A 72,089-nucleotide genomic window follows, 5' to 3' on the forward strand; every position below is an offset into this window, starting at 1 on the left:
GTTATTTCTTCAAAAAAACTCAATCAAGTTCGTAGGACATGGTTTCTCACACACAAAGCCATGCTGACTATCCGTAATCTTTTCCAGATGAAGGGCTTATGCCTGAAACATTGATTCTCCTGCTTCTTGGATACTGCCTGACCTGCTGTGCTTTTCCAGCACCACACTCTCGACTCTGATCTCCAGCATCTGCACTCCTCACTTTCTTCTATCCCTAATCCTTGCCTTTCCAAACACATGTAAATCCTGTCCCTCAGGATTTCCTCCAACAACTTGCCCAGCACTGATGTAGGCTCACTGGTCTGTAGTTCCCTGGCCTTTTAAAATAGTGGCACTACGTTAACCAACCTCCAGTCTTCTGGCACATTACATGTGACTATTGAAGATACAAATACCTCAGCAAGGGGTCCTGCAAACACTTCCAAAGCGTCTCACAGTGTTCTTGAGTACACCTGATCAGGTCCTGGAGATTTATACATCTTCATGCATCTTAAGACATTGAGCACCTTCTCCTCTGTAATATGGACATATCAGGATTTAGGAGAATCCAAAGGGATTTTATAAATACAGAACAAAAAGGTAATTATGAAGAAAATAGAGCCTCTTAAAGATCAGCAAGGCAGCCTATGTGTGGAACCGCAGGAGTTGGGGAGATACTAAATGAATATTTTGCATTGGTGTTCACAGTGGAGAAGGAAGATATAGAACACAGGAAAATAAATAATGCAATCTCCACAGCCTTACTTCCTCAAAGAGGTTGCATGGTGATAGAAAATAAATGCATTAAGAACAAACCTTCTCTTACAAGGTGTATTCTCCAGGCACCAGGGATCCCAAAATCCTACTTCAGGGAAGGCAGCCATTCATTAGCTGGTCAGTTGTCTCCAGGAACTGAGCATGTGTGAACCATGGCCCAAGCCCAAACAACGTCCCCTGTGAAAACAAGAAATGTTGGGGTCGGGGATGGGACTTGTGAATCCTTATACCCTGTCATGATGAAGACACTCTTGGTTACATTGAAAATTGGTGTCTGGATGTCCATTACTGGGATTGGTGTCTTCCATATGAGATGTTAAACCAATGGCCCATTTGTCTATCCAGGTGGGTAAGAAAAAAGTTACATGGAACTCCTTGAAGAAGCACATAGAACTGTCCCGGGCACCATTCTCCACAGAACAATTATGCAATGGAATAATCATTTGATGCATTTTCTCTGCCTGAGGTGTGATGAAAGCAGATTCCATACAGACATTTGAAAGATAATTATGGGGCAGGAAATTTGCAGATCTATACAGGCAAAGCATGGGAGGGGGACTAGTTGCTTCTGCAAGAACTGGCATAGACACAATAGGCCAAGTTGCTTCCTTCTTCACTGGAACCATTCTATAATCTTTCTTTCTTTACTTTTGGTTGAGTTTTGACTCTGTTTGCCTAGAAAACAATGACAGATAAATTCCAATGATGATTTATTAGCTCTGAAATGTTTAGGGATATCTTAAGAATGTGAGATGTTCAGTATAAATTTCTTCCATCTTTCTTACTAATTTCCATGTCTTTTTCTGCCTTGGTGTTCTTCCCTTTCTGGGCTTTCTGCTCACAATCCTCTGGGGAGGTTTCAACTTCCTGAATAGAAAGGCTTGGGTCAAATTGGATTCTAAAGTATTAACAGCTAATTGCTGACCTCATCCTGTCCTGATCTCCCCAGTTCCATTTATAACGGAAGTGTAAAAGGAATGGTAAACTACCTGCTAGGTGCCCATGCTTATTGGAAAACATGGCAGGTACAGTCGAGCAAGTACCACCGGACCCAGGAGATAAATACCTTTCCACTGTGCTGGATCTTATGAATGCTCCTTGCCAAGTCCTTGTGGTTGGATAGTTTCCTGAACTTTCCTGTCTTCTTCTGGGTATCTATTTCCCACATGCCATGTCTCCCAAACCTTATAATTTCTTCCCCCCCTCAAGGCTTCTGATTTGCATTTGGCTTCCAATGTTCCCACTCCAAGGCTTCTGATCATAGCCTCTAATCCTTCTCTCCTTCTGGGGCCACTGAACATTCAAAAGTATCATATCTATGTTCCGTCCTGCAGAAGCCTTCAATTGTCCCAAACTTGAAAGCCTCCAAATCCTCATTTCTGACCTCCCACATCTGGGCCTCAGCATTGGATCTCAATTCTGGAATCAGATCCTACAGGCACCACCCTATACCCCAGGATCTAACATCTAAAACATCTGGATTGTGATATGATAATGGCTGATCCTGGAATTCTTCTCCAGGGTACATTGACTTGACTTGAAGTCAAACTGAGCAATCATTCCATGGGTTACCATTGATCAGAGACTCAACTGGACTCAGCACCTAAGCACAATGGCTACAAAAGCAGTTAAGAAGCTTGGAACACTGTGGTGAGTAACTCACCTCCTGTCTCTCCTGAAAGCCTGTCCACCATCTACCAGGTACAAATTAGGAGTGTGGTGAAATACTCCCACTTGCCCGGATGAATGGAGCTTCAACAACACTCAAGAAGCTTCCAGGATAAAGCAGCTCGTTTGATTGATACCAAATCCACTCCCTCCACCACCGATGTTCAGTAGCAGCAGTGTGTACTATTCACAAGATCCACTGCAGAAATTAACCAAAGATCCTCAGACAGCGCCTTCCAAACTCATGACCATTTCCATCTGGAAGAACAAGGGCAACAGCAACATGGCAATATCACACCTGCAAGTTCTCCTCCAAGCCACTCACTATCCTGACATGGATATATATCACCATACCTTCACTGTTGCTGGGTCAGAATCCTGGAACTTTCAAAGGGCATTGTGAGTCAACCCACTGCAGCTGGACTGTAGCAGTTCAAGAATGCAGCCCACCACCCCCTTCTCAAGAGCAACTAGAGACAGGCAATAAATGCTGGCCAGCCAGTGACACACACATCTCACAACTGAATAGAAAAGGATCAGTGAAAGAAATCTGTGAGTGATGTCAGCTGTGGGATTAAATCTCCAAATTGTGTTCAAAAGCCCCAGCTTCCCCATGTGCCAGTCTACTCACAGTGGATAAAAAAAATGATGTCCCCTCCATTTATCAGTTTGTGTGAATGAGTGAGTATCTGTGTGAGTCTGAGCTAGTGTTTGTGAGAGTCCGCTTATCTGTTAGTGTTTGAGTGGATGTGAGTTGGTGAGTCTGCATGAAGGCATACGTCTGTGTGAATCTGTCCTCGTGGGGATTCCGATGGTGTGAGTCTGTGTTAGTATGCTTGTGTGAATATACGTGTGTGTGTGTGTGTGTGTGTGTGTGTGCGTGTGTGTTTGTGTGTGTCTGTCTGTCTGTCTGCCTGTGTAGTGGTAGTGTCTGTGCATATGTTGCTGTGTGGTATAGTGTCTGTGTGTGTATCTGTATGTAAGTATGTATATTCTTGTGTGTTTTTCTGTATGGTATAGTCAGTGCATGTCTGTGTAATGTACTGTGTGTGTGAGTGTGTGTCTGTCTGTGTAGTGGTAGTATCTGTGTATGTGTTGCTATGTGGTATAGTGTCTGTGTGAGTGAGTGTGTGTGTGTATGTATTTTCTTGTGTGTTTTTCTGTATGATATAGTCAGTGTGTGTCTGTGTAATGTACTGTGGGTGTGTGTCTGCTATGTCTGCGTCAGTCAGTGTCTCTGGGTCAGTCTGCTTGTGTGAGCGTGTGAGAGTCTGTGTCTGTTTCCTGAGAGTATGTGGGAATGAATGCGTGTGCGCGGACAGAATCATATTTAGGTGTGATGCTGCATCACAGCTGACTAACCAGGTGACATTAGCTTTGATATGATGAATGACCATTTGATTGAGATAGTGCAGAGGTGTTGCCATTGGTAATGCCATACTCTAGCATGTATTAGGAAATTAAGGGAGTAATTGAAAGAAAGGATTTCACGAGGAGGCATTTCTGCATTGTTCAAACTGAGTGAAAATTCCACATTTATGTGGTCCTACTATAAAATTAAAATCAACACTTTGAAACAAATGCAGTCAACATGAGAGAAATATAAGAAGTTTGTTTTTTTAAATTTAAGTTGGCAATGTTTTCATGTAAATCTTTGATATCTCTACCAAAGTTTCCAGAAACTGTACGTCTGTCAAAATGAGGAATGTGGGGGCAGGGTTCTGAAATGCCAGACAAAGATTAATCATGAGTCTTAAAAGCATATATCCTTGCACAGTCTTAGGAACCCCTGTTGGTGTCTCTATCTGCCTACATTTAATCTCCTGGCGTTCTAAAAATAACACTTGCATACTTACACTGAAGAAACTGAGCCTTAGCGTCGATAAAGGTCAGTGGCTTTCTGGGATGACGGAGACTTCCAGAAGGATATCCCATGTAATGGAATCAATTATTTTCATTAAAATTCACCAGCTGTGTTGTGGTTTGGTTGTGTTCTTTTAAGCATAGATTACTTCATCTTTCAATGCAGAATAACTGAAACTTCTGGTATTTACATGCACTGGCCTCTAAGTAATTGAAGCTAGAATGGGAGTTCTCCTGCAGGATCAGTGAGTGGATCGGGTGAATGCGAGAGCTGGTGACTGTTCCTGGTTGTGCTAATGGTGGGGCCTATAAAACTGGCCTTACTCTACTTTGAGATAGGGAGATGGGAGAAAATGTTCTAGGATTTCCGATTGCCAATATTCCTTGCTGGAAGTTTATCTGTGTGAACTCTGTGTGAGGGCAAGACACATCTTGTTTGTAATGCCCCTTGTGGTCAGTTGGTGTTTACTGTCAAGACATAAAAATGAACAACAGCTACTTGTGCACTGTTCATCAGGAGGTGGATTAATTCTCTTTTCTTAGGAACCTCTTTTTAGAGAGGCAGACAGCATCTCCAGTGCCAGCACAGCCTATGGATGTGCGAAGAGAGTGTTTAATGACTGATTTCAACAGTGGTTCGCACTGCTGCCTCACAGCACTAGGGACCCAGGTTCAATTCCAGCCTCGGGCGACTGTCTGTTTGAAGTTTGCGCATCCTCCCTGTGTCTGTGTGGATTTCCTCTGGTTTCCTCCTACAATCCAAAGCATGTGCAGGTCAGGTGAATTGGCCAAACTAAATTGCCCATAGTGTCAGATGCAGTAGTCAGGGTAAATATCGGGTAGGGAAATGGGTCTGGGTGAGTTACTCTTCAGAGGGTTGGTGTGGACTTGTTGGGCCGAAGGGCCTGTTTCTATACTGTAGGGAATCTAATCAAATCTGACGCAAAGCTTGTGGTCCTCAGGGCAGTAATGCTATTTGCTTTGTGGATGTGTCAGAGACATGTATGCTGTATGACAAGCACCTCAGCTGTCTGGACATATATCACCAGAAATGTTTCTAAAAATACAATGGCAGGATAGATGTGACGATATTGAGCCCTTTCTCAGGAGAAAATTCCCAGTATTGAGGTACTCAGAATGGTCAATCAGTTGCGGTGAGCAGGCCACATTGTTCAGATCGCTAAGCCACACTTCCAAAATGAGCTTTTCACTCCAAGCTCCATTGTGGCCAACAGCAACCAAGAGGGCAATAAAAACGATGACCTCAAATCCTTCCTGAAACATGTAGCATCCCCAGGAATCTTGCCCCTCACTACCCAAACTGGCGAAAGAACATCCAACCATCTCTGAGTATCTCTGACAGGCCAGTACAAACTGGAGAAGAGCTTCTGTGACCCAGGGAATCACACTCATCCACCTCTTAAAACACCACATTCCCATCTTGTGACATTGAACATAGAACATTACGGTGCAGTCCAGACCCACCAGTCCTCGATGTCACACCAACCTGTGAAACCAATCTGAAGCCCATCTAACCATATGTCTATCCAATGATCATTTAAATGCATTTGAAGTTGGCGGGTCTGATACTGTTGTAGGCAGGCCATTCTATGTCCCTACCACTCTCCGAGTAAAGAAACGACCTCTGACATCTGTCCTATATCTATCGCCCCTCAATTTAAAGCTATGTCCCCTCGTGCTAGTCATCACCATCCAAGGAAAAAGGCTGCCACCTACCTAACCATCTGATTATCTAACCCTCTGATTATCTTGTATGTCTCTATTAAGTCACTACTCAACCTTCTTCTCTCTAATGAAAACAGCCTCAAGTCTCTCAGCCTTTCCTCGTAAGATCTTCCCTCCATACCAGGCAACATCCTAATAAATTTCCTCTGAAACCTTTCCAAAGCTTCCACATTTTTCTTATAATGCATTGACCAGAACTGTAAGCAATACTCCAAGTGCAGCTGCACCAGAGTGGCTCCGAAACTCAATCCCTCTATCAATAAAAGCTAAAACACCATGTGCATTCTTAACAATCCTATCAACCTGGATGGCAACATTCAAGGATCTGTGTACATGGACACTAAGGTCTCTCTGTTCATCTGCACTACCAAGAATCTTACTATTAGCCCAGTGCTCTTTATTCCTGTTGCTCCTTCCAAAGTGAATCACTCACAGTTTTCCGCATTAAATTCAATTTGCCACCTCTCAGCCCAGCTCTGCAGCTTATCTATGTCTTTCTATATCCCACAACATCCTTCGGCACTATCCACAACTCTACCAACCTTAGTGTCATCCACAAATTTACTAACACATCTTTCTACTCCCTCAACCATTTATAAAAATGACAAACAGCAGTGGCTCCAAAATAGATCCTTGCAGTACACCACAAGTAACTGAACTCCAGGATAAACATTTCCCATCAACCACCACACTCTGATTACTTTCAGCTAGCCAATTTCTGATCCAAACCACTAAATCACTCTCAATCACATGCCTCTGTATTTTGAGCAAAGCCTACCATGGGGAACCTTATCAAATGCCTTACTGAAATCTAAATACACCACATAAACTGCTTTACCCTCATCTACCTGTTTGGTCACCTTCTGAAAGAACTCAATAATATTTGTGAGGCATGAACCACCCTTCACAAAACTATCCCTAATCAACTTATTCCTCTCAAGATGATTATAAATCTTATCTCTTATGACCTTTTCCAACATTTTACCCACAACTGAAGTAAGAGTCACTGATCTATAATTACCAGGGTTGTCTCTACTCCCCTTCTTGAACAGGAGAACACAGTTTGCTATCCTCCAGTCTTCTGGCATCATTCCTGTAGACAATGATGACATAAAGATCAAAGCCAAAGGCTCTGCAATCTCCGCCCTGGCTTCCCAGAGAATCCTAGGATAAATTTCACCTGGCCCAGGGGACTTAACTATTTTCACACTTTCCAGAATTGCTAACACCTCCTGCTTGTGCACCTCAATCCCATCTATTCTAGTAGTCTGTATCTCAGTATTCTCCTCACCAGTATCGTCGTTTTCCAGTGTGAATACTGATGAAAAATATTCAGTTAGCATTTCCCTTACCTCCTCTGACTTCACGCACAACTTCCCACTGCTATCCTTGATTGGCCCCAATCTTACTCTAGTCATTTTTTTATTCCTGATTTTTGTATAGAAAGTATAGAAAGTTTTCCTTGATCCTCTCTGTGATTGACTTCTCATGTCCCCTCCTGGCTCTTCTTACCTCTCTCTTTAGGTTTTGCCTGGCTAACTCATAATTCTCAAGTGCACTAACTAACCCTTCACGTCTCATCCTAACATAAGCCTTCTTTTTCCTCTTGACAAGTGCTTTAGCTTCTTTAGTAAACCATGGCTCCCTTGCATGACAACTTCCTCCCTGCTTGACAGGTACATACTTATCAAAGACACGCAGTAGCTGTTTCTTGATTAAGTACCACATTTCAATTGTGCCCATCTTATCCACCCTAAATCTTGCCTGATCACATCGTAGCTGCCTTTCCCCCAGCTATAACTCTTTTCCTGTAGTATATACCTATCTCTTTCCATCACCAAAGTAAACATAAACAAATTGTGGTCATTATCACTAAAGTGTTCACCTAATTCCAAATCTAGCATCTAGTCAGGGTCGTTACCTAGCACCAAATCCAATGTGGCCTCACCCCCAATTGGCCAGTCTACATACTGTGTCAGAAAACCCTCCTGCACACATTGGACAAAAACTGACCCATCTAAAGTATTCACAGTCAATATTTGAAAAGTTAAAGCACCCATAACAACTACCCTGTCACTCTCGCTTGTATCCGGAATCATCTTTGCTATCCTTTCCTTTACATCTCTGGAACTATTCGGAGGCTATAGAAAATTCCCAGCAGGGTGACGTCTCCTTTCTTGTTTCTAATCTCAACCTATGCTAACTCAGTAAATAAGTGCTCAAATATCCTTTCTGCCACTGTAATACTGCCCTCCATTAACAATGCCACACTTCCCTCTTTTTTACTATCTTCTCTGTTCTTACTGAAACATCTAAATCCTGGAACCTGCAACAACCATTCCTGTCCCTGCTCTATGCAAGTCTCTGAAATGGCCACAACATTGAAATCCCAGCCGCAACTTTACCCACCTTATTCCGGTTGCTTCTGGCATTGAAGTAGACACACTTCAAACCAACTCCTTGCTTGCCGGTGCCCATGACAGGGTATGAGGATCCAGCAAAGGACTGTTCTGTCAGCTCAGGACCCAGAACTCTGGAGTGGAAGGTGTTATTCTTGCTCTAGTGAAATTGTCTGAGAAGGAAAAACAAGAAGTCACAACAAGAGCTCAAAATGTCAAGGAGGAGAGCGGAAAAATCAGACAAAAATGAGTGAAAATATGTTTAGCATTTCTGAAGAGGCCTTTACTCTACATTTGCTTACTCCTTGTGTAAAAGAAAGTGGTAGGGATTTTAATTATTTAGCTCATTTCATTTATCTATGTGAAGGAGGAGCATTGTCAGAAAACATATTTCACTTCTCATCATAGACATTGCTTAACCTTCCTGAGGCAGGACTAGCCTATGTTGAGGTACACAGGCATGGTATGTCTTTAATTCAAGTTACACAATCAGAGAGCAGAGAAGGGGTCATTTGAGCCAGTGAGCGTGTGCTTGCTGCTTAAATGAGCTATCCATTATCCTACGGCCCTGCATCTTTACTATCATCCTGTAACTATATATTTTCTAAAATATAATCCATATTTCCTTTGACCACAATTGATTGAATCTGCTTTCATCACTTTTTTTCAATTTGTGCATTCAAAGTAACAATAAATTGTTGAGTGGGGGAAAAAAAAATCTTTCAGTTGTTCCCATGGGTTTTTTTCTTCTGGAACACTGGTTGTCTTGGGTCTGAACTCATATCTAGGTGAGGTGTGCAGAACTGCACTGACAGAATCATCAATAACTCATATCACTGAAGTGATAGCTCTCCATTGCCTGTAGGTGTCTGATAAAATTTTGAAAAGTGAATAGGCTGAAGTATACTTCTAAGGAAAAGCAGGACGAAGCACTATGGGGAGCAGGCAGCAAAGTGGAGTTGAAACCAGGATAAGATCCGCAATGATCATGTTAAATGGTGGAGCAGATTTGAAGGGCTGATTTGCCTCCTCCCATTCTTCATTCCTCTGTTCCTCTGAGAACTGAGGGTTACTATCTTCAAGGGATAGGTGTCACATCCAATTTGTAATTTCACCTACCTGGGATATTAGCTTGAAGTTCTAGTTGGCATTGTCAATAATATATCAGCAACTAGGTTTGATTCACATGTAATCCAGGCTCCTAAGTTTGTAGCTATAGCACATAGATTGCCATGGTTCAAGAAGCCAGTTCACCACCACCTTCTCAGGGGCAGCTAGGGATGGGCAGCAAATGTGGGCCTAGCCAGCATTGCCCATATCCCACAAGTGAATAAAAAAAAGGTTTTAATTCATATCAAGTCTCTTTGTCCCACTACCTTTATGCTATTTGACAAATTGGCTCCAGCATGGTAAAGGAGAAAGTGAGGACTGCAGATGCTGGAGATCAGAGCTGAAAATGTGTTGCTGAAAAAGTGCAGCAGGTCAGGCAGCATCCAAGGAGCAGGAGAATTAACGTTACGGGCATGAGCCCTTCTTCAGGAATGAGGAAGTTGTGCCAAGCAGGCTAAGATAAAAGGTAGGGAGGAGGGATTTGGGGGAGGGGCTTTGGAAATGCGATAGGTGGAAGGATGTTAAGGTGAGGGTGATAAGCCGGAGTGGGGGTGGGGGTGGAGAGCTCAGGAAGAAGATTGCAGTTTAGGAAGGTGGTGCTGAGTTCGAGGGTTGGGACTGAGACAAGGTGGGGGGAGGGGAAATGAGGAAACTGGAGAAATCTGAGTTCATCCCTTGTGGTTGGAGGGTTCCTAGGCAGAAGATGAGGCGCTCTTCCTCCAGCCGTCGTGTTGCTATGGTCTGGAGATGGAGGAGTACAAGGACCTGCATGTCCTTGGTGGAGTGGGAGGGGGAGTTGAAGTGTTGAGCCACGGGGTGGTTGGGTTGGATGGTCTGGGTGTCCCAGAGGTGTTCTCTGAAACGTTCCGCAAGTAGGCGGTCTGTCTCCCCAATATAGAGGATGCCACATCGGGTGCAGCGAATGCAGTAAATGATGTGTGTGGAGGTGCAGGTGAATTTGTGGCAGATATAGAAGGATCCCTTGGGGCCTTGGAGGGAAGTAAGGGGGGAGTGTGGGCGCAAGTTTTGCATTTCTTGCGGTTGCAGGGGAAGGTGCCAGGAGTGTTGGGTTGGTGGGGGTGTGGGGTAAAGCCTCAAATTTAGGATTTTCCACCTTCTGTTCGAATCCCTCCTCATTTGTACTATGTCTGTAATCCTCTCCAACAGTACCAGCTTCCAAACTTTCTGCTCCTTTAATTCTGTTCTTATACATCTCTAATTTTCAGCCCACCATGCAGCCATATGTTCAGATGTGTAGGTCCTGAGACTGGAATTCCCTCCCTTAACCTCTCCTCATTTGTATTGCTCTCTTCTTCCTGAAGATTGCACTCAGCAGATGCTTGGTCTCGGAGACAAAGTCCAATGAAGCAACTTGGGAACTTTTATTACATTAAGGATGCAACCCATAACAAAACCAAGTTGCTGTTGTTTTCAGCATAGAAGTCTAAGGGTCAATTTTTATTTGAACTCACAAACTATGTTTTTTATCCATATGTTTAACAACTTTAAATTGATAGACTGAAGGATCTGGTTTTTGTGTTGTAGAATATGGCTGATTGCATTCTCATGACTCAAGGATCATGCCCTCACATCCGATTTGCATAGAATAAAAATAACCAAAATTCCACATTTGGCCTGTGTTAAGTGAATTGATCCCACAACAGTGTGCTAAAGGATGGCTGGAAGCAGGAGGGCGGTTTTGTCCACTGCGAGCACTCTTAACTCAGAGGGTAGAGAGTGTATGACCACACCTGAACATGGTCACCTCATATACCTGGGGCTTCTGGTGGTGGGGATGCTAATGATGGCATACACATGTTTATGTAGATTTACGGGGTGAGGATCTGGGTAGTGTGATGACTAGGGGGCAAACAGAAAAAGCTATTCAGAAGGGAATTTGGAATTTTGGGAACTCATTGACACGTAAAGATGGAGGCTGCAAGTCACTGGTTGAGGAGCATTGACTGTCTCCTTCAATCATGCTGAAAATCAGAAGCACACAACAGAAAGGAACATGGAAAAGGAAAACGACTACAGATGGAGTGAATGGAGTAAATATTTTGACCTGTGAGGGAGACAGCTGCAGGCCCCACCGATCTGAGGCCCTATGAAGGCAAGCAACATTACATAGAGAATTATAGACTTCGCCAATACAATATTGTACTCAGATTACTGTTCTTGCTTGGGATTACTCTGGTACTCTGTTCAAATTCTTCTTCGCTGTAGCTACGCATTCCATATTCAAATATTCAAATGGAATATCATAGGGGGAGAGAGTGCAAATACAAGTTCAGTTTGTTCATATCTAACTATAAGTTTGCCTTGGTAAAAATTGCTAGAAATGAAACTTGTTAGCATGATTGTATGGAAATAGACTACAAATTTAGGACTACATAGAACTTAAACTGAATGCAGGAACAAAATGTTTGCTTCCAGCTGATGTTAAGTTATTAAGTGGGTAAGAGTAAATGTGTAGCTAACTGGGTGCCTGATAAGTGAATGCTGTAGGTGATCTGGTGCCTTGTGAGTAACTGTATGGGTAATGGGTGTTTTGCGAGTGTGTGGATGACTGGGTGAATGACTGATTATTGTACACTAAGGAACATCAAATTGAAGTCAAGACAGGGCATATTTTTCTACCACTTGTCCCAAGGAGATGTAAGGCTTTGCGAATCATTCTTGATCCATGCTGACAGCATAAACGAGATTTGCTTCTAACCTTTGCTTGATCATAGATATATGTCCTGAGAACCACAGCACTTTTCATATTCAAGTAGATTAAAGATAGCAGCATTGTTTAGTGGGAGATCAGCTTGTGGATTAGTATTAAAAGGAGTGGGCAGTTTTGAAAGGTGACTTCAATGTTTATCTTACCAAGTCCTGACTTGTAAAGTAAATGCTATGAGCATGTCTTGGCAGTGAGGGACTATGACTCTACTGCCAATACGTGTTGCAGGTGAATTGTTTTTGACCATGCATGAATGGTATGACAGGACTATTCTTGGAAATTTGCTCTGGAAAAGTATTTGTGTTCTCAGGTTTTGATGTATTATTGTCAGTACTTTTAGTGCTTTGACCAGGAATAAAACAAGTTGCTTTTGAAATTACATTATGTGACTATTCGGGTCTGAATTCTTAAATATTCGTACACTAATTTTAGCATGACATATCCTTGAAGCCATTAGCTCCATGATATATAAATCAATGTTTGTCAGTGCTTTCTATATAGGCATGTCAGGGATAGTAAGGTTCTGATCCAGAATAAATCTCTATCTGCCGTTTCCAGAGTGTCTCCCAATCTTCAGTGAAGGTTGGTTTACTTTCTCCTATAAATGTTTGCAAATCTATTTCTCAGCTTGTCTCCTGTTGTTCAGTGAAATTTATGGTTCATAATTAGTTGTATTCAACTTATAAGTTAAACCATGTTAGAGCAATTCTCATTTTAAGAAAATACTAAGTGGCAGCCTGTAGGATTTGTAGAATAATAGGTAAACATCATATGTTAGGGAAAAAGAAGGATGGTGGTTAGAGATGTTCATTTGTGGATTGAACCACGAAGGAAGGACACTGTTAAAGTAATAACATAATGCTATGTATTCAGTCTCTTTAATTTTCTTCCCTTGTGACAAGCTGACACAGCGAAGAAGTCACCATAGCAACTGTGGCTTAACCATCAATGGAACCAGGACACTACCTACATTTGAATAGAAAGAGTTTTTTTCTTAGTTCAGCAAGTAAGGCTCTGTTTGGAAATAGGCATGTTTTCTCTAAAATATTTGCTGATAAGTTAATAAGATGTTCTTTTCACTATAAATGTTATACGACAGATAAATCAGAAACCCTTTATTTCTTTGCTTTACAATTGTTAGCAAAGTCTTCAGCACATTTCATTTCTTTAATTTGTGAATAGAATGTGCTTTCACTTCATTCAAACCATTTCCAGTTTTATTGCATTTGTCATTGTCTACAGCACATGCTGTGCCATGAATGCTAATAGCTCCATTAAGCCAAAGCTCCTGAAATGGATTATCTTAAAATATCTGAGCCATGTTAGCTAGCTATGATGTGAAGACTAACAGTAATCTGAGTTAAAATATTAAATTGTCCAATTTGCCTTGGACTTTGGTTAAATTTGAAAAGAAATAAAAGAAAAAGAAGGCTAAGCTCCATATTGAGCAGAAGTCATAGGCCTTTGTTCATTCTGGTAATGGACCTGTAGTGGCCAACCTGACTTTGTTGATTTCAAAAGCTTTGATTGTAAATGAAAGGGGCTATTGAACTCAGAGAACAAGAGGTAAGGTAAAACAGTGCACCAATAATCCCGAGATCAAGATTACAGGCACACTGAAAATGGAAAGCTTTGTTACTATAGCTGATCAGAAGCAGTCTCCTTAATCAGGGACTTAGCCTTTGTGTGTCTACATACACTAAACAAAAGGACATTTTCAATGATCGAACAGACCCAGCGGAGAAGATCACTTAATGTATGTACTGGTTGAACCGGTGATGTAACTCTATTTGTAACTCAGATTGAGTGAGACTAATTGGGAAAGCAGGACTTCTGAATTTACTTCAGAAATTATACTTGGGTTCGCTACTGGATCCTATCTTAAATTGTCATGTAATCATAGAAACATATGCCATGCAAGGAGGTTATTCACCAATATCTATGCCAGCCAGCACTTTGAATAGCTACTCAATTAGGTATTTCCCTGCCCATGATCCAATTCCCTCAAATTTCAGCTTCGCAAGTGAAATAATTGCACAGAGGCCAGTATCCCATCACCAAGTCACCCTTTATTTACTTTTACACAGCACACTGGCTATGGCCAGCCAGCTTGGAGTCAGTCTCCTGGACTGAGGAGATTCTAAGGGGCTTCCTGATTGGTCCAGGTTAACACCCCCAGTCAAGGATCTTGTAGTTAATGAAGTCCACCTGGTTCCAATCACTACTTCTAGTTCTCGTAATTCTTTTCCTTTGTATACGTTATCTGCTCCAAAATGCATTGTACAGATGCCTACCCATGGTGAGATCTCTGATATCCAATGTAACTGCACAGACCTGATCACAATTTACCATCTTGCTCTAATACTGCAGGGCTCCATCATTACTATAATGGAAAGTTTAACTTAAGATATATATTCAAAGCCACAACCTTCTGACCCAAAGGCCAGTGTTACCCTGCACAAAGCTGAACTGACACATTGGAAAATATATTTTAGCCCTAATAGTTGCAGAAATGAGACCACATTTGACCTGCATACATGATGCAGTATACCTTTCTTCCACAATGATAAAACAAATCCTCTTGCTATGCATGCAAAAGTACAATATAATGACCAAGTTGAATGAACCCTTCTGGCTTTAGAGCTGCATTGCTGGTCAAATTGAAAAAGAGAACAAAATAGGGAAAATGGTTTAAAGATGTTTGTTTACTCATCTTCTTTCTAGTTGAAAGAAGTACATTAAAATTAATTTATTTACACCAGAGTAAAGCCACCTGCTGTTCTTTGGATGATCTTTAACATTCATCTGAATATGATCGTAAAAACATAAGAATTACGAGAAGGAGCAAGCTGTTTAGCTCATCAAGTCAGTCTGACTTTCACTAAGGTAATGACTGATCTGATGTGGGCTAACTGCACTATCCTGCTTACCCTCCTCACAATCTTGGACTCCCTCCTGAGAGATCAGCAATGCGTCAAGCCCAGTGTTGAATATACTCAATGACTGTACATTCACTACTGGCTTTGCAAGAGAATTCCAAACATTAATTTCCCTCTGAGGAAAAGAATTCTCCCTCATTTCAATCTTAAATGAGAGACCCATTATTTTTAAACTGTGCTCCTGAGTTCTTAAGTCCCCACAAGAGGATACATCATCTCAGCATCAAACCTATCAAGCCCCTGAGAAGAACAAGCAGAGCATATTGCAATTCAACAGCTTCAAGATTTGTATAAAATATATTTATATTGTACTATGTATTTATACGCACCACCTCTTGGACTGGGCCAGCCTGCTTTTCCAAGCTCTTTGCTTGCTCTCATAATGCTCACTCATGAAGAGCTTACCTGCATGCTCAAACCACCACTCCCTTCATGTTTTGTTACTTGCCTTTCAGCCAGAGATGCCAAGCTCAGAATACTGCTGTGTTGCTGTGCCATTTAGCACAGGGACAGAACGAGGACATTTGCCATGGTTGTCAGCAGTCCTCAGTCAAGTCAAGGGGATGTCCTTTGATCAGGAGACTCCCAGCATAACTAATCAAGGACAGCCTCTGATACCAGTCCAGGGACTCAAACACAGTCAGTCAACTCCTTGAGGTAGTCACAGTGAAGATCCTTTCCTCATAAAAGTTGAGGAACTGAATGTCAGGCAGCTGACTACCTGTCTTGACTCTTTCTGACATATTGTGGGCTGACGAGTAGGTATTAAAGGAGGTGAAAGTAGTTGGCACAGTTGTTAGTGCATGTGCCCTGGGCGAGTGAGTAGGCAGCACAGAAGGCACTCGGGTTTAGTGGTGTCAGGGTTAGATTGGGTGACTCTGAGTGAGGGATTATGTTGTGGGCAATAGTAAAAGTGGTAGAGTGTGAACCTTGGTGGGAAGTGGGTCCAGTAGCAGAATTGGAGTGAATGTGAAGAGTGTACAGAAAACATAGTTGTATATATGCTGAAAGAGTGGAGGAGGTGGAGACCTGAAGTGGATCCTTTTCTGTTACATTGCTGTGCATTCCTCCAAAAGGCTGAGACTGCTAGCGTGTTTTGAGAAGATTTATGGCTCAGGTTGAGGTTCTGGATGTCGGTTTGCTTGTTGAGCTGGAAGGTTCATTTTCAGACGTTCCATCACCATACTAGGTAACATCTTCAGTGAGCCTCCAAATGAAGCACTGGTTGTGTAGACCACTTTCTACTTATATGTTTGAGTTTCATTGGGTTGGTGATGTCATTTCCTGTGGTGACATCATTTCGTATGGTGATGACATTTTCTGTTTTTTTTCAAGAGGTAGTAAATGGGATCCAAGTCAATGTGTTTGTTGATAAAGTTCCAGTTGAAATGCCATGCTTCTAGGAATTCTCATGCATGTCTCTGTTTGGCTTGTCCTAGGACAAGTGTGTTGTCCCAGTCAAAGTGATGTCCTTCCTCATCCATATATAAGGATATTAGTGAGAGAGGGTCATGTTATTTTGTGGCTTGTTGAGGTTTATGTATCCTGGTGGCTAGTTTTCTGCCTGTTTGTCCAATGTAGTGTTTGTTACAGTTCTTGCAAGGTATTTTGTAGACGATATTAGTTTCGCTTGTTGTCTGTATAGGCTCTTTCAAGTTCATTACCTGTTTTTTAATGTATTGGTGGGTTTGTGGGCTACTATGATGCCAAGGGATCTGAATAGTCTGGCAGTCATTTCTGAGATGTCTTTGATGTAAGGGAGAGTGGCTAGGGTTTCTGGATGTGTTTTGTTTGTTTGTTTGGGTTTGTTGCTCAGAAATCGGCGAACTGTGTTCATTTAGCACCCGTTTTTATTTTTAATACACTGCATAAGTGAACTCAAGGAAACTCAAACATATAAATAGAAAGTGGGCTACGCCACCTGTGCTTCATTCAGAGGCTCACTGAAAATGTTACCTAGTATGGTGATGAAATGTCTGAAAATGAACCATCTAGCTCAGCGAGCAAACATATATCCATGCTGAGACTGCATTGGCCTAGCAGTAAACCTCACACCATGGTCTTGTGTCATGCCTTGTTCTGCTAGTCCTGGAAAAGATATTGTCCTGAGTCTGCACTATCCCATCCACCATGACTTTCAGGCACCTTCTTGTGAAACAGAGTGCCAAATCTCCCTTTGCCTGTCATGTTCAGGAACAGTGCAGGGCAGCTGTGGACTGACAATGTTTGTCCAGATGCACAATGGACTTTTCAAGATGGCATGAATGCTCGGGGTGCTGGTCAATTTTAGGATATCTCAGCAGTGGCAAACTGTTCCAGGAATGGCATGTGGTAGAATCAACAAGAGGGTATCATAGAGATGGGATAATTAGTTAATGAGGCACATTTGGTAAGATAAAGCAGAGACAGATGGTAGTTGTAATGTTTTGGATTAGCAATCCAAACCCTTAGGTTAAAGTCTAAGGGATATGGGTTCAAATCCTAACAAGGCAGGTAATGAAATTTGAATTCAATAAAAGTCTGCAATAGAAAAACAAAGCTAGCCTAGTGGCAATATGGAACCATTGTTGACTGTTGTAAAAACCCATCTGCTTCACTAATGTCCTTTCGAGAAGGAAGTCTGCATCCTTACCTGGTCTGGCCTACATATCATTTCAGATATGTGGTTGATGCTTAACTGTCTTTTGGGCAATAAGTGTTAGCCTATACTGTGATGGTTACAATCTGTAAACAAATAAAAAAAAATTGTGCGTGATCAATCTATCCTCTGCCTTCAGTTCTAAAATTGAACTTAAAATCTATCCCATTGAATTTTAAATGTTCTTAAATGTTTTCAATATATGTAATATTTACCTGTTGTGAGAAAAAAAAATCCATATTTTCCATAGATAATTCTATTTCTACACAGCTTTATAAAGTGATTATTCCAAAGGCCACAGGAGATTTTATTGACTGAAATACAACTTTTGAGTGCTCAGTTTATTAATCATTATGGGCAACAAGCTCATTTCAATGCTGTTAATCCATAAGTTTTAAATTTCCTGTGGAAATACTGACTATCAATAATTCAGTCAGCATTTATGTTTAAAAAATTGGAATTATCCAATGGCTTGAAAGAAGCAATGTAACTAATACAGAGATATAAGAATTGTTCACTAAAATATAGTTTTTGGATATTGAATGAAGTGTCGTTAAATGAAGCACAGGTTGAAGGAAAAATATTGTTGATTTCTTAAAAACCAGAGAATTATAATGAATCAATACCCAAACTGCACCTTTTTCACACGCAAATCTTCTCCAGCATCATTCATTTTATGTTTAGTTTTCAGCAATAATTTTTCTTTTAACTTGCATTTGTTGATTGATCACCTGCATCTGTTTTAGGCAGGTCAATCTCAAAGACGTTTTGATATTTGCTTCAATATGACATCCATACCTGGTTTATCTTATTCATCGGTGCTATAACCTCTTGTCCCTCTTGTTTGTGACTACAAATTTTCAAAAAAAAAATTTCCAATCTCTTCTCTCTCAGCAGCTTCTAGCACATCTCAACCCTGGATTGCAGTGGGATAATCACTCAACTCAGAGAGAGAAACCAGTAAAATGTGTGAATGACACACACAACTTGTCTCATGTACTTCAAAATGAAGTTGCAGTATGACCAGTAGATACACTTCCAAGTGTTAGTGTTTTATTTTACTTTCCTTCTTCTCTATCATCTCTTTTCAGCTCCACTCAATACCATCTACACCTCTCTAATATTCAACTATCAAAAAGAATATTCTGTAGCAGCAATGACAACCCCCATCACAACGTATTAATCTGTTTCTCATTTCTCGTGTTGACACTTTGGTGAATTTTCCGCATTTTAGGATTTTTACTTGCAGAATCACCAGAAATTCATTTTTGTCTTGTCATTTTTACTTACTTTTTTTGAATATCCTTTTATTTAAGAAACATTATTGTGTTTGCGTGGAGAAAACCTGCCAAATAAAATGATTTTGTTGGCTTATGTTTTCCATGATTTTCTGTGAGCAGCAGTTACTGCAAGGACATGAATAAATATGATAAAAATATTGTGCTGGGTTTAGTCTAATGTGAATTGGATGAAAATTAAGGTTTAACGAAAAATCAGATATCGAAATGACAGACAGAAAAACCTGATCTGTCAAGACTGCCCCACACCCACGTTGCTGGAGCATCATGACCAGACCCTTTTGCCCTGCTCGCCTCCACTCTCCATCAACCACACCCCTCACCCACACACACAGCTGTGATCATGAAAATAAATTGGTGCCATTAAGAGAAAAATGTATCTGTGGAAAATACTGTCCGAATTTCTTCGGGCGACTGAGACAGGTTAAGAAAATCATATTAGCCAGCTCCTTCCAGATGATGATGTGATTCCCCAATTCAACCAAGAAACTCCCTCTTAAAGGCATGGGAAGGGCATCTCACGGCCAAAGTATTTCAGAGGCACGTAACTTACTGGTAAAAGAGTAACCCCCATCATCTAACTTATTCCGAACTTATGTGCAGTTTAAATACATATCCACTAGTCCTCCCCATTCTGTTAATTTGAAATAGTCCATCAATAGTGATGCAATCTGGTTTACATTATTTTATTGTCTCTGTAAGTTTGCTTCTATATCTAGGCTCCTCTCTGTAGGATTGAGCAAAAATCCCCATCATCTAAAATACTGGACAAGTCCCTAGACTTTTCTAAAATACTGGACAAAATCTTGAGCTCAGGTGCAACAAATACACACAGAGCCACAGTGAGTTCAGTCTGGGACTACTGTTCAGCCTGAAATTCCAAGGTATACCTCCACTTTAAGTGAACAATCAACCAAACCTAACACTCTGGACAGAAACTAACTTTTACACCTCAGGCTACACAACACAGACAGTGTAGACTCTCAGAGATACTGGGCATTCAACTTCAATCAAAATACTCTTAACATACTCTTAACAATCAAGAAAGCCAATTGACCTCAAAGAGTACACCAGACACACAATCGCAACACAGGTTTGAGAGGAGATAATGGGGCACACAGTCTGTATAACTGCTAGCCCTGATTTTACCCAGGAGAGAGCCTTTTTCAACAACAACTATCTGCAGAAACAGCTTCCCAAAGGCTTCCAATCGCAACAAGCAACTTCAGATCCAAGGACCACAGAGGCCAAATGGAGAAAGGCAAACCAAGGGCATCATCGCAACAAAAGACATCCGAGATGGGGGGAAGCGAACCAAGTGCTATTCAATCAAGAGTGTCCAGACACGGGCCTGTTCCGAACCGAGAGAACCAATAGCAAGGAACTCAGTAACTGGATGCACTTTAACGCTGTGTTTTCCTCAGTGATGAGCTGTTTTTCCCAAGTCCCCAAAGTTCTGAGCTAACTAGCAGGGAGGGGAAGGTGGGTGGTGACAGTGCGGGGAATCCCCAGGAAGGAAGCCTGATTAAAGTTTCTGAAATTAAAACACTTATTTAGGTTTTAAAAGAGTTTAATCTGTGTTTAATTTAAGTGTATTTCAGTACTGTCCTCTGTATAATTCATAGTGTCAATTTCACTGTTTAGTGCTTTTATCTGTATTTTCGTATTGTACTTATGTTTTTGTATTTAAATAAAAGCAGAGATTCTTTTACCCTAAAACACTTGTCTACTGCCTTCTTCATTTCACATTTCCTAAATAAGCCCAGTGTCAGAAGCAGGGATCTGGAGGGGATTTGAACCACGTAAAATCAGCAAATTACTGATTGCCCTAAACCAGAACCCTACATCTCTGTCTCAAGCAAAAGGAGCTAGATCTGTGAGTTCAAATAACTTGGTTATGTTATATGTGGCAATAGTTCTGAAATAGTTAATGTTAAACTGCATTAAGTTCCAGCCAACCTGATAATGTCGCACAGTCATGATGTGGAGAAGTAGCCATGATTTGGGGGTGCCGATGGTCCTCCATGGGTCTTGCAGCAGACACAGAATAATTCGTCAGATGAATGAGACTCTGGGAATTCTTTCAAAATGCCAGTAGCGATCCCAATGAGCCCACCAAGGAAATGGAAGAGTCATCATAGGGATTGTAGAGGGGCGACCAAAGAAGGAGTCAACTTGGACCCCACTGAAAGGCTGCCGACCTGGGCTTGACATGTATGCTCAAACCGTCTAGAAATGCCAGATTCATCAGCCACATCCACAAGCTAGAACAGAACATCACCTGATCACAATGCAACGCCATCCATGCTCTCAAAGCCAATCACAACATTGTCATCAAACCAGCAGATAAAGGAGGAGCCACCATTATTCAGCATAGAACAGATTACTGCAAGGAAGTGCACTGACAACTGAACAACCAGGCACACTACAGGCAACTACTGACCAAAGAGCACAGCCGTGAACTAAACACATTGTTTAGGACTTTGGATCCAGTCCTTGAGAGCTCCCTACGTAATGTCATCCCACATACTTCTCATGTAGGGGACTTCTACTGCCTTCCAAAGATACACAAGGCTAACACACCAGTACATCCCATCGTATCAGACATGGGAGCCTGTGTGAGAACCTCTCGGGCTCTGTCGAAGGCATCTTGAAACCCATCGTACAGGGGATCCCGAGCTTCTGTTGCAACACTACAGATTTCTTATAGAAACTCAGCATCCACGGACCAGTCAAACCGGGAACAATTCTTGTCCCAATGGATATTTCGGCACTCTACACCAGCATCCCCCACAATGGCGGCAACAGCCTCAGCACTTAACACCAACAACTGCCAATCTCCAAGCACCATCCTAGAACTCATCCTCTGCATTCTCGAGCACAACATTTTCACCTTTGACAACCAGTTCTTCATCCAGTCTCATGGAACAGCCATGGGCACCAAATTTGCACCCCAATATGCCAACATTTTTATGCACAGGTTTGAACAAGACGTCTTCTCTATGCAGGACCTCCAACAACACTATACACCAGGGAAATTGATGACCTTTTCTTCCTCTGGACCCGTGACAAGGAGTCACTGCAACAACTAAACAGTGATATCAAAGAGTTTCATCCTACCATCAAACTCACCATGGACTACTCTCATTCTGGGACACATGCATCTCCATCAAGCATGCGCACCTAAGCTCCTCACTCTACCGCAAACTCATGGATAATCTCACGGTGGTACACTTCTCAGCTTTCACCCAAAATGTATAAAATGGCCATCCCCTATGGACAAGCCCTACACATACACAGGATCTGTTCAGATGAGGAGGAACCTGACGGGCACTTGGAAGTACACAAGGATGCCCTCATAAGAATGGGATATGATGTTCAACTCATCGACTACCAGTTTCAACATGCACAGTGAGAAACCGTAATGACCTCCTCAGTAGACAGACATGAGCAGCAACCGAGAGGGTACCCTTTGTTGTCTAGTACTTCCCAGGAGCCGAAAAACTACACCATGTTCTTCACAGCCTGCAACAGATTATCAATGAGGATGCACAGCTCGCCAAGACCTTCCTCACACCTCCACTTCTTGCCTTTAAACAACCACCAAACCTCAAACAGATCATTGTTTGCGGCAAACCACCTTGCTTTCAGGACAACGTCGCACAACCTTGTCACAGTAGACGCTGTACGACATGTCAGTGTGTTGAAACAGTTACCACTATTACACGTCCGGGAACCTTCCATCGTGTGACTTGGCCAACATTGTCTCATACGCTGCAGGCAAGGATGCCCTGAGGCATGGTATACTGGCGATACCGAGCAGAGGTTACGGCAATAGATGAATGGACAACAATCAACAGACAAGAGTGTTCCCACTGAGTCGGAGAACACCTCAGTGGTCCGGGACATTCAGGTTCGGACGTTCGGGTGACCATCCTCCAAGGCGGACTTCGTGACAGGCAACAACACAAAGGGGCCAAGCAGAGGCTGATGGCCAAGTTCGGTATTCATGGGGATGACCTCAACTGGGACCTTGGGTTCATGTCATACTACAGGTGACCCCATTACACTGCACGCACACACACACACACAAAGACACACACAAACACAGACACACACACACACAGGCAGACACACACTCACAGACAGACACACATAGACACAGATACACTCACACAAAACCTCTCCCATACACAAGCGCTCAATCTCAAACACTCACACATACACTCCCACACTCACATGCTCACCCTCTCACTGATTTATACCCTTTTACATTCACACTCACATGCAAATACATACACATATTCTCTCACAGATACTCATATTCCCCCACATACACACATCCACATGCATAAACACACACACATAAGTTTGTGAGATGAATTTGCACTTGCAGAATTACATTTTATTTTGCTCAAAAGTTGCATTAATCCATGTAAGATTCTGTAAATCTCTTTTTTAGATTAGAATCGGTCTGAAATGAGGGCACAGACAGCCTCACACAGGGCACCTCACACTTTCAATGCATTATCTGGGCCGACATGGCACCTACTGTTAAAGTTCACTTGAGAGTGTAACTTTAAGAAAGTTCTGGAATTTAAATATGAAAGAGCTGAAACCAACATGCCAATTCTAAAAGGTGAGAGACTTAACAAATAATCTTTTTCAACTTATAATTTCAGTTAAATCACACTGTAAACTTTTGCTATAAATTCTGTGTCCTATGATTTTATACTCCATAAACACCTGATGAAGGAGCCGCGGTCTGAAAGCTAGTGCTTCCAAATAAACCTGTTGGACTATAACCTGGTGTTGTGTGATTTTTAACTTTGGGGAAGTAGTATTTCAGCAGGAGGTCCCAATGTAGATAAACATCTCATCTCTGGCTCCTGTTTGGTAATTATGCCCAATTTGTACAAGCCTCTTTTCTTTAAAGTTCAATTGTGATAACTGCTCTATCACTGCAGATTAAACAATGGCTTAGATGCAACACAGAAAGAAGGATTCGAGTATTATGCTGCAGTGGTAGTGCCCCTACTGGGCCAGAAGTCAGGGTTTAACTCCCTCTTGTCCTGGAGATTTGTGAATTTTAAAGGAAATAGAAAAGATCATTGCCATCACCCATACCTCAACTCAACCAAATAGTGATTGGAACTGTATGTATGACATGGTGATCCATGATAGGTAACAATGTTGAAAATATACTTTTCATCTGTAATGGATATAATAATATAGTCTGTAATCTAACCAATGGTGGAAAAAATCTAAGAAATAAATATTAGAAGAAAAGTAAGTTTAGGAACATTACTGCTTTTTGAAGACATGGGATAATAAGTCAGCAGCTGGTAGTGCGTAAATGGAGGAGCAGTCAACAGCATGCATGGGTGTAGCATCAGAGTGAAAGTAGCATTCCAAATGGAAACCTTCTCCTCAGAACTAGTGAGAGGCACATAAACAGTGATCTGAAAATGTGTTGCTGGAAAAGCGCAGCAGGTCAGGCAGCATCCAAAGAACAGGAGATTCGACATTTCGGGCATAAGCCCTTCTTCAGGCTTATGCCCGAAACATCGAATCTCCTGTTCCTTGGATGCTGCCTGACCTGCTGCACTTTTCCAGCAACACATTTTCAGCTCTGATCTCCAGCATCAGCAGACCTCACTTTCTCCACATAAACAGTGAGGGCAAGGAATCGAGTTAAAACTAGTCAGGTTGGGAAGTGACAGAATTCCTACAAAAGAATGATCAGCAGGAGCAGTTTGAAGCTCAGTGAGTAATTGCTGGTCAATGGGGACAAACTTTAAAACAGTAAAATAGAGGAGGATAGAGGGTTAAAAAAATGCGTACCCTTCAAAATAAACATCTTGAGCTGGGTTCATGAGGCAAAACTGCAGTAGTTAGGACAGGAACCAGAAAATTAACATTAAATTTTGCATAATTTTGGTAAAAAGAATCAAGGGCATGACTCACATGGTTAGTGGTAGGGCCCTGAGGAGTGTTGTCAAACCGAGAGACCAAGAGATTTATAGTTCTTTGAAAGTTGCATCACTGGTCCATTGGGTGGTTAAGAAGGCATTTAGAATGCTGGCCTTCGTTGCTCAGACCTTTGAGTATAGGAGTTGGGATATCATGTTACAGTTGTACAGGATGTTGGTGAGGCCACTTTTGAAATAATGTGTACAGCTCTGGTCACCTTGCTGTAGGAATGTCATTATTAAATTGGAATGAGTTCAGAAAAGATTTACAAGGATGTTACCAGGACTGGAGAATTTGAGTTATAAGGAGCGGCTGGATTGGCTGGGACATTTTTCAGTGGAGGATAAGAGGTTGAGGGGTGACCTTAAAAAGGTTTTAAAAATAATGAGAGGCATAGATTGGGTGAATAGAAATGTATTTTCCCTAAGATGGGGGAATTCAAAACCAGGGGATTTAATTTTAAGGTAAGAGGAGAAATATTTGAAAGGTACATGAGGGGCATCTTATTCACACAGAGGGTGGTTTGTATGTGGAATGTGCTGCCAGGGGAAGTGGTAGATACAAGTGTAGTTACAATATTTAAAAGACATTTGGACAGGTACATAAATAGTCAAGAATGATATGGGCCAAATGCAGGCAAATGGGAGTAGTTTAGTTTGTAGGACCTAGTTGGAATGCATGAGTTGGACTGAAGGGTCTGTTTCTGTACTGTTTTAATCTATCACTCTGTCAAAAGATTACATATAAGCCAATTGAAGAGCTATTAAAAATTTTGAAGACCAAGTTTAATGGAAGAAGGTCATTATAAGAATTTAATATTATGATAAAAGCTGTACACTCATAATTTAAACTCATAATTTATTGGGAAGGTTTATGAAAGCTGCAGCCACAGACACCTTTTCAAAAATTTTGCATTGTATTTCTGTCTCGAAAGATAGGAGCCTCAATGCTGTATTTAGAAGGAGTGAAAATCCATAGATGGTGGGAAGTCATCTGATTAGGAGAAAGGTGGGAATTCTTGGCATCTCATTTGCTCATGGCATATGGTAGAACAGAAAGCTGCATGCTCATGAGATGAGATCTGCACCTAATAAGGTCATCAATAAGCAATAATTCCCAATAACAGGCAGGAATATTTTCAGCGCTGCCCTTTTGATTTCTTTGCCAGCGAAAAGAGATCTTAAAGGCTCATTGTGCTGCTGTACGGCCTTGCTGTTTCGAGCGGACATGAAGCCAGGTGGCTTGTCATGGTTGTTAGCGGTTAGTTGTCAAAGGGAGAAAGGGAAATATGTTGCTGTATGACAGTGTGCTACACCAATCTCACGCTAGCACTAAATGGCAGTCATGGGCAACATGGTGAGTCAGTAGTTAGCATTGATGCCTTACAGCGCCAGGGGCCCAGGTTTGATTCCTGCCTCAGGTGACTACCTGTGTGGAGTTTGCACATTCTCACAGTGTCTTTGTGGGTTTCTTCCGGATGCCCCGGTTTCTTCCCACAATCCAAAGATATGCAGGTTAGGTGAATTGGCCTAACGTTCAGAGATGTTTGGTGAGTTTTGAGAAGATTTGTAGCTCAGGTTGAGGTTCTGGATGTAGGTTTGCCCACTGCGAGCAAGCCTACATTCAGGGATGTATGGGTTAGATGCACTAGTCAGGCATAAATGTGGAGGTAAAGGTCCTGGTTCAAATACTAACTGCACTGGAGGTGTGTTAAAATGTGCCTGAACAGATTGATTAAAAAAACGAGAAAGGAGGTTTGGTAATAGCACTATACCTCAACAGCCCAGAGCCCAGTACATTTCCCACAGCACTATCCCTTATGGTGTTACGTGTGTGAATTTCATAACCTACATAGCTCTGTAAGATGATTGGTTAAGGAGACACATGACTGCTTGTTGATACCAATCTCCAACAGAGGGCATCACAGCATGGTTTTCTATTGGTACTCTAATTACCACAAATTCCAGTCTGTGGAAATCTGTGATCTAGCCAAATCCCTCTTTGTAACACTCAAATCCGCTTTCTCAAATTCCAATCCCATTTCTTTAACAGCTGGCTGAAAAGGGGGATTACGGCTCTTGCAAAACAAACGAACAAAATGTTACTATTATATTATGACTGCCAAATCAACTACAGCTTTTTGCTCTGTACTTAGCTTTTTCAGATTTCTGCTTAAACTGTTACACTCATTTTGTTCAGAGCCTAAGCATACTGGAAAGAATTGATCTTTTTCAGTCCTCAGTGATGTTGAGCAGATCTTGGGCCCCCATTCCTATTAAATATGCCCAATTTAACAAGACAGAAACTTGTATGCAATTTCTGAACTCTTTCTCTTAGCTTTTATATTGTTTGAAGCAACATCTCATCAAAAACATATCGTATCCAGTGGCTGACAGGTGACCTGAACCCATTAAAACAGAATACATTCTGAGAATTCATATGTAAGACTGCGAATATTCTTAGATTCTAGAGGGTATGTCTCATAAACTGTGCAGTGGAGCATCACCCACGCAACAACACCACAGGAACATCAATTTTTTATTACCTGAAGCCAATATTCCGGGAAACAAAAGTGCAACTATTCAATATTGCAACAGCAAGCCAAAATTGTGTGCAATAAATAAATATTGGCTATTTATCGTCATGCAATTTTCATCATTTTGTAATGTTTTCCTAGAGCTCACAAGATCTATTTTGCCCTGGCAATAGATGAAAGGTTAGCGGATTATGTGGCATTAATAGATCCCCTTAGAGAAATTAAATACGTATTTAAGTCTTGCCAGCTAATTAGTTAACTCAGGCAGGAGAAAATGTGTTTGCTCTTAGGAAATTGGATGTGTAAGGAGAGCTCAAGCAATCAGGGATTTGTGAACTTGTTGGTCCATTGCATGTTTTGAACATTGCTCAAAACGATTGACCTGGCTATCCAGGGGCTATACTCTCTAAAATGCATGAGGTTTGCTGGGTAAATTTGATTTAAATCAAATCATTTCACAATGGAATATGGTTGCCTTATCTTTCCACTCAGCACCATTGCCTTTTTGAATGGAGACAAAAGGACCATTGAAGGTGTCATCTGTCAGGAGCTCTAGAAATCCAGTTATTTTGCTTCCTTGCCATTTCATTGCAAGAGGTGATCTTTCAGTGCTCCCCTCTATAAAGAACAAAGGAGACAAGCCACAACAATCAGTGGCAGATTGCCTTCACCAAACATGCTGCTGCCAAATTGATACAGGCGTAAAGACCTGACAAAGATGGAGCACAATTCCTTTGGTTGGCTGAGATTCAGTGTGCAGTCAGTTATAATGTTCTGTGCTATTTCTGCTGCAAAATGTCACCGTGGGTGTACCTACACAAGAGAAACTGCAGCAGTTCAAGAAGACAGCTCACCATTACCTTCTAGAGATAGGAAACGAAGGTTGACTTTAGCAGCTGTGCCCACATCCCTTGGAAGACTATAAAAATTTTGTAGTCATCCTGCACAGTCGAGATAATATACTGCGGGTGGTACCATTACTTTCACCTTTCACTGCCACTTTATCAGCTAGCACAGGGGTCAGTTACAGTATCAACTTTACTGGTACTCACAGATGCAGATACAACTTGTCAGATGATCGTAAACATCATGTGGGTGGGAACAGTGGAATTGATGTCGGCACAGATATTTAGAACTGTTTTTGTTTCCATTGGCCATTCATTTTTAATTGCCAATATCTTTAGCATAGCGTTGGACTGTGGCCAGTGAAATGAGATATAATTCTGTTGCCAGAATGTAGTCTTGTTGTTTTAAGTACTCTGACAGCTTATAGATTTCTGCACTTAGCCTTTGAATTAGAAGACTTCCCGCATCTGGAATCACATGGGGGAATCGAAGAACAAGTTTGTGTCTGTTTTTGCTTGCTTTTCCTGAAACAAACCACTAGCCTGTTTGAGAGTTGGGGGTGCCACTCCATAACAGGTACTACTGACCAGGAGTCTCTAATGCTCTGACCAACTTCCATAGCCATGTTCATGTTGATAAACAATCTGTTAGCGTGCAATCTGAATGCACCTTTTGTGGCCATCAGTTCCTGGACTGGATTCAAACCCCAAACATCTGAATCAGAGGCAGATTTATTACCCATTGTGACTGAAGGCTTCAATTTCAGCTCAAAACATGGACTTTAATTCTTTTTTTTAAAAGAAGGAACATAGTAAAACATAGAACAATTCTTTCATTCAATCTTTGAGCAGTTTACCTTTTTGGTCCCTCTCAAACATACCCTGAGATAACATAAAATGCTGCAGCAAGTTTAGGCTATCAGTAGGAAGCTAGTACTTGGTACCTATGTTAGGATCAGAGTAATGTTTTGAAGCATATAGTCAGTTCTTCCAGAATGCAATGGGTTGCATTCTTACGCAATCCACATTATACAAAAATTGTGCTTTAGAAACAGTGTTGGTGTTAGAAATGTTGGTGCTGTAATCGTGTTTCAGCCAGCACACATTTTAAAAATTAGTGCTCTACAACAGAGTTCCTAATTCGTCGATCGCATAGCAACGATTTTGTGTGATAAAATGTGCATTATAACAGAACAACTTGCATATCTTACATTAAAAAATTTTCTAGCCTTGTGTTGCACTAAAGTACTAAGCGTTAACTGGAACAATATTACAAGGGGTCCGCATGCTGATCTCTTTCTCTGCTGAAGACCAATAGGCAAATCATAGAGTTTTATTTTGCCATCGTAAAGGATTCCCCCAAAGTTCATAGAGTAATTGTTGGCATTCATACAACAGGTTTGTGTTCCTTCTGCAGCGGCTCAATTTCTAGGGTTATTAGTCTATTACTGCGAGACTATTAAATCCAGAAACTCGACTAATATTCTAGGGACCTGGATTCAAATCCCACTGTGGCAGATGGTGGAATTTGAATTCAAGTGTTGAAAAAATTTGGAATTAAGAATCTACCGATGATCATGTCGACCATTGCTGGTTATCAGTGAAAACCCAGTTGGCTCACCTAATGTCTTTCAGGATAGGAAGTCTGCTATCCTCACCTGGTCTGACCTACATGTGACTCTAGACTCACAACAATATGATTGACTCTAAACTGCCCTCTGAAATGACTTAGTAAGCCACTGAATTCAAAGGCAGCTAGGGATGGGCAATAAATGCTGGCCAGCCAGCAACACCCAAGTCCCACCGATGAATAAACTTAATTGCTCTTCTCAGTTTGGATAATTTCATTCATCCAATGAAATGATCAGAAATGTTGTTCAGCCTATAATCATTACCTTACTGGTTTACATAATTTATCATTTTTGGTTTTTGTTTCTTTCTAAGTCACCCTTGCCCGACTCAAAAATGTTGCTGACATTGAGAATGGGTTTTGATGGTGGTCTGTGTGTGCGTAGATCCAATGACGCAAAAAATAAAAATGTGAATGGTGTCAGTGGTATGGCACCTCCCAACACAACCTCAAAGTCAAAGAACAGCACAGCTCTTAAGCCTACCAAGCAAAGTTGCAGGCAGTTAGTGTGTGCAGTGTGCAGATGGAGACAGAGAGAGAGAGAGAGAGTGTGACAGACCAGAACCAATCGTGGAATGACCAATTCATTCTAAGTCAGGGTGGGAGAAATTCACCTCTACACATTTTAGGTCACTTTTGTAAACATTAGTCCTAGAAAATAAAAATTAAAAGTGGAAAATCTGAGTTTGAGGCAACTAAAAATAAATGGTTAACATTTTTTAAATTCATTGAGCAAATTCCAAATTGAGCAAGAGCTGCTTTTCACCTTTTGCTCTGATTTCCAATTCCCTATCCAGCTGACTTCAATCATAAAGTTCCCCTGGTAACAGTCTCTCCTAAGCATAAATATCCTGACCTTTTGGCTTTGGATCCTATCCGAGCACAGTACATGCAAAACCTAATACAGAGAACAAGTGCCCAAGACTGTCTTGCATGTAACTGTGCTCGGATAGGATCCGAAGCCAAAGGGTCAGGATATTTATGCTTAGGATGGCAGTTGATACCAGAGGAAAGTTCTGACTGGAGTCAACTGCATGCCTCTTAATGTAAAAGTACTTCACAATTCTTGATGGTTTTACAATCCTGTGGTTACAGACTTCAAATCACAGCATTTCCTGACATTTCCATCTGCCAACCACACTGGCAATTAATTCCATCAGTTCTTGAAATTGCTTTTTAAGTGAGATGCCCGGTAGAATGTTCTCTGGGGGAGGGAGAATTGAAGCAAAATGATCATAGGTCATCAAATCCCCACAGCGAGAGCAGCCGATGGGTGTAGAAGTCATCATTAGATCACAAATATCCACCACATGAAAACTCAGGTCCCTCAGTAAGGCACTGAACATTAAAGTAGAATGTCTGTAAGTTTCCAGCAGAGCCATTTTATCTGCATTAGGGCTGTCTGAAAGGGTTTTTAACCCACTAAGATCATGCCTCAAGTGATTTGTGGAGCAACACGTTTGATCACGGAAATCTAAAGATTGTAGATTGTATATGTATGGTCATTTACAAACAAAACCAACTTTCTTGTTTGATTTAATTTTTGGTTAGACAAAATATGAACACAGTACATAGGTTACCACACAATATGGCCAAGGAACAATTCCCATGCCTGAATTGCGAGGCCCAAGCTGCACCTGATATTTGCACCAAGATGATCAACATTCTTGTGAGTGAATAGCAACAGGATTTATTGAAAATCATTATAAACAATGGATGATCAGACAGGACACTCACTAAAGACCTAAGTTCCTGACCTGACAGCACTCTGATATAATATCTTTTAAACATGCTCAGTGACTGTACCTGAAGTAAGGCCACTTGCTTTGTATATCCCCATACTTCTTTTCCAGTACCTCATTTTACCTCCACTATTTAATCACACACATTATTAAATTTTCATTCCAACTGCCCCTATTCCCTACAAGTCTATTGTACCTGAGGGACTAATTTCCAACAGCATTCCTGGCTGTCCCAGAGGACATATAGGACTGGTGTGTTGTGGTGTCATTCTCATTGGATGGCAAACACATTGGATGAGTGAAATGACAGCTTCTGATGGCAACAGGTCTTTGGGCTGTGATCACACTAAGACTCTATTGCAGGAGCAGTAGAGAGATTCCTGGAGAGCAATCCAGGAATTACTGATTCAAAGGAGAAGTCTCCAGGACTCGACTGATCATAGCCTTTTGAAAAGGAAGACAAGAAAGTGAAATTTTCACCTTCTTTTCTATCTGTTTTGTTCTCTTATCTTGGCATGAGTATGATGTCGAAGGAGAAAAACAACATGCTTTCTGAGGGTATACTGAGGAGAAGGAGATGAAGTCTTTTATGTTAGTTCTAGGACAGATTTTTCTTTTCATTGTGGTAGCACCTCAACATGGTTGCTATAACATGAGGCTGTTGAAGTGCAGGCAAGGATATCTCATGGCATCTGTGAGAAAATTGCACTGTGACCATCTTGGACTTGAAAATCATTTACCAAAACAATACAAATAAGAAACTCTTATGTTGTATGGTGATGTACAGGGCTACGTGTAAAGACAACCTCCATCCAGAAATGTTTCCTGTTATATAGAAGGGAACAAAGGTTCTCACTATCTTTCTCTCTCTTGTTTTGTTTTGCAGGGTTACCTTATTGCTCATTAACTGTAGCAGAAAGTTTTCTTCAGCTGGTTATAGAATCATAGAATCCCTACAGTGTGGAAACAGACCCTTCGGCCCAACAACTCCACATTGACCCTTCAAAGAGCAACCCACCCAAACCCACTCCCCCACCCCAAATCTGTACATTTATCCCTGACTAATGCACCTAACCTACACATCCCTGAACACTATGGACATTTTAGCATGGTCAATTTACCTAACCTGCACATCTTTAGATTGTGGGGGAAACCCACACAGACACAGGGAGAGTGTCTCCACAAAGGTTGTTCATCTTGATCCCGAAGTTCTTAAATATCTCTAACAAGCAGACTTTTTCTTCCATGTGATCTCCCTGTTGTGACATTTGAGTGAGAACCCTAGTTGTGTGAGTTTTCAGAAATCTTCTGTAATCTTCTTGCCTTCAGTCTCCAAAGCTTGATTTGCTGAATTCTGTGTTAGTTGCAATGTTGAACTTTAAAATTTTCCCCCTCTTGTGGACCCCCTCTCTCCCAGGCTGCACTTCCTCCTCCACTTCTCCCAGGTCTTGTTGAAGCACTTGTGTAGAGAAAATGATGACAGCTTTTTCCATATCAGCTGCTATTCAAATGACAGGGGAAGCAGAATTGGAAAATTTTTCCATGCACATTGGCAGAATTATGAAGTTGTGACAGATTTGTTGAGCAAACCAGAAGACTCACCACTATTGGGATGAGACTGTTTCAAAATATATTGCATTCTGAGTCTCTCTAAAGAGCAGAATGACCAAATGGTAGAAATTTTAAAAGCTTTGAAGACATGATTTGAACCCCAAATGAGTGTTAACTATGGACAGTAAATACTCAATATTTGGGATCAAAGTGAAAAGAAGGCCATTGATCAAACCTTTAATCTGATTATACAAGTGTGTGATTTTGCACAATTAAGGAACAGTTTAATTAAAGACATATTCTATTAAGCATAAAGCAGCCTTCAGTGAAAGGACACCTGTGAATTAGGGTGAAGCATACTCATTGGAAGTGATTATCTTTTTACAATAGACTAGTATTTTGAAAACTGCGAGGTGGACCAGCTGACTTGAGATTATCAAATACCTAAAGGAACACATTGACTGTTACAGCATTCCTGACATTGTCAAAATCAACATCGTCATAATCAACTATTGAACCCTCAGTTCAAAAGTGAAGCATTCAGTTATTTCATTCATGATTGGGAAAATCAACACTGTACATCATCTCCAGATGATCGCCTGTCAAATGGAAAGGTTGAGGAGGCATAAATATTGCAAAAGAAATAAATAAGAAATCAAACAATCCCACACAGATGTAATAAAGGCAATTGGACTGATGGTCTAGATGGTCTAGTACAAAGCTTTACGTCATGTTGCATCCAAACTATTTTTCCAATAGCATGAAAGCTGCTGAAGTTAATAATTGATCTGGATGTAGGTTTGCTTGTTGAGCTGGAAGGCTCGTTCTCAGACGATTTGTCACCATACTACGTAATATCTTTAGTGAGCCTCAGGATGAAGCACTGGTGGTGTAGCCCGCTTTCTATTTATGTGTTTGAGTTTACTTGGGCTGGTGATGTCATTTCCTGTGATGACATCATTTTCTATGGTGATTCCATTTCCTGTTCTTTCTTTCAAGGGTGGTAAATGGGATCCAAGTCAATGTTTTTGTTGATAGAGTTCCAGTTGGAATACCATGCTTCTAGGAATTCTCATATGTGTTTCTTTTTGGCTTGTCCTAGGAAGGATGTGTTGTCCCAGTCGAACTTTTGTCCTTCCTCATCTGTATGAAATCATGCATCATTCCTCATCATACGGATGAGGAAGGACACCAGTTTGACTGGGACAACACATCCATCCTAGGTCAAGCCAAACAGAGACACACATGAGAATTCCGAGAAGCATGGCATTCCAACTGGAACTCGATAGACAACCACATTGACTTGGATCCCATTTACCACCCCTTGAGAAAAAGAACAGGAAATGACATCACCATAGGAAATGATTTCACCTCAGGAAGTGATATCATCAACCCAAGGAAACTCAAATACATAAATAGAAAGCAGCTACACCATTTTATCTGGAGGATCACTGAAGATGTTACCCAGTATGGTGACGGAACATCTGAAATGAACCTTCCAGCTTAGCGTGCAAACCTACATCCAAAATCTCAACCTGAGCTACAAATATTCTCAAAACTCACTAATAATTGATGTAAATCACAAAATCAAGGTGAAATGGCAGAAAACCGAATTTCACTAAGCTACAGAGTTGGCCAGTATACAAAGCTTCGATGTTCCCAACAAAAGCCAGCTCAAGTAGCAACTTGTGACCCGTTTGGAGCAGTTGACCCCTCAGTTGTGGGCAGTAGAAGTGAATGACCTGATATACCATCACAAACACAGGGGCAACCACCCAGATGGAGAGACTGTTTCTCACCTTCAGGCAGCTGATCAGGAAGAGGTGAGCAAACCAGCTGCACACATCAAACAGTAAGCTTCAGATCTAAAATTTCACAGCCACCCAGCTAGAGGAATGGAATGACAATGAATACCATGGCAACAGCAAATGATATAGGAACAATGTTCCCTAGGGAAACAACATCACCCAGATCAACAGTCAACAACAAGACACATGCACACCAATAAGACACCAGCATGATTTAGGGACTACGTCTGAAATGTATTTGCATAAACTGATGTGAATAATAATCTGCTAATGCATGAGAACTATAGTGTATATATTTGGTAACTTGGTTAATTCATATTGTTCATAATAATGCATACAGATTTTTTTCCTCATATTAAGTGAGGGATTGAAATGCAATCATGTAGAAATGTTCTTCCTAGTCTGCTGTAGTCATGTAATGTCTAACATGAGATACACACATTGCAGGCAGACATCTTCAGGTTATTTCAATAAATACCTCGCATTGAGCACAGAGCTGTGTTGTATATACAAAACAGTCTGATGCCTTCAGACTGAGAAGTGTATTATATGTCTAATATGTAGCATCTTTTACCAGAAATTTGTGCAAAAACAAGTATCCAAATCTTCAGCAGCTCGCCTTCCAGGTGTGCCATTGCCTAAATGCATCATGAGTAGTTAGTTCAGAAGGATCAATGAACATGAGAATGAAGATGATTTTGACACTGGGTGTTTTTCTATCTAAAGCAGGAGATGAAATAAAATCCTCAATGCTAGATAATTACTTTACATTTCTATTCATTTTAATTTGAAATCCCACACATACTGCTGTTTGCCAAAACACAAAATTTCTTACATGCCCATTATTCTTTGTCTCATATGTTCTGAGTGAAATGTGCCAGTCCTGCCATTGATATTGTTTATTACAGTCTATTATCATTTGACTATTCAGCTAAATACATCAAATTGTAGTTTCAGATGAATATATGGAGAATTAATCAATCTTCTTGCTAGCTACTGATTCCATTTCCTCCAGATTACTCACTAAACCTGAACAAGCCCATGCAAGTAATCTATATGCACTTTAACTTTTACATTCTGCTCATCACCAAAACATTTCCATCTCCTTAATTTTGCTTATCTCTACATCTGCTTCTGCTGAGTGGCAAAATCTTATCTATCCCTTTGTCACCTCTTTCCCCAGCCATAACTCATTATAACCACTGGGCATGCGTCGTACTTGTTTTATTTATTCACACAATGAGGGTATCACTGGCTGGGCCAACATTTATTGCTGATCCCAAATTACCCAGAGGACAGTTAAGAGTCAATCATAACGCTATGGGTCTTGAGTCACATGTAAACCAGACCAGGTAAGGATGGCAGATTTCCTCCTGTGAAGGACATTAGTGAACCAAATTAATTTCAACTGAATTTCAAAGGAATTGTAATTTCATTGCCACTATTACTGAAGTTAACCGCGGATTCTATGAATTGAATTTAAACGTTGCCAGCCACACTGGTGAATTTTGGATACATGTCCCATGGCCATTGGCCTATTGTCTCCATGTTTTCAAATTGCTCTCAGGCCTCTCCAAAGTTTTCTTTTTGATCTCTTTTGGCTCTTCCATGGCTTTTTATCTTACATTTTCAGTTCTCCATTTTTTTTAAAGATCAGATTAGATTCCCTACAGTGTGGAATCAGGTCCTTCGGCCTAACCTGTCCACACCGGTTAGTGCACCTCTGACTAATGCACCTTGTACTATGGGCAATTTAGCATGGCCAATTCACCTAACCTGCACAACTTTGGACTGTGAGAGGAAACCGGAGCACCCTTGGAAAACCTATGCAGACACGGGGAGAATGTACAAACTCCATACATTTCTGAATTGTTATGCAATCCTGAACTCCCAGCACCCCACTATTAATTACTGAATTACTTACTGCTTAATTTCTAGGACTTTCTCCGTAAATTCATCTTCTTCCTTGTGTTTTGTGAAACTTTTCAACTCCTGCTTTTTGACTGACCTTTCAGTATTACTGAACACTTAAACGATGGTCCGCTGTTTGTTTTATTTTTTGTATGAAGATACTTTGTGAGAAGAGATTATTATTGTTTTTATGTGATCATTTTGACAGTGACTGAGTTGTGGTTAGGAAGAAGATCTTAGAATTTACTCTTCTTTATAATTTATTTATGGTTGCTAAATATTTTTAAGTAAAAAATGAGGTCTGCAGATGCTGGAGATCACAGCTGCAAATGTGTTGCTGGTCAAAGCACAGCAGGTTAGGCAGCATCTCAGGAATAGAGAATTCGACGTTTCGAGCATGAGCCCTTCATCAGGAATAAATATTTTTAAGACCTGGTGATAAATAGAGTTGGGAAAGTCAAACATCCAATGCAACAAATGATGTCTTCATTGATACCAATAGGTTTGCAACCTGCCATCTGCAACTGAATCTCATTTGTTCATGGAGATTGATGCATATCAGACGGAAAGTTAAAATAGAAGCACATCAAATTTAGAACAGTACCATTCCAGTGAGATGATCCATTAGGAGTTCTACATTTCGATATAGGCAACCCTAAGCAGACATTTTGGTGGAGAAAGATTTTAGTTAGTATCTTCTCTTTCTTAACTTTTGCATATTAAAACTCAAATAGCCAGGCAGTGAGGAATGTTGTGTTATGTCTCAAGATCAATATGTCAGTAAACCTTTAAGGAACATGTTCATAATATTGTCATTGTATCATAGCATGTAACCTGAGGGTGTAAGGATCTCCTATTCCATCTTACCTTGGATCATTAAAGAGAAGCACATTCCTCTGTTGTAGCCCATGAGTTTAATCTTAGCTCAGGACACATATGCCAGAGGAATGCAAGGTACACAATAGTTAGTCATAGTCATCCTCTCTTGGATTCACCAATACCACAACATCCATACTCAGTTTCTTATGCTACAAGTGATAACATAAACATTGCAGTCTCATGTAAAATAACTTATCGCAGTAAAACTCAAACCAAATAAATTGAGAATTCAATCATGGGGATAGATGTTCACAATTGAGCTGATGTAACATGTCAGGACATTTCCTAATTTGGTTCAAAGAGCCTCATTATGAGGCTAAAAGTTTGAATGTGTAGAACCCATTTTTCGCCTATATGTCATTTAAAGAGGACAGGGACAGCACACACAACTTCTATTGGTAGGGCATCCCCCATCTCATTGGGAGGGGTGTGCTGATAGCAGAAGCACCTTCCAAGCTTTCAGTAATAATGATCCATATATTGATCATACTTTGTGTGAGTAGAATCCCTGAATTCATTTTCTGGCACTTCAACCCTTATCCACTGCCCTGTCGGGGAGGTGATGGTGTTGTGGCAATGTTCAATGATCTGGTAATCTGGAGATGCAGGCTAATGATAGGGTTCAAATGCCAGCCAAGAAGCATGTGGGATGTGATTGGTAATTCTGGAGTTCAAAACTGCAATCCAGCCTGTGTAATTACGATGGATAGTCGAGATCTGACCAGAGGTTGATATCTGTACAATTCATTCAGGATCAGATAGCACATACGAAGGAAAAGAATTGCGATAACTTGAGAAGCTGAAATTTGAGGGAATTTGGGCACAGGCAGAGAATGAACTAGCTGAGTAGCCATTCAAATCATGGGCATAGTTGAATAATTCCTTGCATGGTGTATGGTTCTATGATTACGTGATAACTTTGAAGAAGTGACAAAGAGGATTGATGAAGGCAGAGCGATGGGCATATTGTCTACATGGAGTTCAATAAGGCTTTCGTTCTGCATGGTAGACTGGCTAACAAGGTTAGATCATATGGAATACAGGGAGAACTAGCCATTTGGATACAAAATTGGCGAGAAGGTCGGAGTGGTGGTGGAGGTTTTGCTTTTCAGACTGGAGGCCTGTGTGTCACAGAGATTGGTGCTGGGTCCACTGGTTTTTGTCATTTATAAAGTTGGATGTGAATATGGGAGGTATAGTTAGTAAAATTGCAGATGACACCAAAATTGGAGGTGTAGTGGATGGCCATGAAGGTTACCTCAGAGTACAGCAGAACCTTGATCAGGCTGGCTGATGGATTGAGAAGTGGAAGATGGAGTTTAATTCAGATAAATGTGGGATGTTACATTTTGGTAGAGCAAATCAGGGCAGGACTTATGCACTTCATGGTAAGTTCCTGGGGAATGTTGCCAGCCTAATAGAACTTGGAATGCAGGTTCATGGTTCCTTGTAAGTAGAATCACAGATAGATAGGATAGTGAGGAAGTGTTTGGTATACTTGCCTTTATTAGCCAGTGCACTGAGTATAGGCATTGGAAGGTCATGTTGCGGCTGTACAGGACATTGGATCAGTCACTATTGGAATACTGTGTACAATTCAGGTCTCCCACTATAGGAATGATGTTGTTAAACTTGAAAGGGTTCAGAGAAGATTTAAAAGAATGTTGCAGATTTGGAAGGTTTTTGCTATTGGAAGAGGCTGAATAGGTTGGGGCTATTCTCTCTGAAGTTTCAGGGGTTAATGGGGGGATCCTATGGAGGTTTATAAAATCATGTAGGGCATGGATAGGGTGAAAAGTTTTCCTCAGATTAGGGATGTCCAAAACTAGAGGGTATAAGTTTAAAATGTGCAGGGAAAGACTTAAAAGGGACCTAAGGGCAATCTTTTCATGCAGAGGGTTGTACGTGTAGGGAATGAGGTAACAGAGGAAGTGGTGGAGGCTGGTACATTTATAACATTTAAAAGGTGTTCGGATGAGTATATGAATGGGAAGAGTTTTGAGGGATGTGGGCCAAATGCTGGCAAATATGATTAGATTAATTTAGAATATCTGGTCAGCATGAACAAGTTGAACCGAAGATTCTGTTCCGTGTGTTGTACATCTCTATGACTCTATGGCATTTCGACCCTGTACCCTCTGTCCTGGCGGAGAGATAACAGTACTGTAATAATGTTCAGTTATCTTGTACTCTGGAGATGCGGGCTAGTGATCTGGGGAAATGGGTTCAAATGTCAATAAAGAAGCATGTGGGATTTCATTGATAATTCTGGAGTTCAAAACTATTCTCTTATTATTTTCTTATTAAAACCCATCTGATTCACTGATGCCATCTCAGGAAGTAAATCCTTAGCTGGTCTGCCTACACCTGACTCCAGATTCACAGCAATGTGGTTGACTCTAAACCTGTCCTCTGAAAATAGCCTTGCAAGCCAGTCAGTTCATGTGGAATGAGGGAATCATCAGCAACAATCACATTCCATGAAAGAATAAGGGGGAAAAGTACAGCATTTATGCCAGTGATCGATAACCCCACTTTACCAGTGTGATACATTTCTACAGAATCCAGTATATGATCTCTTTCAGGGACCAGGGTTATGTATAAAATTGGCAAGCAAATTGAATTCAATTCAAATCAATAGATTTAAATTTGATTTGTCAGACAAACAAGCTCTTTGATTTGAAACATCTATTTACTACCCATCCTCTTGTATACCACAGATGTCTCTAATGCTGCCCTTTATTTAATCTCTAAGCAAAATTTCCAATACTAAGATTTTAAACAGAAAATAAATAAACGCTCTGGGACATGCAGAGGGAGATAAATGCCTAAACACTGTTATCCTAAACCGGTGCTTAATTTACAGTGCAAATCCTAACTTCTGGCTCCCTGAAACCACAGTATAATGCTGCAAGCCAGGGCTGGACAATACAGTAAACACAATAACACTGAACACTAATTAATTGTTCACACCATTCAAGGGTGTGTTGGAGATTGAATGCTGCTAAAGGATATTTTGTAATCTGAGGACTGACTCTGCAGTGAGTGAGAGAGAGTTTTAATAAAAGCTCACTATTTTGTGCAGGATCAAAGTTCAAATAATTTATTTCACACTGGTGTGGTAATTTATGATGGCATTTAATCACTTCATGATGCGTGTGGTTGCCAAGCATCATATTTTGACCATATTTTTACACTGGAAAAATGGGTATTTGGATCAACAACAATATCAGAATTGAGCATTTTAATTTGTGTTGTGTGGATAGCCTCAAAAGGGCTACATAATGCACAAAAAAAATTTTAGCATGAATTTTAGGATTCAATTCAGATTGGCATGCTTTGAAATGTGTGGAAGTTAAAGTGGAATTGGTTCTCTATTTGTGAATCGAATTCCTATGGAAGAGGTCCTATGATAGGGTAAAAAGTTTTCCAAGAGTAGGGATGTCCAAAACTACAGGGTATAAGTTTAAAGTGAGCGGGGAAAGATTTAAAATGGACCTATGCAGAGAGTGGTACGTGTATGGAATGAGTTGCCAGAGGAAGTGGTGCTGGCTGGTACAATTACACCATTTAAAAGGCATTCAGATGGTTATATGAATGGGAAGAGTTTAAAGAGATAGGGGCCAAATGCTGACAAATGGGATTAGATTAATTTAGAATATCTGGTCAGCATGAATGAGCTGGACCAAAGGCTCTGTTTCCATGTGTTGTACATCTCTATGACTCTGTGGCATTTTGACCCTGTACCCTCTGTCCTGGCAGAGAGGTAACAGTACTGTAGTCATGTACAGTTATCTTGTAATCTGGAGATGCGGGCTAATGATCTGGGGAAATGGGTTCAAATGCCAATAAAGAAGTATATGGGATTTCATTGGTAATTCTAGAGTTAAAAACTATTTTCAGTACCAACGACCATGAAACTATTAAAAATTTCTTATAAAAACCCATCTGGTTCACTGATGCCATCTTGGGAAGTAAGTCCTTATCTGGTCTGGCCTACACCTGACTCCAGTTTACAGCAATGTGGTTGACTCTAAAGTTGTCCTCAGAAATAGCCTTGCAAGCCAGTCAGTTCATGTGGAATGAGGGGATCATCAGCAACAATCACATTCCATGAAATAATAAGAGTGAAAAGTACAGCATTTATGCCAGTGATCGATAACCCTACTTCAACAGTGTGGTACACTTCTACAGAATCAGTACATGAACTCTTTCAGGGACCCGGGTTATGTATAATGTTGGCAAGAAAATTGAATTCAAAAAGCTGCATTAGCACATTTACATCCATGGCTGTATAAAGCATTAGTGGCTAAGAATGTAAGACTTACACTGATATCATGCTTTTCACATCCTCAGGACATTATAACGTGGTTTCGAGTAAAGGTGGCCCTTATGAAGTTCTGCAATGTAGCAAACATAATGGTTATGAAGAAAAGTCATATTGGACTCAAATTGTTCACCCTGTTTCTTTCTCCACAGATGGACAGACCTGCTGAATTTCTCTAACATTTTCTGTTTTCATTTCAGATTCCCAGCATCTGTAACATTTTGCCTGTATTTGACTGGTTAATTCACGATCACTTCTCTTCCAGATAAGCCCACCTTGAAGAAGGTCTGCTTTTCTCTTGATAGGATTTCCATTTTAAACATTTGTTTTATTCATTGTCATTGCTTTCTATTTTGCTCCTGGTATTTGATAAAATGTTTGACAAAACTCACTTTCACAGCAACAGTTCTATGTCAGTGACTGTCTCTGGGTCCAGTTTACCTTTCATGAATTCTAGCTGAGCAACACAAAATAGATTTCTCAACTCAAAGACCTTTTCACACACTTCCAATACTCCCCTCTACCTGAACCCTACTCTCCACATTTCATTGAGAACTGTGAGATTAACCATCTTCATATCTTTGTTCCCCCTCAATCACTCTAACCTGCATAGCCCACTACGACTGCCTTCCCAAAATCCACAAACAGGACTCTCCTAGCTGCCCCCAGTCCAATCCTTTCCCATTGACCTTCTTTCTTGCTACTTTGACACTATTTCTCCCCCTTTGCTCAGTCTCTTCCAACATACCTTCAGGATTTCCCTGATGCTTTACGTCAGTTCCATAATTTCTAGATTCCTGGCCCCAACTGCCTTCTCTTCACCATGGATGTGCAATCACTCCACACACCCATTCCCCCATTAGGGTAGTCTGAAGGTTCTCTGCTTCTTTTCTGAAAAGAGACCTGCACCAGTCCCTGTCCACCAATGCTCTCCTTTACCTGTCTGAGCTTATTCTCATTTTAAACAACTTCTTCTTCAACTTGTTTTAGTTTCTCCAGGTCAAAGTACCAGTAAGGATCCCAGCGGTGCTCATCTCATTGTGAGATATTCGTGGAATATTTTTTGTTCCAGACCTACTTGGGATCCCAACTACATCTCTTCCTCTGACATATCAATGATGACATCTGTGCTACTTCCTGCTTTCACCTGGAATTGGAAAAATTAATCAGCTTTTTACTTCCAATTTTCATTCTCCTTTCATTTTTCTCCTGGTCAATCTTTGACTTATCCCTTCCCTTCCTTGACTTCAATATTTCAATATCTGAGCATAGACTGTTCACAGTATCCACTGCAAACACACAGACAAACAGTTACCACGGATGCATTTCCTTACACCCTGGTTCCTGCAAAAAAGTGATGAATGCATTCTAAAGAGTAGTCATATTGCACTACAAACCTTAACCCTGTTTCTCTCTCTCCACAGATGTTGACAGACCTGCTGAATTTCTCCAGGATTTCTTGTTTATATTTCAGATTTCTGGCATCTGCAATGTTTCACTTTTATTAGTGTGTCAGAAATATACCAGTCTATTTACAAGCTACCAGATCTTTCAAACACCAATGTGGTAACATCCAGAGAAGCTTTTTCAGCCCTTCACCCAAGGTGCCAGAAGACAGCTGAGTTTAACACTTGACTATGAAGAAAGCACTTCTGGTATTGCAGCATTCCCTTTGTACTGCCTTGGAGTTTATCAGCCTGAATTATATGCTCAAGCATCTGAATTGGGTCTAGATCCCAGAGACCTTTCACTCAAAGATGAGAGTGTTACCAGTGAGCTAAAGCTGATACTAAAACATTGTAAACATCACATACTCAAGGCTTTAAAGTGATCTTACATAGTCTTAGGTTCTTGGTAATCCCAAACAGGAAATACATTCCAAACCTTGGGGAAAGCCAACACGGACGAAGAATCTTAAAATCATGTTTTTGGTTTGTATTAGAGGGTTAACTTCCTGGACAGGATAAAATCTCCCAAATGAGACCATTTGGCCCATTATTTCTGGGCCAGCTCTCCAAATGAACAATTCACTTAGTGTCATTTTCCTGTCTTCTGCACATTCTTCCTTTGCAGATGACAGTCTAATTCCATTCTGAATGCTTCAGTTGACGTTGCCTTCACTGTACTCTCAAGCAGTGCAGTTAACACTCGGCATCACTATCATCAATCATTTGGTAGCAGTTCTGCTGAAGACAGCTCAAGAGTCCAGAGAATGTGTTCCATCTTGTTTACATTATAATGCTCCAGCCATTACCTTCACAAACACAAAGGCTCATACTTTAACTCCATTGTTTTCTTCGAAAACCAGTAATACACCTCGCACACTGAACAGTTTAAAAATATTGGTATCTGAAGGTATTTTCATATTTAACAATCAAAGTTTGCGACAAGTAATTATCTTTACATTTATGAGACCACAAAGCAACCTGTGTGCTTTGGAGAAATAAATTGATACCTATAACTGTAGGGTACAATATATTATTGTAATCAACCATCATATTCGATACACAAGGAATACTGCCTCCCAAAAAATTATTTCCTTGTCTTTGAATATTAAAACCTCATTTGGTATTCTGGAAGTTGGAACTTTTCAACAACTATCCTTTTCTGCAATTCTGTTAAACTGGTGAATAGACAAATAAAATGGTACAATTTCCATGTGCAAAAGTACTTCGCAAAGCAGATTGAAATACTGAGGTGAGCAAGGAAATCCTTTAACTCCCAAATATGTTGGATCAATTCATTTCTGCCCTGGTTAAAACTTTCTCTGGTTAATAGGTTACTGTTTATAATACTCTGTATTGGGTTCTATCTACTTGGCAATTCAGTTCCACCAGGATGTTTAATTTCCTCTGGTAAACGTAACTCTGTTGTGGAAAATTATTTGGGTGTAATCTGAAGCCCGTGTTTAATTTAAATGGAGTAGTGGCTGCTGTAGATTAAGCAGCTTAAAAGACCTTAATTAAAATATGTTAAGCAGAGGAAATTTTACCCTTATGAGAACTCATACTATCGGCATGGTGGCTCAGTGGTTAGTCCTGTTGTCTCACATTTTAGAATACTGAAATTACTTGAGATCCAAATGAAATTATCCATAGTTTTGGAATCGAGGTCATGTGAGATAAGGTCAATCAAGTTGTGGAATTGCTGTTATTTTAACAGCACTTTAACCAAATATGCTCTATGGCCACTAATTTTTACTGTGCATCAGTATGTCCTGGTCTATGGCTGCCTAGGCCTTAGTTCTGCACTCTGTCCTTACCATCTCTGTCTTGATGCCTCTCCTTCCTTCTTTAGGATGTAGCTGCCATGTTTCCTAAATTACAGCAGTCACCACATTTGGATAGTACTTTTGAAATATCCTGGCATCATGATAGTTGGTCTGCAAATGCAAGTCTTTATTCTGATTTCTTGGCCGTTGGTTCTAATACCTCCTTCATGTGAACTGAGTCACATTTTATTTGAGGACACTCGTGAAAATCAAGGAATTCATATTATATTAAAGGTGCTACAGAAATGTTGTTGCCCACAGCGTGGTTTACATTATGAAGTCTATGTAATAAAATCAAGAGGGATTAAGGCAGTCATCTGATTCATTGATATTATCACTCAAAGTCAAAGTCTGCCAATAACAACTCTAACAACTTATATTTATTTATAGTTTAACATAATGACATGTCCCAAGGCATTTCACAGGCACCCTATAAAACAAAGCATAACATCAATCCACATCAGATGATATTAGATAAGATGACCAAACCCTATTCCAAAGAGATAGGTTTTAGGAGTGTTTTGGAGGATGAGAAACAGAGAGAATGGATGAGGAGGTGTAGCGAGAATATTCCAGAACTGAGAGTCTTATGAAAACTGAAGACTTGCTCACAAAAGGTGAATGGGAATAGGCAGACGGAGCAGCATTTTGGATGATCTCAAATGTTACAGAGGACAGAAGCTTGGAAAAGTGCATTAGAAGAGCCAAGTCATGTGTAGCAAAGGTATGAAACAGGGGCAAAGTCAGACAATGCATTGAGATGGGAATATAAAATGTCACTAAAGCCCATCTTTCAAATCTTGCTGTTACCACCAGATACCAGTTCACGTGTATATTTATATGAAACTTGCCTTAAAGAGAGTTCACCATTAAGGACTTCACGTGCTGTGTGTATGGGTGCTGCATGTATGGATGATGCAAGCTGCACACACACAAATCTGTTGATTTGCTTTATAACTAATTATGTGTTTTGCCGTTTTAAATACACTACTCCACAGAGCTAAGCAATCCATTATGAGTAATTGATCATTATGCCATTATCATTAAAATGACAATGAATAATGTCAGAAAACAACATGCTGATGAGATCAATTCCACTTGAATAATCAACAAACTGGTTAATCTACTCATGGAACACATTTAACTATCTTAAATCAAGCTTGAGCACATGTGACAATCTTCAGCATCTTTGTTACAACATTAGACAGTGTTGACACCTCATTTTGTTGGAAAACTGACAAATTCTTATCAAGAGGTTAGTGTTGTCCATTTGAGAAAGATAAGTGATCGGAATGTATACTAGATCAATTGCAAGCAAGAGAAGCAAAAGCATATTTTCAGAATTTCACAAAATGTCATGGTTTAAATTGGTACACAGCAGACATCCTAAAAGAATTTAAAATGTTTGATCAGCTTTTAGAGCTATGATTTTTAGATTTTGATAAGTCCCAAGAACAAGTTACTAAAATTTGTTTGGTATTTGGTCCAGGACAGAGGTTCACACAGATTTAACCCATCAGGACTAATGACTAATTGGGGGGCTATAATTTAAACTGATTGGCCTTGTTTGAATTTGTTTTTGTCTCCAGGCAACCAGCTACTCTAGCAACAGGACCGAAAGGTTACATTGTATCTTGTTCAGAATACTTGGTGCTGTCAGGTTGTTCAGCTGGCTTTTAATTTTCCTAAAGGCACAGTGCACTTCTACACTTTCATAACAGTGAAGCTCACCTCCTGTGGAAAATTCTAGAAAGATTTGCTAGACAAACCAAACACATGGCATGTTGTACAGCTGCCAAAGGATGGACACAAATAAAAAGTGGTCCATGCATGTTGACGAACATTGCAGGCCCTCAGTATAGACCAGATGGTTGCCACAATCATTCAAACATCCAAACATAGGAAAATATGTGAAAGACATGGCATTCTGCATACACCATGAGATGCCTAATTATCAATCAATTTTGAAAGGTAAGTGTCAGAAGAAAAATCCCTTGGCAGAAGCAGTGCACTCAAGAAAAACTGATGTAGCTACAAAGTGCTGTGCACCGGTCAAAAAAAACCTCACAGAAGGAATATCTTTCAGTTACAGTGACGACCACCTGTATCCCACCAGAAGCGTATACAGGAAGTGTCAGACAAACAAGAATTTGATTATGTACATGATGGAAGAATGAGTGGTGAATAGATGTTCCATGCTGTAAAGTCAAAAATATCAAAGTCTTCACACTGTTTGAAGTGTTTGCAAAAATGCAAATAATCTGTCCTGAGAAAACTGATAACTATTTGCTATTGGCTAAGAGTGACATAGGGTAAATGCCAGCATACCAACCCGATGAATTCTATGAAAAAAAAGCACCTACAGTCATGAGGTACCATGAAGGAACTATAAAGGTAAAACATTCAGCATATTTTATGTGCAGGATTAATAGCGTTGAAGTGTTATTACAATCAGTCCATCTGGAGATCATAGTTATTCTCTATCTTAGGACCAAAGTATGGATCTTGCAACATGCTGTGATCTAACTTTACCCACAATCCACAATATGAGGAAGACCTCAGGGACACAACCGAATCTATAGCAAACTGTTCAAGGAACACTTGCAGAGAAACAAAATGTAACATAGAATGCCTATAGTGTGGAAAGAGGCCATTTGGGCCATTGAGTCTACACCAACACTCTGAAGTGCATCCCACCCAGACCCAGCCCCACCCCACAATATCTCTGTAACTCTACAGTTCCCATAGCTAACCCATCTAGCCTGCACATCCCTGGACAGTATACCATGGCCAACATCCATCTAACTTGCACATCTTTGGATTGTGGGAGGAAACCCACACAGACACAGGGAGAATGTGCAAACTTCAAACAGGCAGTCACCCAGACTGAGATCAAACCTGGGTCCCTGGCACTGTGAGGCAGCAGTGCTAACCACTGAGGTCCCATGCCCTCTCTGAAATGTACTTTCTTCTGAATTATTAGATCCAAACTCTCAGCTCAGAGAAAGAAAATGAATTTTAAAAGGAAAAGCATGAACAACTAATTTAAGAAAAATCTATATTTAGCAATATAATCTCTGAGATAAAGAAGTCTTTCGGGGATACCTCTGCTCAGCTCACAAAGCTGAGTGAAAAGTTAATAGAGAAAGAAAAGAAGCAGGATTAGGTCTGTACTATCAATCCAATGAAAACAAAGTTGTTGTTTAACAAGAGGTTCTAGATCAACTCACAAGTGACACAGCTCAGGCTTAGCAGTAACTACAGAAACAGCAACTTGAGCACAAAGCAATGGTGGAAGAAATAATAAACCTACAAAATAAGTTGAGGTGGGCAGAGCACACAAGAAATTGCAATAACTCATTAGTCTGTCCTTTCAGAAATAATTGATGCTTGAATGACAGAACTCAAGCAGGACGTAGGGGAAACCAAGCAACCTTTCAAGCGGCAAATTGAAGAGATTCAGGCATCCAAGATAACAGAAGATGATGAAGAGACCACACAATTGGTAAAACAAGTTATGACGGAAAAAGTTTACTGGACCAATAGAAAGCTAAAACTTTATAGATTTCTACAAATCCAGACTATAAAACTAGAAGATTCAAAATGAGTTGGAGGCTCTTAAGGAACAAAACTGTAAATGACAAGAAGATTCAAATCATTTAAAACAGTTTGCTGAATGAAATCAATAGGTGGTTTATTTGGGACAAAATTTGGTGAGAACGTGATAGGATAAGCATACTCTGGAGCAATAATTGCAGTCCATGTTCATTTAACAACACAAACAGGAATGACTGGAGGCCTGTAACCAGTGGTGCACCACAAGGATTGGAGGTTGGTCCTACTGCTCTTCATAATTTATATCAGTAATTTGGATGTGAACATAGGAGGTATGGTTAGTAAGTTTGCAGATTACAAAATTGGAGGTGTAGTGGACAGCAAAGAAGGTTATTTCAGAGTACAATGGAATCTTGATCAGATGGACCAATGGGCCGAAGAGCGGCAGATGGAGTTTAATTTAGATAAATGTGAGGTGTTACATTTTGGAAAGGCAAATCAGGGCAGAAGTTATGGTAAGATCCTGGGGAGTGTTGCTGAAAAAAGTGACTTTGGAATCCAGGTTCATAGTTCCTTGAAAGTGGAGTCACAGATAGATATAAGATAGTGAAGAAGGCATTTGGTACGCTTCCCTTTATGGGTCAGTAGTATTGTTACAGCCGTACAGGACATTGGTTAGGCCACTATTGGAATACTGCATGCAATTCTGGTCTCCCTGCTATAGCAAGGATGTTGTGAACTTTGAAAGGGTTCAGAAAAGATTTGCAAGGATGTTGCCAGGGTTCGAGGATTTGAGCTTTCAGATGAGTCTGAGTAGACTGGACTGTTTTCCCTGGAGACTGAAGGGTGACCTTTTGAGGTTTATAAAATCATGAGGGGCATGGATAGGATAAATAGACAAGGTCTTTTCCCTGCGGTGTGGGAGTACATAACTAGAGGGCAGAGGGTTAAGGTCAGAGGGGAAAGATTTAAAAGGGACCTAAGGAGCATCTTTTTTCACACAAAGGGTGGTGCATGTACAGAATGAGCTGGCAGAGGAAATGGTGGAGGCTGGTACAATTACAACGTTTAAAAGATGTCTGGATGGGAAACAAATAGGAAGGGTTGAGAGGAATATGGGCCAAATGCTGGGAAATGGGATATTTTAGGATATCTGCTTGGCATAGACGAGTTGGACCAAAGGGTCTGTTTCTGTGTTGTACACCTCTATGACTCTATGACTGACAATGTTACTGTTGACTGTGAAAATCAATGACAGTTCCAGGTAAAATTATTATCATGAGATCTGGATGTTTCATTAAGTTACCTCCATGGTGTAGACACTCATAGGCACATGTCTTTTTTTAATAGTTAAACTATCCTCTGGAGATAAAGGGGATATTGTATGTATATTGTGCCTTTATGAGAGTTCATCGTTGAGGTCTTCATGTGTGTTGTGTATGCAAAGCTGCAACTCTGCCTGTCATTTAACCGGCTGTGGCTTTGTCTGCTGCACACCCAGAGATCAGCTGGTTTCATGAATTACATTTGTTTTTTTGTCTTAAATAAACTAATGCATGGAGTTCATCAATTTCTGACAAGCAATTGATCATTAGACCATTATCATTAATGTGCTATTTCTTGGTTGGAGTTGAAAGTTGTTAAGTAACTTGCAAAATTACATTAATAAGCAACAGAGAATGTGTTCATTCCTTTCATTATAACATTGCAGATTTTCTGATGTCATGATCAAAGCTGCAACAAATCTGATTGAAATTGTCTATTTTTATCACGGTGTCATGTACTATGCACCAGGACCACAGTCCTGTGAATCTATTGCCAATTGGTTGAATGAATGTCAGTACTAATATGAATGCTGAACTTTCTACACCTTTTATGATTTATATTTTCACCTATCTCTATCTTGCTGAGATGTTTAAGAGTTACAAATCCAGTTGTGGCCTGCTGGTTGGTTGGCATTTTTGGGTGATGGCTGGCATGTGACAAAGTATCTTTAATTTAAAATATATGTATGCACTTGTATCAGTGACTCTAACATCAGAGGACTTATTATTCATTCCGATAGACTGCTTCCTTTCCCTCTGGGTGACAGTGGTTAGTAGATTCATAAGTGTTTTATCTTGTGACAGCGAGGGGGGAAACTGCAATTTCAGTGAAGAATAGACAGCCATTCAGTCAGCAATCAAGCATTCAGTTGGCATCCTGAAAATGAGCTTTCTGTGCTTCAGTTGTTCAGGTGGCCTGTTGAAGTGTAGTCTTACTGTGTCATTTCACTGCATCCTGCAGTGCTTCCTTACTTTTGAGGTTATTCTGTGAATCATGTTAGAAGATGCTACTGATTGCAAATTGGAAAATTAAATATTGAAGGCACATAATACAAGCATCATGAGGAAATCGAAGTCTTTCTCGTCGAAGCCAAGCTTAATACAAAAACATAGTCACATTTTAAAATGTTGATGTTCCAAAGAATCAGCAAGAATTCGAAATGAATGTCAGAATGTTACCAAACATATTTATTTCTCTAACAATTGTTGATGTATCACATGCCATAATGATTAATCTTCTCAATGTGAAGAAAATGCTGCAAGTTCCATCATCTTTTCAGGTATATCTTCATGTCCTATATTGCCTGTTATTTTTGTTTAGAAGTGTCCATGCCCTCACTTCATTCTATCGGAATGGTCTTGTCCATCCGTTTCAGACTATCTTTATCATCCTCCTTTGCTGTAACATCAACTTCAGTCACCATCACCTTGAATTCTCTTCTCAAAAGATCCAACCTTGAGATTTCCACCCACGACTCTAAAACCCTTATATATTCTTCTTTAGCCACTAACTTTTCTGCTAGGAATCTTCCTTGACCACTTTATGAAATGCTCTGTTGCATTTCTCTTATGTGGTGAACTCTGTACAACTACAAGTTGCAATCACTGCAAAAATTGAATTTACTTCTTCCCACAACATATGTGATATTACTATTTACAAAATAGACTTCACCAAATTGCTCAGACTTCTTTGACAGCACCTTTCAAACTCACAAACTCTATTGCTTAGGATAAAACAAGGGCAGGAGGTACTTGGAAATACCACCAACTGCAATTTCCCCTGTAATTCACAAAACACTCTTGATTGAAACCTATACCCTATCTCTCAATGAATCAAAATCCTGGAACTTCATACACAACAGTGTTGTGTGTATACGTGCACCATATAAGTTCCAAAAGGCTGCTCACCATTACCTTCATAAGGCAAATTAAGGTTGGGCAATAAATTCTGGCCTTACCAGAACACTTAACCAAATGAAAGAAATAGGAGGCACTAATGAGTGAGCTATATGGCACCATCCAGTCCAGTCGTGGGACAGCAATCATAAGCACAGCTCTTTTTACTGTACCTAATTTTCCTTTGTGTAACTTTTGTTCTTTTGGAAATAGTCACTTCAGAAACTTCCTTCCAAAAGTAAAAATACTTATTTTTTTTGTTTCATCCCTCACATGTCCATCATTTTGGCTAAAGTACTGTGGCTGAGATTTCGTGTTACATACACCAAGTGTGGGGTAAATGTTTCCACAAGTGACAGACTCCTAGCCCTCACCAACTGGATCAAACTCCAATCAATCATGATGAACTGACTGGTGAAATTCTTGGCAAATCATGAGCCTAGATACTGAGCTCTTGCCCCATAAAAAGCTGCTATCTGATCAGAGGCTAGATGCTTTTGGAACTCAGAAAATGTCATAGGAAGCCCAGGCAAGAAGTTCTTAAATGTCGAGAAGGTAAGAGCTTTTTCTCTGTATCTCACAGAGAGAGGGGTATTGGGGGTAGGAGTGTGTTCTTCATTGGTTGGAGGTAAAGTCAGTTAGATGGCCTTCAACAGCCACCCTCTTTGTCCATCACCGCTGCCTCAATTAGCCTCACATTGGGGAAAACAGAAGCTCTTCCTCACAAACCTGGCTGTCAGACTGGATTGGTTTACCAGTTGGGAAATCAGGCACTTTTCAACCTGCTGGGAAAGGCTAGTGGTGAGTTAAGGTCCTTAGGTGGCCATTCATTGAGCAGTTAATAACCTGAATTGGTGGAAAATTAAAAAGGTCAATCTTTTCTTCTGACCTCTCCTAAAGACTGTGTGTTTTATTGGGATTCCCTTCAAAGGCATCCAAATCAAACTTGTGTTTCCTTCTGTGGGCAAAGGAAGTAATTCCGTGCATTAGTGTTGCAACTTGGACAATAATAATGAAATATAGACTGAGGTCACATTTGAGTGCACTTCTACACACTTGGTACCACAGTCTAAATATCCCCATTGAGCAATTAATAATCTGAAATCATAGCAAATTGAAAAGGTCAATCTTTTCTTCTGATCCTCCCCCTAAAGATTGCATGCTTTATTGGGATTCTCTTCAAAGACACTCAAATCTAACTTGTGGGTCCTTCTGGGTCCTTCAGGACCTTCTTGCCTGGCACATAATCTGTTATGTTGTGTGAAAGGCTCAAGTATTTCTTCAGGGCTCACTTGATCAATTATTTGCTCTTCTTGCCATTTTCCTCACTACCTCCAGCGAGCAGATAATCACATCCTGTCCAAATGATCAGAGAGAAACTGGTCTGGAGGAACATCCTGTCTGAAGGGACACAATTCTTTAGGAGTGCTTGTTGGTAAGAGGAAGCATGGAAAAGGAGCCTGACAAAGGATTGCCAGCAATCTTGAAGCCAAGGAGCACTTTCAGCTCCCAAAACAGCTGCCAAATGTATTGTTGGAGATGTGGCTCAAGGAACAGGTTCATGAGCCACACAAGGATTCACAGAAGCCATGATCGGTGACATGGGAGAATCTCCGAGGTGCACAATCATACTTATGACTGAGTTTTGCTGACAGTTGTGCACAGATGACCTTCTATACATCAACTATATGTTCCGTCATCGTAAATAAACTGAAAATATAAGGCCTTGAATGAAATTGAGTTGTAGTGCCACAAAAATCACAGAGCAAGATTTACTGCCTCATTCTGTCACCCTCTCCCTTACTGCAGCCCCTGTCCAACTCCAAACACCAACCCCCATCCCTTGGCCTATTCCTGCCCTTTCCAGATTGACGCCACAGCTAGATGGCATTCATACAGTCAAGAAAACAGTGGATTACACTGTTAATGCCCATATGATGCCTGCAGCTCCCTTATCTGATTCAGCTGAGGTTTGAGACATTGAGACTGCTGCCCCTGTGAACCACAACAATGGGCACACAGCCTAAAAGTGAAAGTTGTCTCCAACAAGTGTGAACAAGCTACTTGGGTGTCATTTCAGATGGATCTGATCCTGTTGTCCTACAGCAGCCAATGAGCAGTTGGGCAGTGGAGGTTGTGGGGCCAGCGGGCATTATGATATTAAAGGCTAATGTGAAGATGTAAAGAGGAATTGATATCATCTGGGGAAGTGAAATAAGATCACAAGATTGCTAGTGTTATTTCTCTCTGGAAATGTTTTGTGAAGTCTAATCCTGTTTAATTTACCATATTGATAAAAGATAATGCGTGCCGACAATCCAGTCTCTTGCAATTTTCATCAGGCTTACTGCCAAATACATTCAAACCAGAAAACAGAATAACAGGGGTAATAACGTGGGAGCTGGTACCCAGATAGACTTTCTTTCTCCCAGCTCAGGTGATTATATTATGTCAACTGTGACCTTGACTCAGATCAGCTAATTCAGTGGAAATGGTGAACCTGAGACTTTCTGGTCTGTTCTGAGGGTCACTGAAGTGAAAGCATTGACTCTGCTTTCTCTCCACAGGTGTTGCCAGGCCTGCTGAGTTTTTTCAGGAATTTCTATTTTTGTTTACTTCCAGGTCTGTGTTGCTCAGATGGAAACTAGTGTTAGTACTTTCCTCTTGTCCTCACCAGCTTCAGAAAGCTGAATAGTTTAAAATTGTTAAAGGAGCAGAATTCTCTTGCCTTTACTTGCATCGGCGATTTGTGGAGCTATTTTCTATAAATAGTGAGGGCTGAAGTTACCAGATGGTTCTTGAATGTGTTCATGTAGTAGAAACTCTTTTGTTTTCAATTTTAAAAGCAGCCAATGCCTCCATAAAATGTTTGACAAAGAAATATCACCTAAGTATTTGAAGAATTTTGCAAGTACCAGTCATTTTTAGGCCCTCTTATTTTTGAGGATAAACCTAAGGCTCAAAACAGTGCTGATATTTTTTTCTCTGTATCGGGAAATATTAGAGAGAAAGATTAGGGTCCATGAAAGATTTAAGTAGAAAATCAACATTGAAGGTCACAGTGAGGAAGGCCAGGACAGCTGAACTGCTGGCATGTTTATGAAGGAACAGCTGTGTCCAGTTGTTTCCTGTGGCTTTCAATTCTAATGTGGATACAATTTTGTATTACCGATAAAAACACTTTAAATGATTCATAGCATTAAATTTGGCACTTTAGCTTTCAATACTGGCAGGGCTACATGTCGGGTCACTTGAAACCAAGGGACGTTTGATTGATTGAGCATTCCCAAGAGGTTCCTCAGGAAAATAAGTAAATTAAGGAGAAAGTGCTTCACATCACACTGGCCAAAATGAACGATCAGCAGAGGTCCACTCCATCTTGACTTTGCATAACACTGGGCTTTAGTGTATTACTTAATGCTTTTCAGGTTGCTGTCATCCAACACATGATTACCACACTGCTATGAAGCTGTCAAGCTCCACTTTACTAGTTTGGAATAGTGGCTTGCTAGCATTTTGCAGCAGTTTTGATATTTTGTAAGAAATTGCTTCTCTTCCCTTCCTCATCTCTGCTCCGGAGTGTTGTCCATCTATTGAAATCTAGTGCAATATACATTAGTATGAACTCCTGATGCAAGCCTTAAGTTCCTTCCGTAAAGGCCATTTGATTGAGGAGGATTGAAGAGCCATTAATAAGATTAAACGTTCAGGAAAAGTAGATTGCTGGAATGATTAGTGAGTGTATCAGGAATCTGCTGTAGTTCCAGGAAATCTGCATGATGATTTTTCACTTACTTTTCATCAGCAGTTTCCACCTCCCACTCCAAAAATAATAGTACTACTCCATTTAGTGCTTGAACACATATTTATGGTGACAATCCCCTCAGTGAGAACTTGGCGTGCATTCCCCCACAGGAATTTATGACCTTCTCATGCAGCATTGACCTAGGATAACCCAAGGCTGAGGCTTTTGAGCAGGCAATAGACTGTTCTCTAAAACAGATAAGAGTCAATGACACACAAAACAGTGCAGAAAATTAAATAAGAGACAGACTTTAAAAATATGTAGTGTAAGATAAGTAAGCATGCAAGTGGTCATATGAGTGTTTGACTCAGTTTCTATCATTTAATCTCTTCTGTCTTTTATCTTATTGCAAACCTCTATCTGTGCCCTTGTCCTAACCATCTCTTATTCAAAACCTATTATATCCCAAACGTTTCTGACGAGAGGTCAGACACCTGAACTATTAACTCATTTCTCCTACTTCTACTGTGAATGGACAAGGGTGTGTGTGTGTGTGTGTGTGTGTGTGTGTGTGTGTGTGTGTGTGTGTGTGTGTGTGTGTGTGTGTGTATCATCCTTTTTGGGGATGCCTGCAAGAGGTTTCTGATGCGGAGTGTGAGACACCAAACAATCATGATAACCTCCTGAGTGAATTAGACTAATTAAAATTCAGCTGCCCTAATCCTCCAAGAAAGGGACAGCAAAAACCATTTAGGTACAGGAGTACTGGGCTTAACTAGGGCATTCCAAGCTTAACTAGGGAGTGAGATACAATAGACGGATCATCATGAGTTCCTACAACAATTTAACCAATGAAAATTAAGCTACTATAACCCCTGAATAAAAAGAATTTTCTTTACATCACTTTCTTAGCACTGTATTAGCTATTACTGAACTGCATTTGGAACAGTGCCGAAAACAGGAATGGTTCAGCGGAGGCAAAATTGAACAATTTGAAATTATTGAAGTATAGAAATCTGGGAAAGGGGTGCATAATTTGCTTCTCCGACTAAGGGGTATTTTCAATCAGCATTTGAAGGAAGTGGAGCATCCTTGAAGCATTCTTCCAGAAGACCATGGAGAAAAATTAAGCAAGTGAGGGGTATCTGAGACATCCATCTGGGACTGTACAGCACTGCTGTTATTTATGCTGCAACAATCTGCTCTTCCTGGTGAGGGTCTGCATAATTTCATATTTATTTTACCTGTACTTCACTGTGGTCATCATGAGAGAAATTCTCTTGCAGCATTGCAGGAAATGATTATCTCTCTAACAACCCCTGACTCCCATCTGATCAATAGTACTAATGACTCTCATTCAATGTAAGGATAAACACAACAACTTTCATGTAATGGACCAAAAGGCCAACTTATCTTTCAATGCTGCCTGACTGGCTGAGGTTTGCTCTCCTGCATTTTCTGTTTTTATCTCTATCTCATGGTCTCCGGATTTGGGGTTACATATAGTCAACTAATGTTGGTATACTGTAACTGATCAAAAAGTACAATGTGGCCACATGAAGGCTGAGAGGTTTTGGAAGGTAAGTGAAGCACAGTGGGAGAACATGCAGGATGAATGTGCCTCAACTTCAAACCCATTCTGATTTATCGCAGGATCCAGGTATTTACATCTCTCAAACATTTTGTATTATCATCAAGGGAGATGGTGACGCAGTAGTCATGTTACTGGGCTAGTAATCCAGATACCTTGGTTAATGGGCTAGTAATCCAGATACCTTGGTTAATGTTCTGAGGATCCAATTCCATCATGGTAAGTTGTGAAATTTGAAATTTGAATTCAATTTTTAAAAAACTGGGTAAAAGATCTAGATACATGATAATCACTGTTGGTTGTTGCAAAAACCCATCTAGTTGACTAAGAATCTGCAATCTTTACCTGATCTGCCCTACATGTGATTCCAGACATATAGCAATGTGATTCATTCTTAACTACTCTTGGGACAATTTGGGGTGGGCAATAACCACTGGCTTAGCCAACCCACATCCCATGAATAATCGTTTTAGAAAAATCTCCATTCCATCCTCACAGCCACTTCATATATCTCCCCCAAACTTGAATTCTCTTACATTCTTTGTGTCATCCTCTGAAGCTCATTGTGTGTGTATTTCAACTCTTTTGGAAATCTGCTATGTTCATTTGCTATTTTGCATCTTGGCTTTCTTAGCTAAGCAGTTAGTGGTGTCGATGGTAGTCATGATTTGGAGATGCCAATCACCTGATGAAGGAGCACTGCTCTGAAAGCCAGTGCTTCCAAATAAACCTGTTGGGCTATAACCTGGTGTTGTGTGATTTCTAACTTTGTACTTAACTAAAGTCATTGGTTCACCAATCTATATATTCCTCCACCTCTTTAACCGGGCAGCATGGTGGCACAGTGGTTAGCCCTGCTGCCTCACAGCACCAGAGACCTGGGTTCAATTCCTGCCTCGGGCAACTGTCTGTGTAGAGTTTGTACATTCTCCCTGTGTCTGCGTGGGTTTCCTCTGGGTACTCCGGTTTCCTTCCACAGTCCGAAAAAAAATGTGCAGCTTAGGTGAATTGGCCATGCTAAATTGCCCGTAGTGTTAGGTGAAGGGGTAAATGTAAGGGAGTGGGTCTGGGTGGGTCGCACTTCGGAGGGTCAGTGTGGACTTGTTGGGCCAAAGGGCCTGTTTCCACACTGTAAGTAATCTAATCTGTTTGAAATCTCAGCCTCTGCTCTGCCAAATCACTTGCTTGCTCTCTGCTCCCTTGCCTTCTGCCCCTCCACAATTGACACAGCCTCCAGCCATCATCCAGAAGTATCTTTTGATAGCCTGCAAGGTATTAACATCGGTTATCTTGCTGTATGGTGCCCCACCTTGAAAAGTTATCCTTTCTGCTTAAATTGTTAACCACTGCTCCTCATGTTGATTTACAACAATAGCAAAACAAAAGCCAAGGGAAGATGAGTGATGTTTTTACTCAACATGTTATCACATTTTAAACACTTTGCATGAAAAGGTGGTGGAAGTCGATTTTACAATAACTTTTAAAGAGAATTGGAATTTTACTTGTAAAGTTAAAATAATGGTGGGGCTCTTGAAAAGTAACAAGATGGTTTGATGAATTCTTTCAGGAAGCTGACACAGCAATGATGTGCTGAATGGCTTCCTTGTGTGTGCTATAGAGCTTTCGATCTTGCTTGCTGCCTCTTTCCTTTGCTGTTAAGTCTTTGCGTCTTTTTCTGCCTTTAAAGCTATTTCATATGTAAAGTAACTGGTGCATACACAGGCGTGTTTCTTGAAGGCCTGCTTTATCTGCATTGTCTAAATTAGAGACAAATATTCACAAGTATTCACAAACCCAGCAATATATTTAAGGTGTGTATCTACCAGGGTGGAAGGCTTCTTTCAGATTCTGGTGAGAAATCGTGGAGCAAAGCCTCTCTCTGTTCAATAGCTTACAAGCAATCTCAGTTAAGTGTAGTCTGCCTCTCTTGTAGTTAAACGTAATAAAAACAGGGTCCCCCTTGTCCTCACCCAGTCTCCGCATCCAACATATCATACTTAAACACTTCCACTAACTCTAACTAGACCCTACCACCAAGAACACCCTCCCCTGCCCACCCCTCTCTGCCTTTCACAAGGACCATTCACTTTGCCAATCCTTGGTTTGCGCCACTCTTCCCACCAAAGCCCCCGAACCCCCAGGTACCTTCCCTTGCAATCGTAAAAGATGCAAAACTTGCCAGCACACCACCCATTCTCACCTGCACTCCAGAGCTCCAAACAGTCCTTCTAGATGAGACAGAGGTTCACCTGCCTCTCCCTCAACCTAGTTTACTGTATCTGTACTCCCAATATGGTCTTCTCTACATTGATAAGACCAAACATAAACTCAGGGCACATTCCTCTGAGCATCTCAGAATGGGCCTGCAGGAGCTGATCTGACCTCCCAGTCACTGCCCATTTTAATACCCCTTCCCACTTGTTCTCCAACATGACCATCCTCGGCCTCCTCCATAAGACTGCAAATTGGAGGAACAACACCTCACCTTCCACCTGTGCAGCCTATAGCCTGGAGAACTCAACACTGAATTCTCCAATTTCAAATAACCTCCCTTCCTATCCCCTGACTACCTTTCCAGTCCCTCCCCCTCCCTTCCACTCCTCTGATCAATCCTTCATTCCAGGTACCAAACGGATTCATTCCTCCCATCGACCAACCAGGTCGTACCCTCTACCTGTGTTCATCTATCCCTATCTCACCACCCCGCGCCCCCCCCCACCCAACCCAAGACCCTGCCCACCCTCCCCTTTATCTGCAGCTCCCATACACCCACCCCCACTCCTGAAGAAGGGTTACACCCAAAACGTTGATTTCTCCACCTCTTGATACTGCCTGGCTTGTTGTGTTTTTACAGTCTCCAGCTTCTACCTTGGATTCCAGCATCTGTTTTTTTTTGTCTCTTGCAGTTATAAGCTTACATTGAGATCGGTGAAGTCCGACCCACTAGCTTGCACAAGTGAGCAGCCATAATTGCTGATGCTAATGAACGATAACTGGGTCAGGCTAGTGAGGCTGAACTCAAAAGGGGCAATTATTTGACCACTTCAGGGTCTTCATTGCTGGCATTGAGAAAGTTGCCGATATACCTTCTTGCCTTGCAGAAGTGGTGAGCAGAGGATAAGATTTTCTCCAGGTGAAATGCGCCCACCTACCCCTCTCCGCCACACCCAGGGAAGGGAAAATTTCATCTTCAGTCTCAAAAGAGGAAAATTCTGCCCGATATTTCATTAAATTCAAAGATCCACAATATATTTTAAATTTGATCTATTGAACCTGATTGCATACCTGGACTGATGTGATAATAGGGGAGTGAAGATGATGAGATATGATATGGTCTAGTGAAGGGGAACAAAACTTTGCTTAAATTCTTACTCCTTTTCCTTGAAAGTGCATCATGTGGACAACAGCTCAAACAGACGGTTGCCCTAATCATTTCTGCAAACATTCATTATGTCAGTTCAGACATGAAAAAAATACAAGCATGTGGATGAGGTGGAGTAAAGCTGATAATGCTTTGGAAACCAGAGTTCAATGTGAGTTAATGACCTCAGACTTGGAGAGCGCTGATAGAGAACACAATTGAGTTGCATATTAACAATACTAAGAGATCACACATTTGAGAACCAATCAATATAATGAATATTCGAATTGTTTCTGCTCTCAATGGCTCCCCAGGCCATTTCCTCTCTTCCCTTTACATGTCTAGTTCACCGATGGCAATAATTTCAAGCAATGAGTACGTGTTAAATGATTTGACAGGCATAATTTCCTCCAACCAATCGTGCAAAATATCTATACCGACCCAGATTTAGATGTCTAAGAATGGTCTTCATTTGCTAACAAGCCTCTGTGAAAATGTCAAGTTTATAAGGGACGCAGTGCAATTGTAACATTAATATTGATAAGTAACTTTAGAATTTAACATTCTGCTTAGACAGCCTGAAAAGAAAAATCCGCACAAATATAAACATGCTGAAAAAAAATGACACTAACAGTAGACTGTTAAAAACGTTTCAACTATCTAATCCATAAGAGTTTAATAAACATTGTTAGATACAATGTTAATCAACAGCATTGATGCTGAATTTGCATTTACCCTTTCCCCTTACCAAACTTCAGTCACATTTCCTTACATATTTCCCCCTATTCTTGAATATAAAGCACATTTTAAGCAATCTACGTGGTGGCTCCGTGTGTCAAGAAACAAATGGTTCCTATTTTCAGCAAAAAACAAATTTGGTATCTAAAATTAAAAGCATCTCAGCACAGACTGAGTAAACCTGAACATATGAGATTACATTCACAATATTAATATCAGAAATGTGATAATGTCCCGTGTGTCCAGGTCATATATTCAGAAATGTGAGAGCCATTGTGGAACATTGACAATTCACAGTGTGAAATTATATAACACTCAATGATTGGTACAGCACATAGCACTGGTTAACACACACCCCTAGGATAGAAAGTATACTTCACGGATGACAGAGACTTCCATGAGCTTATTCCTAAATAGAGCCATCATCATTCAACAGATCTAAATCTCTCTGTGATATGATCAATAAAATGTGATACAAAATGCAACTGAGCCTAGATGGACTCCTATTGTCATATAATTCAGTTAGAAGTTTATGTAATTTGACACTGGGATCAAAATGGGTGGAAATACCTGTCATATTTCTGCCTTGCATTGTTAGAGAGATGGGTGGAATGATGTATTAGTTTCCGGACATTAGTTCTCACCTCAAGGGGGAATCGTATCAAATATTGTAAAAGCACTGTTACATCTAAATAATCTGAGCTGTTGATCTTCATTCTTTGGTGTGAAAGGTAAGTGTTATGGAGCTGAAATTTCAACAATAGTGAAATTATTACACCACTACTTAATATGCTTGTATCAAATTCATTTCTTGGCTACTTGAAGGAACCAGTTTGATTCAGAAAGGTTAACACCTCAGTTAAAATAACGAGAACCAAGTCATTACATCACAACTACTGGCAGAGGTGTGATTGCTCATGACAAGTTGAAATCAGCAGGTTCTATCATAAATAGAAAAATAGGAATTTATAAATGAAGAGAGCAACAACAACGTAACAACAAGAAATGTGGATTGATAGATAAATGTGAACATGTATTAGATACTTTACTGTATTATGGAAATATTGAACATCAATCAAAGGTTCCCATAGACTGCACTCCTCTCCACTCTGTCCCCCTGTAAATGACTGCTAACCATAGTTGTTCATACTTATTGGAAGAGTCAGAGGAGATGAACAAAACATTGCTTAGGAAAATAGATGTTAAAACATGTATCAAGGCACAGGTTGGCAATTCAACAGAGTTGAGCTGAAAGGTCTGGGGAATCTGTTACTGATCATAAATTGAAGCAAGAGTGATTTGGTGAGGGTATTTTCTCAATGACTATATCCCAAATGTAACCTCTGAATGTTGGTGGCTTCTTTTCATGTCATGTTACAACCACCTTCCACTGGAAAATGAAGAATAAGATTGAGGTAAGATGAAGAATTATAGGGGAATAAGGAAGGATCAAGATAGACCAGAAGAGGTAGCACAGAGAAAAGTAATGAAAGGAAATCATAAAGAACTAATGAGAGTGGTTTTATTCTCTGATTTACTGTGTACAATTACACATATCCTCAACAGGTTTCCATGACATTTTTGTTCATCATTTCAAGAGAGGTTTTAACTTTTTGAGGAAAATGAAATTTTATAGATACGTCATATTCATTGGTTAATATTTGATTTGATTTATTTATTGTCACATATATCTTACGACAAAATACAATGAAAAGTATAATATATTGTTGCCAATCTCTGGCACCATTATAAAAGACAGAAAATAAACTAAAACATAGACTATAAAGGCAGAAAAAACAATAAATAATGAAAGCGTCCAATTTCTTGTGAAGTGCTCCGTAATAAGCCATTCACCTGGTGGCCAAGCACAAGTTCCCTTCGCCACATGCCATCCCATTTCCACTGACGTAACCAGTGCCATCTTGTTTACACACTTGATTGCAAAACCAAAATTAAAAAAAGCAGAAGTGAAGGAAACAAAGCTAAAACAGATAAGCAATGTCCAGATATTAAAGTCTTATTTAAGTCTTATCTCAATACAGGCACATGGACCAAGTCACAACCTGTAGTCTTGGAAGGAGCTGAGTGCTTGGGCTGCTGACACTACCGCCTCTGATCTCCTCCTGCTGCGGTCTCCAATTCTATAACTACTGATGCTGCAACTGGGTCCTGGAAGATGCTCTGGCTGGACCCATCACCAATACCTTGCTGAAGCAAAGTCCTAGAGAGTGTTGCTGAACAAAGAGATCTTGGAGGGCAGGTTCATAGCTCCTTGAAAGTGGAGTCGCAGGTAGATAGGATAGTGAAGAAGGCATTTGGTATGCTTTCCTTTATTGGTCAGAGTATTGAGTACAGTTGGGAGGACATGTTGCGGCTGTACAGGACATTGGTTAAGCCACTGTTGGAGTATTGCATGCAAATCTGGTCTCCATCCTATCGGAAAGATGTTGTGAAACTTGAAGGGGTTCAGAAAAGATTTACAAGGATGTTGCCAGGGTTGAAGGATTTGAGATATAGGGAGAGGCTGAACAGGCTGGGGCTGTTTTCTCTGGAGCGCCGAAGGCTGAGGGGTGACCTTATAGAGGTTTATAAAATTATGAGGGGCATGGATAGGGTAAATAGGCAAAGTCATTTCCCTGGGGTCAGGGAGTACAGAACCAGAGGGCATAGGTTTAGGATGAGAGGGGAAAGATAAAAAAGAGACCTACGGGGCAACTCTTTCACACAGAGGGTGGTACGTGGATGGAATGAGCTGCCAGAGGAAGTGGTGGAGGCTGGTACAATTGCAACATTTAAGAGGCATTTAATTGGGTATATGAATATGAAGGGTTTGGTGTGATATGGGCCGGGTGCTGGCAGTTGGGACTAGATTGGGTTGGGATATCTGGTCGGCATGAATGGGTTGGACTGAAGGGTCCGTTTCCATGCTGTACATCTCTATGACTCAATGAGTGTAAAAGGGGAAACAAAAGCAAAAGCAAATAGAAAGAACAAAAAAGAAAGGCAAATGGAATTTAACAAGCTCAGGAGCTCGAACACAGCACTGCGACTCCACCACCATGTTGGTGACTGACCATTTGTGAGTACTTGGGAATAAGCAAATAATCTAGATGATGGGTGATGTGGTGTCAATTGTGTTGTAAATAAACTTCAAGATATCTGACTCAACAAGAACATGCAGAAACCATGAAGTGTATTGGTTTCCACTAATATTGGACCAAGTACTATAGTGTCATCCTCCAAGGTGAGTTTAACATTCTTGTCCTGCAGATAATTAAGGCAGTGCATAATAGAACTCAAGAAGGAAAAGATATATTCTGTGCCTTTCAAAAACTGCAGAACACAGGAAAATACCTTCCAGTGAGTGAAGTACTTTGAAGTGTAGTCATGGTTCTTCTTGAATAATGGCATAGACTCCAGTCCACAAACACCTGTACCTTTGAGAAGTAACATACCATCACAATGCGACATACTGATATAAAGGTCTTGTCTTCAGTCACTCTCTCTCTCTGCAATGGAGTTGGTTTAGTCAGTCATTTGTATGCCTTTAATGTAGAGTAACAGTAAGTACAGTAAACAAATAATGCAGACCATGTGTGATGTAGCAGTGTGTTAATAGTGTTGTAAATAAACTTCAAACTATCTGACATAACAAGAACACAGAAAATCATGAAGTGAAGCAGTTCTAATTGTAAAAAAAAGTCAAAAACCCAACAAACCCAACAGGAAAACCCAACAAACAATAAGGTGATAATGATCAGGTCAAATTATTTTTCAGTGCTGTCAACCAGAAAGCTGGGTAAATGTCCATGGTCTTCTTCAAAAAGGAATTTTAAGTCCACCTGATGAGGCTTTAAATTAACATCTTCTTAAAAACCTAGTGTTTCCTTACTCTCTGTGGAGCTAAATGTTCTTAAATACCACATTGTTTTTAGAGACAAGGTCTATTTCTATTGATTTCTCTTTTAGCAGTACAGTGCTGATGAGAACATCAGAAGTGTCTGGCTCTGAGGGATTATTGAGCCTGACAATGAGTGACTCACACAATACCTTGGGCTACAAACACATTCTAATAATATTAACTCAGCCAGCTCTTAATGCAGCAGCTCAATCACTTCTCCAACCAAACTCCCTCTTGATGATTGTATTAGTGCATGCTACTTTAATAAAAGAGAAGCAGAAATCAACAGGAAAATAAAATAACAATGATTTGAATCTAAATAATTTACAACAGTTTGAATTCAATCTTGGAGAATGAAAATGAATATCATTCCCCACAGGGTGATACAGTGAGTGTGTTACCTGGTTGCCCCTATGGTAGTTTAAATCTATTGTCTGGGCTAGTCCTTATTTGCATTAGGCCATGGCTACTGCAAATAAAGGCAAATGGCGAAGGGAGAGGGTAATTCAGGGCAATGGAGTGACATGAGAATGGTGCATTTATGGAGTCTGAATTGTTAGAGTTGCTCCTGACCTTTAAAAAAACTGAAGACAAATCACTCTTCCTGTCCTCTGTGACTGGACTTTCGCTTACAGAGTCATAGAGTCAGAGAGATGTACAGCATAGAAACAGACCCTTTGGTCCAACTCATCCATGCTGACTAGCTATCCTAAATTAATCTAGCCCCATTTACCAGAACTTGACCCATATCCCTCTAAACCCTTCCTATCCATGTGCCCATCCAAATGCCTCTTAAATGTTGTAATTGTACCAGCCTCCACCCCTTCCTCTGGCAGCTCATTCCATACACGCACCATCCTTTGCATGAAAAGGTAGCCCCCGTTTCCTTTTAAATCTTTCCCCTTTCACCCTAAACCTGCGTCCTCTAGCTCTGGACTCCCCCAACCGAGATAAACCATCTTTTATATTTGTCCTATAAATGCCCCTTCTGATTTTATAAACCTCTATAAGGTCACCCTTCAGCCTCTTAATGCTCCAGGGAAAACAGCCCCAGCCTATTCAGTCTTTCCGCATAGCTCAAACTCTCCAACCCTGACTACATCCTTGTAAATCTTTTCTGAACTCTTTCAAGTTTCACAACATCTTATCTATAGGAGGAAGACTAGAATTGCACACTAGATTTCAAAAGTGGCCTAACCAATGTCCTGTACAGCAATGACCTCCAAATTCCTATACGAAATACTCTGACCAACAAAGGAAAGCATACCAAAACACTTCCTTCACAATCCTATCTACCTGTGATTCCACTTTCAAGGAACTATGAACCTGCACTCCAAGGTCCCTTTGTTCAGCAACACTCCCCAGGATCTTACCATTAATGTATAAGTCCTGCCCTTATTTGCTTTTCCAAAATGCAGCACCTCACGTTTATCTAAATTAAACTCCATCTGTCACTTCTCAGCCCATTGTCCCATCTGATCAAGATCATGTTTTAATCCCATGTAACCTTCTTCGCTGTCCACTGCACCTCCAAGTTTGGTGTCATCTGCAAACTTACTAACTGTATCTCTTATGTTCATCAAATCATTTATATAAATGACCAAAAGCAGTGGACCCAGCACTGACCCTTGTGGCACACCACAGGCCATAGACCCCCAGTCTGAAAAGCACCCCTCCACCTTTGCCCTCTGTCTTCTACCTTTGAGCCTGTTCTGTATTCAAATGGCTAGTTCTCCCTGCATTCCATGAGATTTAACCTTGTTGACCAGTCTACTGTGAGGAACCTTGTCAAACACCTTACTGAAGTACATATAGACCACGTCCACTGCTCTGCCCTCATCAATCCTCTTTGTTACTTCTTCAAAAAACTCAATCAATTTGGTGAGACATGATTTCTCATGCACAGAGCTATGTTGATTGGCCCTAACCAGTCCTTGCCTTTCCAAATACATGTAAATCATGTCCCTCAGGATTCCCTCCAACAACTTGCCCATTACTGATGTCAGACTGACAGCTTTATAGTTGTCTGGCTTTTCCTTACCAACTTTCTTAAATAGTGACACCACAATATCCAACCTCCAGTCTTCCAGCACCTCGTCTGTGCCTATCAATAATCCAAATATCTCAGCAATGGGCCCAGCAATACTTCCCTAGCTTCCCACAGAGTTCTAGGGTACACCTGATCAGGTTCTGCGGATTTATCCACCTTTATGCGTTATAAGACATGCAGCACGTCCTCCTCTGTAATTTGATATTTTTCAAGATGTCACTATCTATTTCCCCACATTCTGTATCTTCCATGTCTTTCTCACAATAAACACTGATGCAAAATACTCATCTAGTATCTCCCCCATCTCCTATAGTTCCACACACAGACTGCCTTGCTAATCTTTGAGGGGTCCTATTCTCTCACCAGTTGCAGTTATGTCCTTAATGTATTTATAAAATCCCTTTGGATTCTCCTTAACCCTATTTACCAAAGCTATCTCATGTCCCCTTTTTGCCCTCCTGAATTCTCTCTGAAGTATATTCCTACTGCCTTTATACTCTTCTAGAGATTCACTCGGTCTCTGCTTTCTATACCTGACATACGATTCCTTCTTTTTCTTGACCAAAATCTTAATTTCTTTCATCATCCAGCATTCTCCACACCTACCAGCCTTGCCTTTTGCCCTAACTGGAACATATTGTCTCTGAACTCTCGTTATCTCATTTCTGAAGGTTTCCCATTTTCCTGCCGTCCCTTTACCTGTGAACATCTGCACTCAATTAACTTTTGAAAGTTTTTGCCTAATACCATCAAAATTGGCATTCCACCAATTTTGAACTTTAACTTTTAGATGCTGTCCATCCACTAATTTAAAGCTAATAGAATTAGGGTCACTGGGCCCAAAGTGCTCCCCCTCTGACATCTCAGTCACTTGCCCAGTCTTATTTCCTAAGAGTCGGTCAAATTTTGCACCTTCTCTAGTAGGTACATCCACATATTGAATCAGAAAATTATCTTGTACATACTTAACAAATTCATCTCCATCTAAACCCTTAACACTATGGCAGCCCCAGACTATGTTTGGAAAATTAAAATCCCCTACCAAAACCACCCTATTATTCGTACTAATAACTGAAATCTCCTTACAAATTTGTTTCTCAATTTCCCGTTGACTAGTGGAGGGTCTATAACACAATCCAAACAAGGTAATCATTTCTTTCTTACATCTCAGTACAATCCAGATAACTTCCCTGGATGTATATCCAGGAATATTCTCCCTGAGTACAGCAATAACGTTATCCCTTATCAAAACACAACTCCCTCTCCCCTCTTGCCCCCTCTTTCTATCCATTCTATAGCGCATGTATCCTGGAATATTAAGCTGCTAGTCCTGTCCATCCTGAGCCATGTCTCTGTAATTGTTATGATATCCCAGTCCCATGTCCCAACCATGCCCTGAGTTCATCTGCCTTCCCTGTTAGGCCTCATGCAATGAAATAAATGCAGTTTAATTTATCAGTCCTACCTCATTCTTTGCTTCATTCTTGCCTGCCCTGACTGTTTGACTTGCTCCTTTCCCAACTGTACCAGTCTCAGATTGATTTCTTTCCTCGCTATCTCCCTAGATCCCAACACTCCCCCACCTTACTAGCTTAAATCCTCCCAAGTAGTTCTGGTAAATCTCCCTGCCAATCTATTAGTCCCCTTCTAATTGAGGTGTGATCTGTTTTTCTTATGTAAGTCACTTTTACCCCAGAATAGACTCCAATGATCCAAAAATGTGAATTCTTCTCCCCATGTACCAGTTCCTCAGCCATGTATTCATCTGCTCAATCCTCCTATTCCTACCCTCACTAGCTCACAGCCCCAGGACTAATGGATGTTGGCCAGTATGAGCCCACAAACATGCTTCATCAGAACTTTCAAAAAATGACAGTCAGGATGAAATGGGCACCGTGTTATATTGACTACCTTAGTGGGCTGCTTCTGCTGTCCTGTGACAAACCCAGGGGTACATTTCTACATAGACAACAATTCGCAAGTGCCACCAGCCTAATTCTAAACACTGAAGATTCACCCCAATGTTTAGTCTGAATGTGAAGAATACCTACTTGGAAAAAGTACAGGATGGTCATCACCAATCCAGTACTGTATCAATGGATGATTCAGTATATTCAGAAGCAGGGAAATGTTGGAGTAGGAATGTAGAAAGACCTGACATGAACTGAGCATTTGCTTCTGTTAAATTTATTCAGCAAAGTGAATTTGACAAAGCTCCATGATCCAATGTACACCTGGTACTGAATTTATTTACTAGAAACTGGCCTCAGTGCTTATACATTCATGAAATTCCTCTATCCATTATTCATTGAGGTGTTACCTTTTTTAAATAAATGGGTCATTGCTTCTGTTAAATTGTCAATGAGGACGGATGCCTTGAAAATGCTTTTGTCCCTATCAACATCTACAATCTCCTTCCCCTTAAACAGTGGACTTGCCAAATCAACTTACAAAAAATAAATCTCTAAAAGTGTGCTAAATTACATTTGTATGGCAGTGTGTAAAGTGATACCTTTGCTTTCATCTGCTTCAAATGCATATGATCGCATCATATTATATACGCGATGCAACAAATATATTTTGTTGGACTTCTATGGGGCTCCATAAATATTGCACAGCATGGTCTGCATCTTGCTCATTGTTCAGGGATGAAAAACACATAAGCAGCACCTCTCCTTTTGTATTCCAGTTGCACTTCTGCCTGATGCATAATCCCAGTCAGTTTCACTGCAGCTGTGAGCAAGGAAAGGTCAGCGAGACTTCGTTTATCAGCAGGTTTGTGATCTGTGCAGACTGAACACAAAAGGTACATACCATAACAACAAGCAGAACCTCTCTCAGGAATTGTTTACTACCACGATGCTCAGGCTGTGGACACTGTAAATCTACTTTATCGTTATTATTAGTGCATGATGACTCATGTGTGATTACACATTGCTACTGTAATTACATTTAATCAAACTCTTTGTTGTCAGCAATCGTTCAGAAAAAAATAATTCTCATTCACATTTCGTGTGAGTCACACTGCTGCTGTTTGTGCTCACTTTCGCCTGTCTCAACCAAAGAACAAAATGAAGCCTCGATCACTCAGACGTCACACTCATGCTGCCAAGAATGATTTTAATGACGCTGCGAGATGATTGAGGTGATGAGTGGGCTTGGAGCCGGATCCTCTCCTGGGTGATCACAGTTGGTGACAACAGGCCTAGCTTGCCGACTTGGATGCGGCTTGATGACAGCAAGTCACACACAGCTCCATTGGACACACAGAGCGCCCTCAATGAGAGCGTTGTCACAGGTGTAAACCTGTCACAAGGAAGCAGTGGGATGGGGGTGGAAAGGTGAGAATGGGGGCGGGGAGGGTGAGTGGAAAAAGAGAGAGAGAGAGAGAGCGGGGGAGTAGTGTGGGTGGCTGTGCCCTTTTGAAATAACAGATGTTGAAACCTGGTCGAGCTGTCCTCTGCATCAACCATCGCTGTTATGGCCCAGGGGGATTTAATTCCATTTGTACTCGGTTCGGTTTTGAAGCTGGCACTTTTGAGCGAAGATGATGCATTGCCAAAAAAATGAAGACGCTTATCTGAGTGATTCATTTCCAAGAAAATGCAGTAAAATAACCCTGAACACTCCTGCTGACTAGAATTGGATACACTCGGGTGTGGGTGGCTCCAATTTAGATCCCTTTTTAATAGAAAAACACACATGCAGAAATTGAACTTGTGAGGCAGGCTCATTTTTAACTCTACTGCTTCTGCATTTCAACTGCAGCTTGTAATGAAAGCAGAAAGGTGGAGTTCAGACTGTTGTTTTGAAACACTTTCTGCTATAATTACTGGCATTAAGATACAAATCGACTTAAGATTCATGTGTGACGCAAAGATAAGGTCCACCAAGAATATTAAAGCTGCAGCTTTGAATGTGCATCCAAAGAAATAATAGCAGAGGCAGATACAGGGGGAAGAATAGAGAAACAAAAATCTGCTCTTGGAGGTGAGAGAAACAGATGTACAGTTGGACTCTGATGCAATTGCATTAAACGGAGCTCTGACCAGTAAATAGTGAGGAACAAACACATTCAGCATCAGATAACTGAAATTCAGAAAATGTAATTTCAAATTTTGCTATGTTAGCAATATCAATTAGCTTCTTCTATCAGGTTAAGCTTTTGAATACATTGTAACTTTATTGTTATAATCTCAAGGCCTGATTTTCTGATCTCCAAATTGAATTGTCACAGTTGCTTGGCCTTGATTCTCATTCACTTAGTGAACTGCTGCAATTCCTGCAGCTCACCCATTTTGCACTTCTC

Source organism: Hemiscyllium ocellatum, chromosome 28 (assembly GCF_020745735.1).
Source record: "Hemiscyllium ocellatum isolate sHemOce1 chromosome 28, sHemOce1.pat.X.cur, whole genome shotgun sequence".
Taxonomy (NCBI): Eukaryota; Metazoa; Chordata; class Chondrichthyes; order Orectolobiformes; family Hemiscylliidae; genus Hemiscyllium; species Hemiscyllium ocellatum.